Source organism: Oncorhynchus mykiss, chromosome 10, assembly GCF_057628025.1.
Source record: "Oncorhynchus mykiss isolate SJ-2025 chromosome 10, ASM5762802v1, whole genome shotgun sequence".
Lineage (NCBI taxonomy): Eukaryota > Metazoa > Chordata > Actinopteri > Salmoniformes > Salmonidae > Oncorhynchus > Oncorhynchus mykiss.
This window is the reverse complement of record NC_143031.1, coordinates 77620628-77692716: the sequence shown is the minus strand read 5'-3', so window position 1 is coordinate 77692716 and position 72089 is coordinate 77620628. Positions and strand designations below refer to the sequence as shown.

The 72089-nt window shown below is 43.0% G+C and overlaps 2 protein-coding genes across 3 annotated transcripts in view; both read right to left on the bottom strand.

The window, feature by feature from the left end:
• Positions 1 to 2817, bottom strand: part of LOC118936771 (neuronal acetylcholine receptor subunit non-alpha-3) — a 27574-nt gene extending 24757 nt beyond the window's left edge. Inside the window, exon 1 of the mRNA XM_036934011.2 lies at positions 2399 to 2817. Within this exon, the coding sequence (XP_036789906.1) occupies positions 2399 to 2462 (64 nt within the window). The 5' untranslated portion in view covers positions 2463 to 2817. The remainder of the gene's footprint in view (positions 1 to 2398) is intronic.
• Positions 2818 to 32111: 29294 nt separating this feature from the next.
• On the bottom strand, positions 32112 to 69957 carry LOC110515566 (neuronal acetylcholine receptor subunit alpha-3). 2 transcript variants are annotated; one of them, XM_090188032.1, is made up of 10 exons: positions 69072 to 69957; positions 50557 to 50696; positions 47908 to 47952; positions 43469 to 43578; positions 40050 to 40257; positions 39509 to 39739; positions 37972 to 38198; positions 36653 to 36803; positions 35664 to 35927; positions 32112 to 33342 (listed from the first exon to the last, which is right to left on the bottom strand). In XM_090188032.1, exons 1-10 carry the CDS (start codon positions 69127 to 69129, stop codon positions 33217 to 33219), a joined length of 1560 nt encoding a protein of 519 aa, XP_090044158.1. In that variant the 5' UTR covers positions 69130 to 69957; the 3' UTR covers positions 32112 to 33216. The 2 variants fall into 2 exon arrangements, with proteins under 2 accessions (XP_090044158.1, XP_090044157.1); XM_090188031.1 differs by having other exon boundaries at positions 35664 to 35930; positions 69072 to 69379.
• Positions 69958 to 72089: the final 2132 nt, after the last annotated feature.

The following is a 72089-nucleotide window of genomic DNA, read 5'->3' as shown; positions in this document are numbered from 1 at the left end:
CATCTTCCCTGTCCCTGCTGAAGAAAAGCAGGCCCAAACCATGATGCTGCCACCACCATGTTTGACAGTGGGGATGATGTGTTCAGCTGTGTTGCTTTTACGCCAAACATAACGTTTTGCATTGTTGCCAAAAAGTTCAATTTTGGTTTAATCTGACCAGAGCACCTTCTTCCACATGTTTGGTGTGTCTCCCAGGTGGCTTGTGGCAAACTTTAAACAACACTTTTTATGGATATCTTTAAGAAATGGCTTTCTTCTTGCCACTCTTCCATAAAGGCCAGATTTGTGCAATATACGACTGATTGTTGTCCTATGGACAGAGTCTCCCACCTCAGCTGTAGATCTCTGCAGTTCATCCAGAGTGATCATGGGCCTCTTGGCTGCATCTCTGATCAGTCTTCTCCTTGTATGAGCTGAAAGTTTAGAGGGACGGCCAGGTCTTGGTAGATTTGCAGTGGTCTGATACTCCTTCCATTTCAATATTATCGCTTGCACAGTGCTCCTTGGGATGTTTAAAGCTTGGGAAATCTTTTTGTATCCAAATCCGGCTTTAAACTTCTTCACAACAGTATCTCGGGCCTGCCTGGTGTGTTCCTTGTTCTTCATGATGCTCTCTGCGCTTTTAACGGACCTCTGAGACAATCACAGTGCAGGTGCATTTATACGGAGACTTGATTACACACAGGTGGATTGTATTTATCATCATTGGTCATTTAGGTCAACATTGGATCATTCAGAGATCCTCACTGAACTTCTGGAGAGAGTTTGCTGCACTGAAAGTAAAGGGGCTGAATAATTTTGCACGCCCAATTTTTCCGTTTTTGATTTGTTAAAAAAGTTTGAAATATCCAATAAATGTCGTTCCACTTCATGATTGTGTCCCACTTGTTGTTGATTCTTCACAAAAAAATACAGTTTTATATCTTTATGTTTGATGCCTGAAATGTGGCAAAAGGTCGCAAAGTTCAAGGGGGCCGAATACTTTCGCAAGGCACTGTATCTGTCACTGTGTGTTACATTATATCATATCCCATCTATCTGTTACTGTGTGTTACAATATTTCATATCCCATCTATCTGTTACTGTGTGTTACAATATTTCATATCCCATCTATCTGTTACTGTGTGTTACAATATATCATATCCCATCTATCTGTTACTGTGTGTTACAATATATCATATCCCATCTATATGTTACTGTGTGTTACATTATATCATATCCCATCTATCTGTTACTGTGTGTTACAATATATCATATCCCATCTCTCTTTTACTGTGTGTTACAATCTATCATATCCCATCTATCTGTTACTGTGTGTTACAATCTATCATATCCCATCTATCTGTTACTGTGTGTTACAATATATCATATCCCATCTATCTGTTACTGTGTGTTACAATCTATCATATCCCATCTATCTGTTACTGTGTGTTACAATATATCATATCCCATCTATCTGTTACTGTGTGTTACAATCTATCATATCCCATCTATCTGTTACTGTGTGTTACACTATATCATATCCCATCTATCTGTTACTGTGTGTTACAATATATCATATCCTATCCTATCTGTTACTGTGTGTTACAATATATCATATCCCATCTATCTGTTACTGTGTGTTACAATATATCATATCCCATCTATCTATTACTGTGTGTTACAATCTATCATATTCTATATATCTATTACTGTGTGTTACAATCTATCATATCCCATCTATCTATTACTGTGTGTAATACAGTCTACTACACTATAGAAAAACGATAGATAACACTTTCACAGCTAACGCTGAGTGGACTGAACGGAGAAGTGAACTGAACCGAGCCCTCTATATTGTCACATGGGCCTGATGTAGTGTAGTACAGACTTCATGTATGTAACGCTTGGTTTGAGTCAAGCAACACAACAGTAGGTAAACACATTTTTAATTTAGGATCGGCAACAGCTGTAGGCTGCCTTTGTAATTGTTTATTTGTTTGTTTGTTTACTCCCATTGAACAATCAACGTTATGGTCTTTTGTTTTGTATCCAAGGGGGACGAGTCCTTTACTCGACCCAGGGAGGGCGCTACACGCCCACCCGTTAAATAAATCATTTTCTGCAGCTGTATAGCCTACATTTCCTTCACTTGATCTAACTGATAAACCTAACGGTTTATTGGCACTGCATTGGTGGGAGAGAATGGGACGTCTAGCGGTTCTGTGTCCCGTTTGAAATCAAATCAATAGGCCTATCTGATTATGGACATTTCAAAGTGGACCCTGCGGCAGGCTAAACGTCAGGCTGGCTATATAGAACAACAACGCATTCACAGAGAACACTGTTAACTCAAACCACTGTATATTAGGCTCTGCGGTTTCTGTAGCATTGATTGTCCCTTGTCCCTTATGCCTACCTTCAATAGTGGCATCGCCGACCGAGAACCACAACAGCCACAACACTGCAACCGCAAACTTCATGCTTCCTCTTCGCGCGGCTCCAGTTACCCGTTCTCGTTCTAGTCGTCTTCAAGGTGCGTTATATCATCTCCTGCGTACACAAATCCGTCCGTATCACAACAATCAGTCGATCCGTAGCCTAGGCTAGTATAACAACGGGACGTGCTTTGCCGCGCTTCGGAACGATGTAACGATTAAATTATGAAGGACGGACAGGGAAGAAAACGACGCTGTTGTTGCTCCATTATTATTACAACTGTTTTACAGCGGCAGGACTTCTTATTTCTGGGTTTCCCCTAAGAGTTTCCATTTGTGTCCCAGTGTGGATGCTCGAGCAAGCCGACCGGGTGCACGCGCTCAAAATCCGGTGTTCGGTAGGGGGGCTGGCCCAGCGACAGATGAGGGAGGGGAGACGGTGGAATGTGATGGAGACAGGGGGTGCGCGTGGCGTATGTGTGTTCTGTAATAACGGAGGGATATGGCGGTATAGGATTCATTATTTATGAAGTATCTATGAATGTAATTTATAGCCTAATTGTAGGCTACACATTTTACAAAACCTTCCAATCCCCTCAGGAATCACCAGTCACATTTGAATGAGAAATGGCCCAGGACCACCAGCGACCTAAAGGGACCACTGACACACACACGCTCAAGCTCGCACACGCGCACACGGTGTTACAAGCAGTGAGAATCCCCATGGCAGTAAATCACCAGTCACTGTGACTCCTCACCAGTAGGCTACAGTATATATCTGTTACAGGACCTCTCATTAGGCTACAGTATATATATGTTACAGGGCCTCTCATTAGGCTACAGTATATATCTGTTTCAGGACCTCTCATTAGGCAACAGTATATATCTGTTACAGGACCTCTCATTAGGCTACAGTATATATCTGTTACAGGACCTCTCAAAGCTACAGTATATATCTGTTACAGGACCTCGCATTAGGCTACAGTATATATCTGTTACAGGACCTCTCATTTGGCTACAGTATATATCTGTTACAGGACCTCTCATTTGGCTACAGTATATATCTGTTACAGGACCTCTCATTAGGCTACAGTATATATCTGTTACAGGACCTCTCAAAGCTACAGTATATATCTGTTACAGGACCTCTCAAAGCTACAGTATATATCTGTTACAGGACCTCTAATTAGAATACAGTATATATCTGTTACAGGACCTCTCATTAGAATACAGTATATATCTGTTACAGGACCTCTCATTTGGCTACAGTATATATCTGTTACAGGACCTCTCATTAGACTACAGTATATATCTGTTACAGGACCTCTCATTAGGCTACAGTATATATCTGTTACAGGACCTCTCAAAGCTACAGTATATATCTGTTACAGGACCTCTCAAAGCTACAGTATATATCTGTTACAGGACCTCTAATTAGACTACAGTATATATCTGTTACAGGACCTCTCATTAGAATACAGTATATATCTGTTACAGGACCTCTCATTAGAATACAGTATATATCTGTTACAGGACCTCTCATTAGGCTATAGTATATATCTGTTACAGGACCTCTCATTTGGCTATATTATATATCTGTTACAGGACCTCTCATTAGACTACAGTATATATCTGTTACAGGACCTCTCATTAGGCTATAGTATATATCTGTTACAGGACCTCTCATTTGGCTATATTATATATCTGTTACAGGACCTCTCATTAGACTACAGTATATATCTGTTACAGGACCTCTCATTAGACTACAGTATATATCTGTTACAGGACCTCTCATTAGGCTACAGTATATATCTGTTACAGGACCTCTCAAAGCTACAGTATATATCTGTTACAGGACCTCTCAAAGCTACAGTATATATCTGTTACAGGACCTCTAATTAGACTACAGTATATATCTGTTTCAGGACCTCTCATTAGACTACAGTATATATCTGTTACAGGACCTCTCATTAGAATACAGTATATATCTGTTACAGGACCTCTCATTAGAATACAGTATATATCTGTTACAGGACCTCTCATTAGGCTATAGTATATATCTGTTACAGGACCTCTCATTTGGCTATATTATATATCTGTTACAGGACCTCTCATTAGACTACAGTATATATCTGTTACAGGACCTCTCATTAGGCTACAGTATATATCTGTTACAGGACCTCTCAAAGCTACAGTATATATCTGTTACAGGACCTCGCATTAGGCTACAGTATATATCTGTTACAGGACCTCTCATTTGGCTACAGTATATATCTGTTACAGGACCTCTCATTAGAATACAGTATATATCTGTTACAGGACCTCTCATTAGGCTACAGTATATATCTGTTACAGGACCTCTCATTAGGCTACAGTATATATCTGTTACAGGACCTCGCATTAGGCTACAGTATATATCTGTTACAGGACCTCTCAAAGCTACAGTATATATCTGTTACAGGACCTCTCATTAGACTACAGTATATATCTGTTACAGGACCTCTCATTAGACTACAGTATATATCTGTTACAGGACCTCTCATTAGAATACAGTATATATCTGTTACAGGACCTCTCATTAGGCTACAGTATATATCTGTTACAGGACCTCTCATTTGGCTATATTATATATCTGTTACAGGACCTCTCAAAGCTACAGTATATATCTGTTACAGGACCTCTCATTAGACTACAGTATATATCTGTTACAGGACCTCTCATTAGACTACAGTATATATCTGTTACAGGACCTCTCATTAGAATACAGTATATATCTGTTACAGGACCTCTCATTTGGCTACAGTATATATCTGTTACAGGACCTCTCATTAGAATACAGTATATATCTGTTACAGGACCTCTCATTAGGATACAGTATATATCTGTTACAGGACCTCTCATTAGGATACAGTATATATCTGTTACAGGACCTCTAATTAGACTACAGTATATATCTGTTACAGGACCTCTCATTAGACTACAGTATATATCTGTTACAGGACCTCTCATTAGAATACAGTATATATCTGTTACAGGACCTCTCATTAGACTACAGTATATATCTGTTACAGGACCTCTCATTAGACTACAGTATATATCTGTTACAGGACCTCTCATTAGGCTACAGTATATATCTGTTACAGGACCTCTCATTAGGCTACAGTATATATCTGTTACAGGACCTCTCATTAGGCTACAGTATATATCTGTTACAGGACCTCTCATTAGGCTACAGTATATATCTGTTACAGGACCTCTCATTTGGCTATATTATATATCTGTTACAGGACCTCTCATTAGACTACAGCAGTGTCATATATACACTACCGTTCAAAGTTTGGGGTCACTTAGAAATGTCCTTGTTTTTGAAAGAAAAGCAATTTCTTTGTCCATTAAAATAACATCAAGTTGATCATAAATACAGTGTAGACATTGTTAATGTTGTAAATGACTATTGTAGCTGGAAACGGTCCATTTTTTAAAATGGAAGATCTACACAGGCGTACAGAGTCCCATTATCAGCAACCATCACTCCTGTGTTCCAATGGCACGTTTGTAACGTTCGTCGTTGGGAGAAAGAGAGGAGGACCATTGCGCAGCGCGGTAAGTGTTCATAGCTTTTAATGATGTACTAGAACACCGAACAAAACAATAAATTACAAACGAACAGTCACGTAAGGTGAAAGATAAAAACAGTAAACAGGCAATAAGCACCCACAACTCAAAAGTGAAACCAGGCTACCTAGGTATGGTTCTCAATCAGGGACAACGATTGACAGCTGCCTCTAATTGAGAACCATACCAGGCCAAACACAGAAATCCCAAATCATAGAAAAAATAACATAAACAACCCACCCAACTCACGCCCTGACCATACTAAAACGAAGACATAACAAAAGAACTAAGGTCAGAACGTGATAACGTTGTGTTAGCTAATCCAAGTTTATCATTTTAAAAGGCTGATTGATCATGAGAAAACCCTTTTGCAATTGTGTTAGCACAGCTGAAAACTGTTGCTAATTAAATAAGTAATTAAACTGGGCATCTTTAGACTAGTTGAGCATCTGGAGCATCAGCATTTGTGGGTTCGATTACAGGCTCGAAATGGCCAGAAACTAAGACCTTTCTTCTGAAACTCGTCAGTCTATTCGTGTTCTGAGGAATGAAGGCTATTCCATGCGAGGAATTGCCAAGAATCTGAAGATCTCGTACAACACTGTGTACTACCCCTTCCCAGAACAGCGCAAACTGTCTCTAACCAGAATAGAAAGAGGAGTGGGAGGCCCTGGTGCACAACTGAGCAAGAGGACAAGTACATTAGAGTGTCTAGTTGGAGAAACAGAAGCCTCACAAGTCCTCGAATGGCAGCTTCATTAAATAGTACCCGCAAAACACCAGTTTCAACGTCAACAGGGAAGGCACTTAACCCTAATTGCTCCAGGGGAGCCGTTGATAATGGCTAACACCGGCCGTGACCCCACTCTCCGAGAGTGTCTCAGTGGGAGTTAGGATTTGCACAAAACATTTCCGTTTCACACGTAAATACTTGTACATGCATGAAACAGGAGAAATACCAGCACCCATATTATTATTAGCTCTTACGTCAACTTAACATCTGCTGAATGTTACCAGGAACATGGAGTCTGTGACAGACAGGAACATGGAGTCTGTGACAGACAGGAACATGGAGTCTATGACAGACAGGAACATGGCTGGTCAGCGACCAGGGTTTGGACAGAGTTGGTGATGGGTGCACAGATCACGTGGACCATGCCTCCACTCTCCAGGGGAACCGTGTTGCCATCTCAGCTGGTTTTACTGGCACACCTAAAGTACCATTAACTGCAGAGATGGTCTAGCTACTCTAAACTGTATTGGATCGACTGCACATTCTCTGAGAAACCACAGCACACAGGAGATAATGAGCAGATAATGGCCATTTACCGTACAGCACCTCTCTTCAAAGTGGATTAAGTACAGGAGATATCCATCCAGGGTGTTTACATACAGACAGTGGAAAATGATGTTCTCATGTTCTGTTCCCTGTCCTGTTGTATTCTGTTCTCTTCATGCATTGGTTGGTGGACTTCCAGACTTGTGGACTTAGTATACTGTGAATGGAATGTTAGCACTGAGTAGATTGTTCAAGGGAAATAATGTCAGTAGTGAGTAGAATGTTGATGGTAAATAGAACTGTGTGCAGTGGGTAGAATCACTCGAATGTGTGCTGGATGTCAACAACAACAGAATGTTCGGTTTGCGTACAATGTTCAATGTAAATGTCACTTTTGCTATGGATAAAATATATGCCAGCTGCAACAACAACAGAATGTTAGATTTGAGTAGAATTCTCATATTAAATAGAATGTTGTGCTATGGATAGAATACATGCTGGATGTCAACAACAACAGAATGTTAGATTTGAGTAGAATTCTCATATTAAATAGAATGTTGTGCTATGGATAGAATGAACACTGAATTCAACAACAACACACTGTTAGCTCAACTGCAGTGAAAAAAAGAATGCTATCTGTCTAGTACATTAGCTACATGGAGAGAGTTAACAGTAGAGTGAATCGGTAAGCTACAGTGCATAGCTAAGTGGAAGGAGGGAGTTATTCCCGCTTCATTCGGTCCATGTTTAATTCATTCTGGCTATTAAAGGGAGTCGTAAACAACGCATGCTGGGCCGATGAAGGAAATCTCTCCCTCTCTATCTATCATTCCCATCTCTCTCTATATATATATCTCTTACTCCATCTCTCACTCCATCTCTCACACCATCTCTCTCTCTCTCTCTCTCTCACTCCATCTCTCTCCTTCTCTCACTCCATCTCTCTCTTTCTCTTTCTCTCTCCATATCTCTCTCTCTCTCTCCATCTCTCTCTCTCTCTCTCTCCATCTGCTAATTAAGAGTGGGCTAAAAGCAGTTGGGGGTAACAGCGAGGGGTACCACTCCACACACACACACACACACACACACACACACACACACACACACACACACACACACACACACACACACACACACACACACACACACACACACACACACACACACACACACACACACACACACACACTCACAATAATTAAAATCAAACACTCTCGTGAGGACAATTTAACTAAAGTTTCTACTGGACCACAGTTCTCATCAGTCATCAAACACCTGATCACTGTGTTGAAGCTGAGAGACCCTGCCCTGCTGCCCTGGGGGAACCCAGCCCTCTCCCCCAACACACACAAACAACTCAGTTCATGTGCTGAAAAAAGTTAATAATTGATTGATTTTGAATGAATCTCTGGAATGTAATTGGATATGTCATTGATGAACCCTGGTCTGGTCTGTCTGTATTAAATACTGTCTGGTCTGGTCTGTCTGTCTGTATTAAATACTGTCTGGTCTGGTCTGTCTGTATTAAATAATGTCAGGTCTGGTCTGGTCTGTCTGTCTGTATTAAATAATGTCAGGTCTGGTCTGGTCTGGTCTGTCTGTATTAAATAATGTCAGGTCTGGTCTGGTCTGTCTGTATTAAATAATGTCAGGTCTGGTCTGGTCTGTCTGTGTTAAATAATGTCAGGTCTGGTCTGGTCTGTCTGTATTAAATAATGTCAGGTCTGGTCTGTCTGTATTAAATAATGTCAGGTCTGTCTGTCTGTCTGTATTAAATAATGTCAGGTCTGGTCTGGTCTGTCTGTCTGTATTAAATAATGTCAGGTCTGGTCTGGTCTGGTCTGTCTGTATTAAATAATGTCAGGTCTGGTCTGGTCTGTCTGTATTAAATAATGTCAGGTCTGGTCTGGTCTGTCAGTGTTAAATAATGTCAGGTCTGGTCTGGTCTGTCTGTATTAAATAATGTCAGGTCTGGTCTGGTCTGTCTGTATTAAATAATGTCTGGTCTGGTCTGGTCTGTCAGTATTAAATAATGTCAGGTCTGGTCTGGTCTGTCTGTGTTAAATAATGTCAGGTCTGGTCTGTCTGTCTGTATTAAAACATGTTAGGTCTGGTCTGGTCTGTCTGTCTGTGTTAAATAATGTCAGGTCTGGTCTGGTCTGTCTGTATTAAATAATGTCAGGTCTGGTCTGGTCTGTCTGTATTAAATAATGTCAGGTCTGGTCTGTCTGTCTGTCTGTATTAAATAATGTCAGGTCTGGTCTGTCTGTCAGTATTAAATAATGTCAGGTCTCGTCTGGTCTGTCTGTATTAAATAATGTCAGGTCTGGTCTGGTCTGGTCTGTTTGTATAAATAATGTCAGGTCTGGTCTGTCTGTCTGTATTAAATAATGTCAGGTCAGGTCTGTCTGTCTGTATTACATAATGTCAGGTCAGGTCTGTCTGTCAGTATTAAATAATGTCAGGTCTGGTCTGGTCTGTCTGTATTAAATAATGCCAGGTCTGGTCTGGTCTGGTCTGTTTGTATTAAATAATGTCAGGTCAGGTCTGTCTGTCAGTATTAAATAATGTCAGGTCTGGTCTGGTCTGTCTGTCTGTATTAAATAATGTCACGTCTGGTCTGTCTGTCAGTATTAAATAATGTCAGGTCAGGTCTGTCTGTCAGAATTAAATAATGTCAGGTCTGGTCTGGTCTGTCTGTATTAAATAATGTCAGGTCTGGTCTGGTCTGTCTGTCAGTATTAAATAATGTCAGGTCTGGTCTGGTCTGTCTGTCTGTATTAAATACTGTCTTGGATGGGCAGGAATAGGATCGGATGGGCTAGATATATAGATAGCTGTAATCATATAAACTGTTGCTCTCTCACTGCTGTTAAGAGCCTGGTAGAGGGTAACTTTAGCTGAGTCAGCACTCTCTCTCTCTCTCTCTCTCTCTCTCTCTCTCTCGCACACACACACACACACACACACACACACACACACACACACACACACACACACACACACACACTCTTAATGGGCACCTTATTCCCTATGGCAGGGTTCCCCAACTGGCGGCCCCACAGGCGAATTTGGCCCGTTGCAGATTTTATTTGGCCCGCCAATACTTTAAAAACACCAGCAAATCTGCTCCAAGTTATTTACATTTTGGACCTCTGTTTCAAAGTATTCCCACGGATAATAGAGAGTCGTGTGATTGGATAAAAATGTAAGCAAGGTTTGAAATTATTATGTTTTAGTCAATCTGCATTCTACAACAAATTATTAGTAATTATGTTCCGGCCCCCTGACCACCCCCCCCCCCCCTCATGACTGAATCTAGTTAAAGATCTCAGCCCTATGGAATGCATTACTTTAGACCAGGGCAATATTATAATATCATTATTACCATGTTATAATTATCATGTTATTATCATTGGGTTATTATTGGCATGTTATTATTATAAGGCTATTCCTATCATTTTATTATCATAGGGTTATTATTACCGTGTTATTATCATAGGGTTATTATTACCGTGTTATTATCATAGGGTTATTTTTTACCGCGTTATTATCATCGTCTTATTATCGTTGTGATATTTTCATCTGGTTATTAGTATCGCGTCATTATCATTGTGTCATTATCATCATGTTATTATGATGGTGCTATTATAATCATGTTATTATTACCATGTTATTTTCATAAGGTTATTATTTTCATGTAATTATTATTATCATGTTATTATCAGCATGTTACTTTCATCATGTTATTGTTATTATCATGTTATTATCACCATGTTACTTTCATCATGTTATTGTCATGTTATTATCTTCATGGTATTATCATTGTTGTATTATTATTATTATGTCATTATTATCATGTTATTATCAGAATGTTACTTTCATCATGTAATTATCATGTTATTATCATCATGTTATTATCATGTTATTATCTTCATGTTATTATCTTCATGTTATTATCATGTTATTATCATCATGTTTTTATCATGTTATTATCATCATGTTATTATCGTCATGTTATTATCTTCATGGTATTATCATGTTATTATCATGTTATTATCATGTTATTATCTTCATGGTATTATCATCGTTATATTATTATTTTCTCATTATTATCATGTTATTATCAGCATGTTACTTTCATCATGTTATTATCATGTTATTATCTTCATGTTATTATCATCATGTTATTATCATGTTATTATCATGTTATTATCTTCATGTTATTATCTTCATGTCATTATCATGTTATTATCATCATGTTTTTATCATGTTATTATCATCTTCATGTTATTATCTTCATGTTATTATCTTCATGTTATTATCATGTTATTATCATGTTATTATCATGTTATTATCTTCATGTTATTATCATGTTATTATCTTCGTGTTATTATCATCGTTGTATTATTATTATGTGATTATCATGTTATTATCTTCATGTTATTATCTTCATGTTATTATCATCATGGTATTATCATCACGTTATTATCATCATGTAATCATCATAATGTAATTATTACCATGTTATTAATATCAGGTTATTATGATCATTAAATAATGATCATGCTATTATCATCATGCTATTATCATCATGTTTATTTTCATCGTATTATCATCATGATATTATCATCATGTTATCATTAGCATGTTATTATTATCATGTTATTATTATCATGTTATTATTATCATGTTATTATCATCATGCTAATCATCCTGCTGTACATCTTCCTGTTGTTTGAAAAATGAGTTGTATTCATGTACACTCACACACACACACACACACACACACACACACACACACACACACACACACACACACACACACACACACACACACACAAATCCCATAGTGCTTTCACATCTGCGTGATGTCCAGACTGAGAAGTTATAATTTCCTGTGATTTTATCTCAACAGCCATATTTAACTTCCATCTGGAAAGGGACAATAATAATGTAGTTCTCTGACCCACCCTTTCAACCTGGGGTTCATCCCAAATGGCACCCTATTCCTTATTTAGTGCACAACAATAAAGCTCTAGGTAAAAGTAGTGCACTACAGTAGTGCTCCAGGCAAAAGGAGTGGACTACAGTAATAACCTAGGCAATAGTAGTGCAATTGTGCGCTAGGCAAACGTAGTGCACTACCATACTATACTAGATACAAGACTGGTATATGATACTAGACGGGTATATTATAACCAATGAAGTGATACAAGACTGGTATATTTTAACCAATTACATGATATTAGACTGGTATATTTTAACCAATTACCTAATACTAGACTGGTATATTATAACCAATTACATGATATTAGACTGGTATATTTGAACCAATGACATAATACTAGACTGGCATAGCGTGACTTTCTGGATCAAACAGTGAGAGAACTAAACCAACTGAATCGAAATGAGAGCAATCACACAACACGAAGGAACAAACATTGTGTGTGTGTGCCTGTGTGTGTGTGTGTGTGTGTGACTAATTAGACAACATTGTTTGATATTAGTGCACGGTCGGTCAGTGGATAGAGCTGATGAGAGGTACATCCTATTCCTGTTCAGAGAGGAAGACACTAATTGGAGAGGCAGGTAGCCTAGTGGTTAGAGCGTTGGGCCAGTAACCGAAAGGTTGCTGAATCGAATCCCTGAGCTGACCAAGGTAAAAATCTGGTGTTCTGCCCCTGAACAAGGCAGTTAAGCCACTGTTCCCCGGTAGGCTGTCTTTGTAAATAAGAATTTGTTCTTAAGTGACTTGCCTAGTTAAATGAAAATCATCAAACAGGCAAAGCATGTGGCAAGGCTTTGCAAACTATCACTGATTACAATGGGTAACCCAGCTGCTACCTGCCCAGTGTTGTGACCAGATGACCTATTAAGACCTTTAAACAGGTTAACAGTAACAGGGTCAGACAAAATCCCCGGAAGTATAATCAGAGCATGTGCCATTTTCATCCTCTCCCTGACCCAGTCTGTAAAACCTACTTGTTTCAAGCAGACTACCCTAGTCCCTTTGCCCAAGAACACCAAGGTAACCTGTCAAAATGACTATCACCCCGTAGCAATGAAATGCTTTGAAAGGCTGGTCATGGCTCACCTCAACACCATATCATCCCAGACACCCATCTCTATTGCCCTCCACGCTGCCCTTTCCCACCTGGAGAAGAGGAACACCTACGTGAGAATGCAGTTCATTGACTACAGGACAGCGTTCAACATCATATTGCTCTATGAGCTCATCACTAATCAAAGGACCCTGGGACTGAACACTTGCATCTACCTTCAACCCCCCCCCCCCCCCCCAGATGGTGAAGGTAGATAACATCAGATCTGCCAGATCCGCTGACCCTTAACAGGGGTACATGCTTAGTCCCCTCCTGTCCTCCCTGTTCATCCACAATTACGTGGCCACGTGTGACTCCAACACCATCTTTAAGTTCGCCAGCGACACAACGATGGTATGCCTGATCACTGATGACGTTGAGACAGCCTATAGGGAGGAGGTCAGAGACCTGGCTGTGTGGTGCCAGGACAACAAGCTCTCCCTCAACGTCAGCAAAACAAAGGAGATGATCGTGGATTACAGGAAACAGAGGGCTGAGCACGCCCCAAATCACATCGACGGGGCTGTAGTGGAGCGGGTCGAGAACTTCAAGTTCCTCTATGTCAACATCACTAAGGATTTATCATGGTCTACACACCAACACAGTCGTGAAGAGGGCACGACCACGCCTATTCCCCCTCAGGAGAATGAAAAGATCTGGCATGGGTCCCCAGATCCTCAAAAAGTTATACAGCTGCACCATCGAGAGCATCCTGACGGGTTGCATCACTGCCTGGTATGGCAACTGCTCGACCTCTGAAAGGCACTACAGAGGGTAGTGCGTTCGGCCCAGTACATCACTGGGGCCAAGCTTCCTACCATCTAGGACCTCTATACCAGGCGGCGTCAGAGGAAGGCCCTAAAAATTGTCAAAGACTCCAGCCTCCCAAGTCATAGACTGTTCTCTCTACTACCGCATGGCAAGCAGTACCGATGGAACCAACAGGACCCTGAACAGCTTCTAACTCCTAACTATAAGACTTCTAAGTAGATGGTTAGATAGTTAACCAAATAGCTACCTGGACTATCTACATTGACCCGTTTTGTTCTTAGTTATATGTAAATATCTACCTCCATTACCTCATACGCCTCATTACCTCATACGCCTCATTACCTCATACCATTGCACATTGACTTGGTACTGGTACCCCGTGTGTATAGCCATGACATCGTTTTACTCATTATGTATCAATTATATACTTTTATTTTTTATTTTTATTTCACCTTTATTTAACCAGGTAGGCTAGTTGAGAACAAGTTCTCATTTACAACTGCGACCTGGCCAAGATAAAGCATAGCAGTGTGAACAGACAACACAGAGTTACACATGGAGTAAACGATTAACAAGTCAATAAGGAAAAAAAGAGAGTCTACATACATTGTATTAAGTGTTTTACTTTTCTATTAATTCTCTATTTTCTCTTTCTCTACAATGTTGGGACGGGCCGAAAAATAAGCATTTCACTGTTATCTATTGTTTACGAAGCATGTGACAAATAAGCATTTCACTGTTATCTATTGTTTACGAAGCATGTGACAAATAAGCATTTCACTGTTATCTATTGTTTACGAAGCATGTGACAAATAAGCATTTCACTGCTATCTATTGTTTACGAAGCATGTGACAAATAACATGTGGTTTGATTTGACACACACAGACATACATCCAAATCATACAAACATCTGCATGTGCACTAATCACACCCACATGCACGAAGCAACCACACACACAAAGGGACACACACACACCTCCCTGTGGTGGACAGAACAGTAGCAGGTGCTAGAGAATCATCGGCAAGTGTGACTGAATGACTGACAACTCTAGCTGGACGCAGATGGGAATCACACACACATGAACGCATGCACGCAAACACAAACACACACACAGTGTGAGAGAATATGAGAATGATCAACTAACTGGACACAGATGGGGGTCTGGCAGCAGTCTCCAGGCCCGTTTGGAAAAATTCCAAGAGTCGGGTATTCTGATCCTAGATCTGTGGTTAGGTAACAATGTCCACTTCAGCGATAGTAGAAAACAACAGATTATATAATTCAACAACAACAATTTTTTAAACCCGAAAAAAGTTAGATAATTTTTTATTATAACCTGTGGACTGTTTTAGACTGAATTGATGAACGACATGATGTAATAATGTAATTAGGTTGAAGTACGTTAGGGCTTTGGAGGGCTGTGGGATTCACCTGGGGTGAATCTCAAATGGTACTCTATACCCTATTTAGTACACTACTTTAGACCAGGCCCCAATATAATGTATGTAGGGAAAAGGGAATATAACGTATATAGAGAATAGCGAATATACTGTATGTAGGAATATACTGTATATAGGGAATATACTGTATATAGGGAATATAATGTATATAGGGAATATACTGTATATAGGGAATATAATGTATATAGGGAATATACTGTATATAGGGAATATACTGTATATAGGGAATATACTGTATATAGGGAATATACTGTATATAGGGAATATACTGTATATAGGGAATAGGGAATATAATGTATATAGGGAATAGGTTATATACTGTATATAGGGAATAGGGAATATTGACTGTACATACACACACACATATTTGCATGAGAACGAGCTAGCCTACACACACACACACACACACACACACACACACACACACACACACACACACACACGCATGAGAGTGAGCTAGCATACACACACACACGAATGCACACACACGTTTACAGAGACACACACATGTTCACTAACACAGTCGTCACCACAGACACACACAACACACCATCTCAGACTTCTACACTGTCTCTCCCTATGGCAGTGGGGAGTTGGAGAGCGAGAGCGACAAGAAAGAGAGAGACAAGAGGGAAAGAGAGACAGAGATATAAATAGAGAGAGAGTGAGAGAGCTAACTAGATAGATAGATAGAGATCTGTGATTATGACAATGTGATGATCATGATTTTCCGCCCCAGTTGGGATCCCGGGAGCAGCTGCGTGCGCTCCGGCGTTCCCAGCTTTCCAATAGACGTTCCGACTGGAACCGGTTGATAACTAATGATTCGGAAAGGAAGGAATACTGGCAGGCCTGCTGACCAGCACATGCTGAGGGGCAAGAGGGACAGACCGGGAGAAAGAGAGGGACAGACAGGGAGATGTAGACGAGATAGAGAGATGTAGATGAGGGAGAGAGAGGGAGAGAGCGGGAGGGAGAGAGAGAGAGGGGGTAGATGGAAGAGAGAGGGAGAGAGAGAGAGAGAGGGATATGGAGAGGTGGTAGAGAGAGAGAGAGAGAGAGAGAGAGAGAGATATGGAGAGGTGGTAGAGGGATGTAGATGAGGGAAGGAAGGGATGGGAAGGAAGGATGGAGTGAGAGGCCAGGGAAAGTAGAGAGAGGGAGAGTGAGGGGATATGGAGAGGTGGTGGAGGGAGGGAGAAGGAGGAGAGTGGGCTGCCCCCAGAACACAATGAGATTTAACATAGAAACATTCTCATATTGTCAGTATCTAACATGTCTGTCAGTTCGTCGTGATTAAACAGTGTCGTTTGAAACCATACTATGTTTGTGTGATAGTGTTAATGTAGTCAATGTAGCTGTCAATCCATAAGCATCATTCCATATGTGTAAGTCACATGTGTAGCTCATGACAATTACAGACGAAAAACAGACACTCTCATACTGTCGAGACAGTTGTCATTAGGTTTTCATGCAGTTGTTATACGGGGAATGTTTGAATTGACAACTATTGATATCATCTTGGCTTCAAATAATAGAATGGATCTTTATTAGACATTTAGGTGTAAATTCTTCTACAACATTACAATACGACAGTAGGGTTATAACAATACAACTGTAATACGGTGATGTTTGCTGCAAGGTGGGCACTATGTGAGGTCAGGAGGCTACTGTTTCTGCTGTTATGTAAGTCTGTCTCTTTGAGCCTTCTCTTCCCCTGTTCTTCTCTCATTGAAGCTGTCACAAAGAAACTATCTGGATTTAGACAGGGCCTGAATCACAAAGACAAGTTCCCTGCACCTCACACACACACACACACACACACACACACACACACACACACACACACACACACACAACCACAAACACAACCACAAACACACACACACAAGCTGTACACTTCGCTTAACACACAGAGAGAGAGATGGATGTACACACACACACACACACACACACACACACACACACACACACACACACACACACACACACACACACACACACACACACACACACACACACACACACACACACACACACACACACACACACACACACACACACACATGCTGTACACTCCGTTTAACACACCCACACAGAGAGAGAGATGGATGTACACACACATCTTTATTTCCACCCAGGAAGCGGTGTGTAGGGGTTAGAGAGTGGTGGTGGTGGTGGTGGTGTTTGAAGCAGCTCTACTATTCTCAGGGTGGTGGAGCTGTGAACCTGTACAATACAGTTGATAGGAACTCAACATTCTGTAGCCATACAAATATCACTCCTCCACACATGCTACACTGCAGGCCTGGTGCTACTACAGTAGGTGAGCAGGCTTTTACTACCGGCTGCCTGACTACCGGCTGTCTGACTACCGGCTGTCTGACTACCGGCTGTCTGACTACCGGCTGTCTGACTACCGGCTGTCTGACTACCGGCTGTCTGACTACCGACTGTCTGACTACCGGCTGTCTGACTACCGACTGTCTGACTACCGGCTGCCTGACTACCGACTGTCTGACTACCGGCTGCCTGACTACCGGCTGCCTGACTACCGGCTGTCTGACTACCGGCTGTCTGACTACCGGCTGTCTGACTAACGGCTGCCTGATTATCGGCTGTCTGACTACCGGCTGTCTGACTACCGGCTGCCTGATTATCGGCTGTCTGACTACCGGCTGTCTGACTACCGGCTGTCTGACTACCGGCTGTCTGACTACCGGCTGTCTGACTACCGGCTGCCTGATTATCGGCTGTCTGACTACCGGCTGTCTGACTACCGGCTGTCTGACTACCGGCTGTCTGACTACCGGCTGGCTGTCTGACTACCGGCTGTCTGACTACCGGCTGTCTGACTACCGGCTGTCTGACTACCGGCTGTCTGACTACCGGCTGTCTGACTACCGGCTGTCTGACTACCGGCTGGCTGTCTGACTACCGGCTGTCTGACTATCGGCTGTCTGACTAACGGCTGTCTGACTACCGGCTGTCTGACTATCGGCTGTCTGACTACCGGCTGGCTGTCTGACTACCGGCTGTCTGACTATCGGCTGTCTGACTAACGGCTGTCTGACTACCGGCTGTCTGACTATCGGCTGTCTGACTACCGGCTGTCTGACTATCGGCTGTCTGACTACCGGCTGTCTGACTATCGGCTGTCTGACTACCGGCTGTCTGACTACCGGCTGTCTGACTACCGGCTGTCTGACTACCAGCTGTCTGACTACCGGCTGTCTGACTACCGGCTGTCTGACTAACGGCTGCCTGATTATCGGCTGTCTGACTACCGGCTGTCTGACTACCGGCTGCCTGATTATCGGCTGTCTGACTACCGGCTGTCTGACTACCGGCTGTCTGACTACCGGCTGTCTGACTACCGGCTGTCTGACTACCGGCTGCCTGATTATCGGCTGTCTGACTACCGGCTGTCTGACTACCGGCTGTCTGACTACCGGCTGTCTGACTACCGGCTGGCTGTCTGACTACCGGCTGTCTGACTACCGGCTGTCTGACTACCGGCTGTCTGACTACCGGCTGTCTGACTACCGGCTGTCTGACTACCGGCTGTCTGACTACCGGCTGGCTGTCTGACTACCGGCTGTCTGACTATCGGCTGTCTGACTAACGGCTGTCTGACTACCGGCTGTCTGACTATCGGCTGTCTGACTACCGGCTGGCTGTCTGACTACCGGCTGTCTGACTATCGGCTGTCTGACTAACGGCTGTCTGACTACCGGCTGTCTGACTATCGGCTGTCTGACTACCGGCTGTCTGACTATCGGCTGTCTGACTACCGGCTGTCTGACTATCGGCTGTCTGACTACCGGCTGTCTGACTACCGGCTGTCTGACTACCGGCTGTCTGACTACCAGCTGTCTGACTACCGGCTGTCTGACTACCAGCGTATACGTTACAAACACTAACTGACATAAGCGAGTGGAAACTGACAGTGTACAGATGGGGGGGGGGGGGGTAAAACTAAACCCCGCTGTGCCAACAATGGTTACTAATTATCGCCGACCACTCCTTCTCTCTCTGGCTCTCGCTCTTAACGAGGGTTCTAACGACTGTTCAAACGAGGGGAGGATTAACGGGAAAAGGGTTCCGAGAGGTTTCAGGAAGTTAGTCATCATTAAATGTGTGATAGAATGAACGGGGCAGAGCTCAGATAGACGTCCACGTTGCTCTATCCTTTTGATATTTTGATGTGTCAGAATCATGGACTGCAATCTCATGTTAACCTTTGATAATGGGTAGAAATACACTATGATGGCTTATTTTGAGTTGTGCTTTTTGGGGGTAACTTTAATCGTGATGTTTTTGAGTTGTGCTTTTTGGGGGTAACTTTAATTGTCATGTGTTTGAGTTGTGCTTTTTGGGGGTAACTTTAATCATCATGTGTTTGAGTTGTGCTTTTTGGGGGTAACTTTAATCGTCATGTGGTTGAGTTGTGCTTTTTGGGGGTAACTTTAATCGTGATGTTTTTGAGTTGTGCTTTTTGGGGGTAACTTTAATCGTCATGTGTTTGAGTTGTGCTTTTTGGGGGTAACTTTAATTGTCATGTGTTTGAGTTGTGCTTTTTGGGGGTAACTTTAATCGTGATGTGGTTGAGTTGTGCTTTTTGGGGGTAACTTTAATCGTGATGTGGTTGAGTTGTGATTTTTGGGGGTAACTTTAATCGTGATGTGTTTGAGTTGTGCTTTTTTTTAGATGTTATGTGACAGAGTCAAGAAAGAAAGAGTAAACTCACTCCACAACTAGCTTGACATTTCCTGGATGGAGATGAAATTAGATATTTTTCGGTAGCTCAAACAGTTGGTACTCTATGTAGTCAAGCAGTGTGAACAGAGCATGACAGGTTTGAATTCCAGACAGGGACAGGGACAGGGACAGGGACAGGGACAAGGACAGGGACAGGGACAGGGACAGGGACATGGACATGGACAAGGACAGGGACAGGGACAAAGACAGGGACGGTGACGGGACGGGGACAGGGACAGGGACAGGGACAGGGACAGAGACAAAGACAGGGACAAGGACAAAGACAGGGACAGGTACAGGGACAGGGACAAAGACAGGGACAGGGACAGGGACAAGGACAGGGACGGTGACGGGGACGGGGACAGGGACAAAGACAGGGACAGGGACAAAGACAGGGATGGTGACGAGGACGGGGATAGGGACAGGGACAGGGACAGGGACAGGGATGGTGACGGGGACGGGGATAGGGACAGGGACAGGGACAGGGACAGAGACAAAGACAGGGACAGGGACAAGGACAAAGACAGGGACAAGGACAGGGACAGGGACAAAGACAAAGACAGGGACAGGGACAAAGACAGGGACAGGGACAAGGACAGGGACAGGGACGGTGATGGGGACGGGGACAGGGACAAGGACAGGGACAAAGACAGGGATGGTGATGGGGACGGGGATAGGGACAGGGACAGGGACAGGGACAGAGACAAAGACAGGGACAGGGACAAGGACAAAGACAGGGACAAGGACAGGGACAGGGACAAAGACAAAGACAGGGACAGGGACAAAGACAGGGACAGGGACAAGGACAGGGACAGGGACGGTGATGGGGACGGGGACAGGGACAAGGACAGGGACAGGGACAGGGACAGGGACAAAGACAGGGACAAGGACTGGGACAAGGACAAGGACAAGGACAAAGACAGGGACAGGGACAAGAACAGGGACAGGGACAAGGACAAGGACAGGGACATTGGACAGGGACATTGGACAGGGACAGGGAAAGGGACAGGGACAAGGACAGGGACAGGGACGGGGACGGGGACGGGGACAAGGACAAAGACAGGGACAGGGACAAAGACAAAGACAGGGACAGGGACAGGGACAGGGACAAGGACAGGGACAGGGACAGGGACAGGGACAGGGACAGGGACAGGGACAGGGACAGGGACAAGGACAAGGACAAAGACAGGGACAGGGACAGGGACAAGGACAAGGACAAGGACAAAGACAGGGACAAGGACAGGGACAGGGACAAAGACAGGGACAGGGACAAGGACAGGGACAAAGACAGGGACAGGGACAGGGACAGGGACAAGGACAGGGACAGGGACAAGGATGGGGACGAGGACAGGGACAGGGACAGGGACAGGGACAAGGACGGGGACAAAGACAAAGACAGGGACAAGGACAGGGACAGGGACAAGGACAGGGACAAGGACAAAGACAGGGACAGGGACAGGGACAAGGACAAGGACAAAGACAGGGACAGGGACAACGACAGGGACGGTGACGGGGACGGGGACAGGGACAGGGACAAAGACAAAGACAAGGACAGGGACAAAGACAAAGACAGGGACAGGGACAGGGACAAAGACAGGGACAAAGACAAAGACAGGGACAAGGACAGGGACAGGGACAAAGACAAAGACAGGGACAGGGACAAAGACAGGGACAAGGACAGGGACAGGGACAGGGACAAAGACAGGGACAGGGACAGGGACAGGGAGAAGGACAAGGACAAAGACAGGGACAAGGACAGGGACAGGGACAGGGACAAAGACATGGACAGGGACATGGACAGGGAGAGGGACAGGGACAGGGACAAAGACAGGGACAGGGACAAAGACAGGGACAGGGACAGGGACAAGGACAGGGACAGGGACAGGGACAAAGACAGGGACAAGGACAAGGACAGGGACAGGGACAGGGACAGGGACAGGGACAGGGACAGGGACAAGGACAAAGACAGGGACAGGGACAAGGACAGGGACAGGGACAGGGACAAGGACGGGGACAGGGACATGGACAGGGACAAGGACAGGAACAAGGACAGGGACAGGGACAGGGACAGGGACAGGGACAGGGACATGGACAGGGACAGGGACATGGACAGGGACAAGGACAGGAACAAGGATGGGGACAAGGACAGGGACAGGGACAAGGATGGGGACAGGGACAGGGACAGGGACATGGACAGGGACAGGGACAAGGACAGGGACAAGGACAGGGACAGGGACAGGGACAGGGACCATGGCGGAAGCTAAACTACTAGCAGCACACTGACATCCATTTCAGTCAGAGAGATCACATGTGGAGTAGTAGTCTTTAGACGGTACCCAAGAGAGAAAGTCTGTGGTTATATTTTACTGAAAGAAAAATATCTAAATGTGTAAATGTAATGTAGCAGGTTTGACAGAACTGAGCCTTAAATAAACACGTAGATTCCAAAAGAAAACAAAGATGCCAGGTCTTCTCTCTTCACAAGGTCAAAGGTTAACCTTAACATATGGAAATACTGAACATGCCATGTGCTGTCTTGCTATGACCTACTAAAGCACTATGTTGGAGGAAAATCGGTGGAAGTTAAATAGGCCAAGTAGTGGTAGTGGTACCGTAGTGTCTTCACAACACCATCTATTATTGAGAGAGAGAGAGACTCCTCCTGGTTAGTAACACTTCACTGGGCCCTAGTGATAGCAATTACATTACACACACACACTCACCTATGGGCATACACACCCCTTAGTTCATAGACATACAAGTGCATTCTTAGAGCCTACACCCATGTGGACCAGAGACGAAGGAACAGATGAGGTAGGTGTTGTACTGGCTGCTAATGGGAACGCCCTCTCTAACCTCACAAACTCACGGATCACTGTCTCTCTCTCTCTCTCTCTCTCTCTCTCTCTCTCTCAGGAAAAGTCTGAAATCCTCAGAAAGTTTTGGAGAGGGAAGGTGTTATGGGGATTTGAGATGTCACCATACAGGAAGCCTGTTTCTGATGCTTTCCTTGTGTCTGTGTGTGTCTGTGTCTGTGTCTGTGTCTGTGTCTGTGTCTGTGTCTGTGTCTGTGTCTGTGTCTGTGTCTGTGTCTGTCTCTGTGTCTGTGTGTGTGTGTGTGTGTGTGTGTGTGTGTGTGTGTGTGTGTGTGTGTGTGAGTGTGTGTGTGTATGTGTGTGTGTGTGTGTGTGTGTGTGTGTGTGTGTGGCACAGCCAGACAAGTGGACTGGGAACACAGTAAAAGATTCAGAGTGTTGAATAATGAATGGGTCCATTTGCACCGTAGCTTCACTTCTATACAGTGTCAGTAAGTCAAGGTCACCACTGCAGATGTGACGAAGAAAAACTACAGGCCTCAAGTCAAACACTGCACTTTGGAATCCACATGAGCAATCAGAAGTCACATGGAAGTATAATCACACACACACACACACACACACACACACACACACACACACACACACACACACACACACACACACACACACACACACACACCACCCTAGAGAAATGCTCCAACGTAGGGAAGAAGAGAGAAGAGAGTCCTGGGGAGTGATTTGACATTCCCCTGAAGAAGAGAAGAAGAGATTAGTTTGAATATTTACCTTATTTTATCCCTCTCTCCTCTCTAATCTGTGTGAAGTGTGTTCTCTCTCCACAGGGTTCATGTGTTCATGTGTGTATGTGTGTGTGTGTGTGTGTGTGTGTGTGTGTGTGTGTGTGTGTGTGTGTGTGTGTGTGTGTGTGTGTGTGTGTGTGTGTGTGTGTGTGTGTCTTGTGTTTTCCACATTACCAACAGCTTACTTTTCCTTCCCTTCTCAGACACTTTATTCATTGCATTCATACTCCTCCCACCTATTTACAACAAAATAAAGAATTCTCCCTCTACACTATCTTCACTTCAGCAGCTTGCCAACAAATGTTCCACAGCAAAATATGATTATTTATCACTATAAATCAGTGGGGGATCCTCAGAGGAGGAAGCGGAGGACCATCCTCCTCAGTGAATTTCATAAAAATTAAAATAGTGAAACATTAAAAAAGTTATCCTTTTTAGATGAAACTATAGTAAATATATTCACTTACCCAAATAATTGATTAAAACACACTATTTTACAATGAAGGTCTACAGTAGCCTCAACATCACTCTGAAGAGTAGCACCATAGTGTAGCCGGAGGACAGCTAGCCTCCGTCCTCCTCGGGGTACATTGACTTCAATACAAAAACTAGGAGGCTCATGGTTCTGACCCCCTTCCTTAGACTTACACAGTAATTATGACAACTTCCGGAGGACATCCTCCAACCTATCAGAGCTCTTGCAGCATGAACTGACATGTCGTCCACTCAATCAAAGGAACAGAGAATTAATCTGAAAGTAGAAAGTACTGAAAGTATAAGCTACAGATAGCTAGCACTGCACTGCATAACATGTCAGAGAAAGACAATAGTTGAACAGTTTTGAACAATGTATTTCCAAAATTAAGGACAAGAAGAGAGAGAGAGAGAGAGAGAGAGAGAGAGAGAGAGAGAGAGATGGAGAGAGAGAGAGAGAGAGAGAGAGAAACTGGAATTTAATCCACACTTAGCTTCACTCACACGGCTGTCCTATAATATAAATATCAACAATATATATCTACTGTACAGAGAGAGAGAGAGAGAGAGAGAGAGAGAGAGAGAGAGAGATGGAGAGAGAGAGAGAGAGAGAGAGATGGAGAGAGAGAGAGAGATGGGGAGAGAGAGAGAGAGAGAGAGAGAGAGAGAGAGAGAGAGAGAGAGAGAGAGAGATGGAGAGAGAGAGAGAGAGAGAGAGAGAGAGAGAGAGAGAGCGAGAGAGAGATGGGGAGAGAGAGAGAGAGAGAGAGAGAGAGAGAGAGATGGAGAGAGAGATGGAGAGAGAGAGAGAGAGAGAGAGAGAGAGAGATGGAGAGAGAGAGAGAGAGAGAGAGAGAGAGAGAGAGAGAGAGAGAGAGAGAGAGAGAGAGAAGATGGGGAGAGAGAGAGAGAGAGAGAGAGAGAGAGAGAGAGAGAGAGAGAGAGAGAGAGAGAGAGAGAGAGAGAGAGATATTTTGTGGGATATCTTTTTTTCACTTTCACTTTCTTAGCTAGCTAGTTCAGTCTACTCAAACACCCGGCTCAATCAGAGAGAGATGCTATGTTAGCTAACTGGCTACGGCTATCCAACAGAGAGGGATGCTATGTTAGCTAACTGGCTACGGCTATCCAACACTGGATCTCTTCCAAGTCAAGGTAAGCTTTTGGTTTTATTAATTATATATCCAACGGGGCCCACAAGTGTAACTGCTTACTGACTGTACACTGAACTGCATGAATTGTAGCAGGTTTACTAACACGTTAGTTCCAGCAGCCATGTCGACTATGACGTGACGACGATGTAGGCTGTGTGTAGCGGCTATGAATGAAAACTCTGTTTGTATGTAGCTGCTATGAATGAAAACTCTGTTTGTATGTGGCTGCTATTAATGAAAACTCTGTATGTATGTAGCTGCTATGAATGAAAACTCTGTTTGTATGTAGCTGCTATGAATGAAAACTCTGTTTGTATGTAGCTGCTATGAATGAAAACTCTGTTTGTATGTAGGTGCTATGAATGAAAACTCTGTTTGTATGTAGCTGCTATGAATGAAAACTCTGTTTGTATGTAGGTGCTATGAATGAAAACTCTGTTTGTATGTAGCTGCTATGAATGAAAACTCTGTTTGTATGTAGCTGCTTACTCAAATTCCAAGATGGCGTAGCAGTCAGACGTCTTTATCCTGCCGTGTCCCTTGTATATATCTTTTTACATCTTTTTCTTCGCATATCTTTTTAATATATTTTCCTAATATATTTACTTCGGACCTGGAATCCCTCACCTGCAGTACTGTATGTTGTAAACTGTCATTCATAGGCTGGGTTGTATCAACCTCACTATGGGTATAGGGAACATTAGAGCATCATGTAGTAGCCTGAACCTATCACTGTTACATTGAACTGGGTGAATGGAACATTAGAGCATCATGTAGTAGCCTGAACCTATCACTGTTACATTGAACTGGGTGAATGGAATATGAATGACAGTCATCCATCATGATATAATAGAAATAAGGCCATGCTCATTAAAAAAAAATCATCCTCCCTCATCTGAAACGGCAGCGACCTCCACCACTATGAATATAAGTGGGATTATTACACGGAACCCTTGATGTTGTTGTTCAGGTTTCTTCATTCCCTGGCTTTTTATTAAGCCCTATGCAATGTGATTATCTTGTTTTGTCACAGTCACAGCATCGTACATTTACTAGGGGTACTTATGAACACACACACACACACACACACACACACACACACACACACACACACACACACAAACAGTGAAAGAGAAAGACGAGAGTCAAAGCTGTCCTTCCCTAACTCTTCTTATATTGTACGCCCTTTCCTTCTATACCCTTTCTACTACATCCTCCCTTTCCTTCTATACCCTTTCTACTACCTCCTCCCTTTCCTTCTATATACCATTTCTACTACCTCCTCCATTTCCTTCTATATACCCTTTCTACTACCTCCTCCCTTTCCTTCTATATACCCTTTCTACTACCTCCTCCCTTTCCTTCTATATACCCTTTCTACTACCTCCTCCATTTCCTTCTATATACCCTTTCTACTACCTCCTCCCTTTCCTTCTATACCCTTTCTACTACCTCCTCCCTTTCCTTCTATACCCTTTCTACTACCTCCTCCCTTTCCTTCTATACCCTTTCTACTACCTCCTCCCTTTCCTTCTATATACCCTTTCTACTACCTCCTCCATTTCCTTCTATATACCCTTTCTACTACCTCCTCCCTTTCCTTCTATACCCTTTCTACTACCTCCTCCCTTTCCTTCTATACCCTTTCTACTACCTCCTCCCTTTCCTTCTATACCCTATCTACTACATCCTCCCTTTCCTTCTATACCCTTTCTACTACCTCCTCCCTTTCCTTCTCTACCCTATCTACCACCTCCTCCCTTTCCTTCTATATACCCTTTCTACTACCTCCTCCCTTTCCTTCTATATACCCTTTCTACTACCTCCTCCCTTTCCTTCTATACCCTTTCTACTACCTCCTCCCTTTCCTTCTATACCCTATCTACTACATCCTCCCTTTCCTTCTATACCCTTTCTACTACCTCCTCCCTTTCCTTCTATATACCCTTTCTACTACCTCCTCCCTTTCCTTCTCTACCCTATCTACCACCTCCTCCTTTTCCTTCTATATACCCTATCTACCACCTCTTCCCTTTCTTTCTATATACCCTATCTACTACATCCTCCCTTTCCTTCTATACCCTTTCTACTACCTCCTCCCTTTCCTTCTATACTCTTTCTACTACCTCCTCCCTTTCCTTCTATACCCTTTCTATTACCCTCTCCCTTTCCTTCTATATACCCTTTCTATTACCCTCTCCCTTTCCTTCTATATACCCTATCTACCACCTCCTCCCTTTCTTTCTATATACCCTATCTACTACCTCCTCCCTTTCCTTCTATACCCTTTCTACTACCTCCTCCCTTTCCTTCTATACTCTTTCTACTACCTCCTCCCTTTCCTTCTATACCCTTTCTACTACCTCCTCCCTTTCCTTCTATACTCTTTCTACTACCTCCTCCCTTTCCTTCTATACCCTTTCTATTACCCTCTCCCTTTCCTTCTATATACCCTTTCTACTACCTCCTCCCTTTCCTTCTATATACCCTTTCTACTACCTCCTCCCTTTCCTTCTATATACCCTTTCTACTACATCCTCCCTTTCCTTCTATACCCTTTCTACTACCTCCTCCATTTCCTTCTACATACCCTTTCTACTACCTCCTCCCTTTCCTTCTATACCCTTTCTACTACCTCCTCCCTTTCCTTCTATATACCCTTTCTACTACCTCCTCCCTTTCCTTCTCTACCCTATCTACCACCTCCTCCTTTTCCTTCTATATACCCTATCTACCACCTCCTCCCTTTCTTTCTATATACCCTTTCTACTATCTCCTCCCTTTCCTTCTATACCCTTTCTACTACCTCCTCCCTTTCCTTCTATATACCCTTTCTACTACCTCCTCCCTTTCCTTCTATACCCTTTCTATTACCCTCTCCCTTTCCTTCTATATACCCTTTCTACTACCTCCTCCCTTTCCTTCTATATACCCTTTCTACTACCTCCTCCCTTTCCTTCTATACTCTTTCTACTACCTCCTCCCTTTCCTTCTATACCCTTTCTACTACCTCCTCCCTTTCCTTCTATACTCTTTCTATTACCCTCTCCCTTTCCTTCTATATACCCTTTCTACTACCTCCTCCCTTTCCTTCTATACCCTTTCTACTACCTCCTCCCTTTCCTTCTATACCCTTTCTATTACCCTCTCCCTTTCCTTCTCTAATATAATTTCTACCCCCTCCCTTTCCTTCTCCAATGTCCTTTACGTTCTGTGAATTTGTTGTTGTCCTGTAGCATAGTAGCCCCTCCCCCCCGAAGCATAGTCTACTGTAGCCCCTCCCCTCTCTGAAGCATTGTCTCCTGTAGCCTACTGATGTTACATGTGTGATTCAGAAATTAGGGAGAGCGATGTTAAATTAGAGAAGAATGTATTAACTTTTTCAATGTTAAGGGTACTATAGTTATCACGTTTCACATTGCATTCATTAACTACAAAAAGATAAGACGTGTTTTAATTTTGGTGCCACTCTGCACACACAAACTTGTTAGTTAGCTGGCTCTGGTCCAACGTTAAGCCAACTCTCTGAAGTACAAAGACATTCACAGTTCCTTCATAGAAGCCGCTCCTACGTAGGTTTACTTCTGTCGGCCTGATTATTCATGTTTTAACAACAAGATGGCCAGCGCTTCAAACCAAGCCTCCTCCTCCTCCACCCTCTCTGTCTCTCCCCACCTGCTGTATGGCATACCCACTTGGGCCACATATATACTGCACTACCTAACCAAGGTGCTCTCTCTCTCTACCTCTCTCTCTCTCTCTCTACCTCTCTCTCTACAACTCTCTCTACAACTCTCTACCTCTCTCTCTCTACCCCTCTCTCACTCTCTCTACCCCCCTCTCTCTCTCTACCCCTCTCTCTCTCTGTCTCTACCCCTCTGTCCATAGCAGAAATAACTCCAGTGAGACTTCCGAAGCCCTTAAACCAAAGACTACTTCCATAACAGTGTGTGTGTGTCCGCTCAGCCGACCGTGACCGCAACAGTTCTGTTCAGCCAGTCAGGCCCATCGCCTCCACTTGCCTTTTATTCAGCCCTTATTAACTGTGTCCATGTGGCACTAGGCTACACACACACACACACACACACACACACACACACACACACACACAGACACACACACAGACACCCCTGTCCTCCCCAGTGTCTCTGTCCTCTGGGCTAAAACCTCCATGGCACAATGAGCTGGCCTAGAAGATTACATTACCAAGTGAGCCAAACTGACTGTGATCTTCTGGGTCTCACGGTGTGTGTGTTTATGTGTACTTCCATGTACCCCATAGGCCTTCACCATACAGGGACACGGGGAGGACGGAGTGATGAGCTCTGACAGCTCCAACGGAGGGAAGGAAGGAAGAGGGAAAGGTGGAGAGGAAGAAAAGGAATGAAATAGGGGACTGGTCCACAGAGTATCTCAGCAGCCGTCCCCACGAGACACGGATCTCAAATCAACCGTGCCTCTTTGACCCCCTGACATGTGCATAGTGGATGCATAGAGCTTGATCTGAAAGAAACGAGTGTAAGCAATGCGTTCGTAGCCTGGTTCAACATCACACAAACAGATATGGAACCAGGCTATGAATGAATGTGAGGACCTCTGCCAAAGACGCCATATTGGCTTAAAATCAATGCAGATCAACAGTGAGAGGCTATCAAAGAGAGTGTAGGGGTCAGGGGTCAGGGGTAGGGATTGATTTAGAGATTGATTTTCTTGAAGATGGATGCGCAATCAAAAGAAGATTATTAATTTCTTATTTGTGTGTGTAGGAGTGTGTTGGTGCTAACTACCCCTTAAGGGTCTGGTGTAGTACGTGGTTGGCCAAAGCCAACTACCCCTTAAGGGTCTGGTGTAGTATGTGGTTGGCCAATGCCAGCTACCCCTTAAGGGTCTGGTGTAGTATGTGGTTGGCCAATGCCATGGATCACTGGTGTGGGTTCTGTTTCCATTATGTGGCCTAGGATCACTGGTGTGGGTTCTGTTTCCGTTATGTGGCCTGGGATCACTGGTGTGGGTTCTGTTTCCGTTATGTGGCCTGGGATAACTGGTGTGGGTTCTGTAAGAGACATCTCAGAACCTCTACCTACACAGGAACTCCATACTGCTACAGTCTATAAACAGACACCATACTGCTACAGTCTATTACCAGACACCATACTGCTACAGTCTATTACCAGACACCATACTGCTACAGTCAATGAACAGACACCATACTGCTACAGTCTATTAACAGACACCATACTGCTACAGTCTATTAACAGACACCATACTGCTACAGTCTATTAACAGACACCATACTGCTACAGTCTATTAACAGACACCATACTGCTACAGTCTAGCTACAGTCTATAAACAGACACCATACTGCTACAGTCTAGCTACAGTCTATAAACAGACACCATACTGCTACAGTCTAGCTACAGTCTATTAACAGACACCATACTGCTACAGTCTAGCTACAGTCTATAAACAGACACCATACTGCTACAGTTTAGCTACAGTCTATAAACAGACACCATACTGCTACAGTCTATAAACAGACACCATACTGCTACAGTTTAGCTACAGTCTATAAACAGACACCATACTGCTACAGTCTATAAACAGACACCATACTGCTACAGTCTATAAACAGACACCATACTTCTACAGTATAGCTACAGTATGTAAACAGACACCATACTGCTACAGTCTATAAACAGACACCATACTACTACAGTCTATAAACAGACACCATACTTCTACAGTCTAGCTACAGTATGTAAACAGACACCATACTGCTACAGTATAGCTACAGTATGTAAACAGACACCATACTGCTACAGTCTATAAACAGACACCATACTTCTACAGTATAGCTACAGTCTATAAACAGACACCATACTGCTACAGTCTATAAACAGACACCATACTTCTACAGTATAGCTACAGTATGTAAACAGACACCATACTTCTACAGTATAGCTACAGTCTATAAACAGACACCATACTGCTACAGTCTATAAACAGACACCATACTTCTACAGTATAGCTACAGTATGTAAACAGACACCATACTGCTACAGTCTATACACAGACACCATACTACTACAGTCTATAAACAGACACCATACTTCTACAGTATAGCTACAGTATGTAAACAGACACCATACTGCTACAGTCTATAAACAGACACCATACTGCTACAGTATAGCTACAGTATATAAACAGACACCATACTGCAACAGTCTATAAACAGACACCATAGTGCTACAGTATGTAAACAGACATCATACTTCTACAGTCTATAAACAGACACCATGCTGCAACAGTCTATAACAGACACCATAGTGCTACAGTATGTAAACAGACATCATACTTCTACAGTCTATAAACAGACACCATGCTGCAACAGTCTATAACAGACACCATAGTGTTACAGTCTATAAACAGTACAGATCAGTGAGATGCTTTTCATATTTTGGGAGAAATATTGCATTTATTCCAAATCCATAAAGTAGTGCATCCATACTATACAGAAAGCAGGAGACATCGGTACCAAAGTGACAGTCACTTGAGTGCGAGGTGTGCATTGCTAATTAAACAAACAACGAAAAGCCTTAATGTGTTGGATTAATGACAATAACCATACAAAAAAACTGTTATCCTAAAATCTGACAGTACTGTATAGTAATATAATTATAATTATTATAGAATTGTCTTATAGTAATTATATATAGATGCGAAGACCCTGGTCACCCAATGGCACCCTATTCCCTATATAGTGAACTATTTGTGACCAGGGCCCATAGTGCTGCCCACAGGGCTCTGTCAAAAGCAATGCACTATGTAAGGTATAGGGTGCCAATTGGGAAGCAGCCATTCTAAATCCATCATGCATGATCTACGTATTGTATTTCAGGAGATTGTTGAATCCAGAAATTTAATTAAAAAGAATGAATAAAAAACACAAATTAATAGTCATGGAATCGGATGATAGAAATCCCTTAGATGAATTAATATCTGTATAGAAGAGGAAGCTGCTATTTCTGGATGGAAACCGTTCAGGCTAATTTAATCCGGCAGGTATTTACAGAGGCCTTGTCAATTATACCTTCTAGAACATTGATAAGAACAGCGTCATTGTCGTGTTCTAAATCACATGGATGGATTCTAATCGCCTGACCGGCAAGAACGGGATTTCTGATCGGTTGGTTGTAGTTTTTTTTACAAGAATGCACTGTGTCATGACAATCTGATTGGTTGAGACACAATAGCACAATAACCGAGATTGGTTCACGACAGAAACCTGAATTTATGTGTTTGGTACTTGGTTATGACTCACATCCAGCGACTCTGATTGGTTCATGGTTCTAACTCATACCCGGCGACTCCGATTGGTGACTGTTGATTGGTTCTTGCTGTCTACAATTTATACAGTATGATTGTGTCATTTATTTATTTAGAATTTTCAACACAAAGCCAACAAGTCCATTTGGTGGCGATGGACTGACAACACTGGTTGGTGACTGGTCGAGACGTGGAGGCAGCCGGTGGTGTCAGTGAGCCCTTATTGGTTCTGGGTTATGACAGGAAGCCAATGACAGGCTGCAGGAAGAGGCCGAGGGTTCCGAGGATGCACACTGTCACAAACACCCACAGGAAGATTCTGTCTATCACCATGGCAACGTACTTCCAATCATCCTCCACCTGCGAGAGAGGGGGGATGGAGGGATGAAGGGAGGGAGAGAGGGAGAGAGGGAGAGAGAGAGGGATGGATGGAGGGATGAAGGGAGGGAGAGAGGGAGAGAGAGAGGGATGGATGGAGGGATGAAGGGAGGGAGAGAGGGAGAGAGAGAGGGATGGATGGAGAGGCAGCGATGATTTTGGACCATGAAGGAAGGTGGAGGGTTGGGTAAAAAGTGAGGATGAGAAGAAAGAAAGGTAAAACTGAGTTGACTACTTGTGGAAGCATCCCCCTACTATAACTGACAGATAGAACATTAGTATGTTAATGGTATTCATCAGTCAGAATCAAACACACACACACACACACACACACACACACACACACACACACACACACACACACACACACACACACACACACACACACACACACACACACACACACACACACACACATACACACATACACACACACACACACACACACACACACACACACACACACACACACACAATCAGACAGGCAGCCTGACAAAGCTGATTGAGAAGAGAAGTACTTTACATATCAAAGACAGCTTTCCCCCCAAGGGGAGAGTTCAACCTCAGAAGACAACACAAAGAACACGGGATTTTTCACTAAAGTCTTGTAACTATTTTCTCTTGTATTGTCCAGAGAGAGAACTTTTGAAACTCATTAGAGATATGAAACAGTGTTCCATCCAACAATGCTCCACTTGGTTGATATTATAAACAAGGGAGTATCTCAGCCTGTCTGAGCCTCCAGTATTTATGCTGCAGTAGTTTATGTGTCAGGGGGCTAGGGTCAGTTTGTTATATCTGGAGTACTTCTCCAAATCCTATCCGGTGTCCTGTGTGAATTTAAGTATGCTCTCTCTAATTCTCTCTTTCTTTCTCTCTCTCGGAGGACCTGAGCCCTAGGACCATGCCTCAGGACTACCTGACATGATGACTCCTTGCTGTCCCCAGTCCACCTGGCCGTGCTGCTGCTCCAGTTTCAACTGTTCTGCCTGTGATTATTATTATTTAACCATGCTAGTCATTGATGAACATTTGAACATCTTGGCCATGTTCTGTTATAATCTCCACCCGGCACAGCCAGAAGAGGACTGGCCACCCCACATAGCCTGGTTCCTCTCTAGGTTTCTTCCTAGGTTTTGTCCTTTCTAGGGAGTTTTTCCTAGCCACCATGCTTCTACACCTGCATTGCTTGCTGTTTGGGGTTTAAAGGCTGGGTTTCTGTACAGCACTTTGAGATATCAGCTGATGTACGAAGTGCTATATAAAATAAAGTTTAATTTGAGTATCAACAAACAATGGGTGAGCATCCCGAAAAGCAGAGTAGCGAACATGATCTTTGTTTTGAAGACCCAGTGCGAGAGAAAACTATTCCTTCAATGTACGCTAACAGAGCTTTGTATGGGCTAACTGTACACACCTTCTTGGCCTTGGTTAAAGCTAAAGCTTTTTATTGTTAGCCGAAGCTAAAGCTATTTGTTGTTTGCCTAAATTAAATCTATTTCTATATTGTGCGCTAACGAAGCGAACATATACTGTACGCTAATGCTTGCCCCCACCCAGTCACATCGTTGACCTTGTCGTTAGTGGAATATATTTGTTGTTAGCCAAAGTTAAACCTATTTCTCCATTGTACGCTAATAAAGCTAATAGTAGCAGCTAATGCTAGCCCACACACTCACCTCTTTGGCATTTTTTAAGCTAAAGCTGAACCTATTTCCCCATTGTGCGCTAACAAAGCTAACATATACACCAATTCTAGTCCACCCTACAACCTATTTGGCCTTGGTTTTTAGCTGTATTGTAAGAGTTCTCTGAATAAACGCATGTGGTCAATGACAGACAAAATGTCGCTCACCTCTTTGGCCTGATAAAGCAGGCCCACCCACTCACCTCTTTGGCCTGATAAAGCAGGCCCACCCACTCACCTCTTTGGCCTGATAAAGCAGGCCCACCCACTCACCTCTTTGGCCTGATAAAGCAGGCCCACCCACTCACCTCTTTGGCCTGATAAAGCAGGCCCACCCACTCACCTCTTTGGCCTGATAAAGCAGGCCCACCCACTCACCTCTTTGGCCTGATAAAGCAGGCCCACCCACTCACCTCTTTGGCCTGATAAAGCTAAAGTTAGTTGGTGTTTACCCAAAGTTAAACCTACTGTATTTCTCCATTGAACTCCAACAAAGCTAACTTGCAGGCCCACACACTCACTTCTTTGGCCTTGTTGAAGGTAAAGCTCGTTGGTGTTAATTAAGCTAAACCTAATGTATTTCTCCATTGCAGGCTAACACTAGCTTGCCACTCACCTCTTTGGCCTTGTTGCGGCTCCTCATGTTCTCGGCGATGTACTTGACGCTCTCAATGGCCTGTTTAATCTCCGGGGACAGGACGGAGAAGGCCACCACCGTGTTGATGCTCTGAGGACTCAGCTGGCGGCTCAGTTTCCCCGGATCTGTTGTCTCTAGGGTCTCCTTCCCATGTTGGCAGGGGCAAGGGCACTTCTTTCCCCCTCTTTCTCCACATCCTCCCTCAGTCAGTTTGTTGTCTCCGAACTCCAGGCAGTTCCCTCCCTGCTGGGAATTGAAGAGAATGGAATGCAATGGAATAGAATAGAATGCAATGGAATGGAAAAGAATAGAGTAGAATAGAATAGAGTAGAATAGAATAGAGTAGAATAGAATAGAGTAGAATAGAATAGAGTAGAATAGAATAGAGTAGAATATAATATAATTCATAAGGTTTCTAGAAATCCCAGTTGAAGGATTCCTGCATGTCCTGCTTATTTGATCCTGACTCCAGGAAAGTCACCAGATTTTTGCAACCCTAATCCAGAGGCTAAAGATTTACTCAGTGTATTAATCTCCCCCACATGTGAACCATTATGGGAATACATCAGGGACTAGGTGGAACAACAAAAAGGAACATTGATACTTGAAGAAATTAACCCATTCAGTCATCTATTGATCAGTTTGTCAATCCCTCCCTCCCGCCAAACACCAAACCAACCAGCCAACCCACCAACCCAACCACCCACCCGCCAGCCAACAAACCAGACACCCGCCAGCCAACAAACCAGACACCCACCAACCACCCAATATGCCAACCAGCCAGCTAACCAACCAACCAACCAACCCACCCACCCACCAACCAACCAACCAACCCACCAGCCAACCAATCAGCCAACCCGCCCACCCACCAACCAACCAACCCACCAGCCAACCAATCAGCCAACCAGCCAACCAACCCACCCAAAAACCAACCGCCCGCCCGCCCACCCACCAACCAACCAACCCACCGTCAGACTATTCTTCCTCTTCTTTCCTCCTTTCCCTCCTCCACCTCCACCTCCTCCTCCTCCTGCTCCTCTCTCCTCCCCGCTGTCTGAACAGAGGGCCTTGCCGTCCTGGTCTATGGGCCGTCTCATCAGCATGACTCTGGGTAGCACCCTGATGGACACAGAACAATTAACAATACTGTCATCAGCATGACTCTGGGTAGCACCCTGATGGACACAGAACAATTAACAATACTCTCATCAGCATGACTCTGGGTAGCACCCTGATGGACACAGAACAATTAACAATACTTCAGTGTATTGTAAATATAATAATTCTATGTATATTATAGTATTGTATAGCATTGTATTGTTTTCTATAGTATTGTATAGTATTGTATAGTAGTGTATAGTATAGTAGTGCATTGTATCGTATTGTATTTTTTTATATGGTATTGTATAGTATCGTATTGTATAGTAGTGTATAGTATAGTATAGTATCGTATTGTATAGTAGTGTATAGTATAGTAGTGTATTGTATAGTATAGTATCGTATTGTATAGTAGTGTATAGTATAGTAGTGTATTGTATAGTATTGTATAGGCATGTATTGTATTGTATTGTATAGTATTGTATTGTATTATATTATATTGGTACTAGTATTGGTATTGGTATTGTATTGTATAGCATTGTATTGTATAGGCATTGTATTCTATAGTAATGCATTAAATAGTATTGGTATTGTATTTTATTGTATAGTATTGTATTGTGTAGGTATTGTATAATTAGTACACTGAAGAACAACAACCACAGAAAACAAAATACATTTGAATCTACACTGATACAAAACACTAAGAACACCTTCCTAATATTGAGTTGGTCTAAGAGTTGTGCTAAGACTTGGTCTGAGACTTGTGCTAAGACTTGGTCTGAGACTTGGTCTGAGAGTTGTGCTAAGACTTGGTCTGAGACTTGGTCTGAGAGTTGTGCTAAGACTTGGTCTGAGACTTGGTCTGAGAGTTGTGCTAAGACTTGGTCTGAGACTTGGTCTGAGAGTTGTGCTAAGAGTTGGGATGAGTTGTGCTAAGAGTTGGGATGAGAGTTGGGATGAGAGTTGGGATGAGAGTTGGGCTGAGAGTTGGGCTGAGAGTTGAGCTGAGAGTTGGGCTGAGAGTTGGGCTGAGAGTTGGGCTGAGAGTTGGGCTGAGAGTTGGGATGAGAGTTGGGATGAGAGTTGGGCTGAGAGTTGGTCTAAGAGTTGAGCTAACAGTTGAGCTAACAGTTGAGCTACGCGTTGGTTTAAGAGTTGAGCTACGAGTTGAGCTAATTCACTCTCTTACCTGAGGAAGACGGACCTGACCCAGCCCGGCATGGTGTGGGTCATTGGTGTACGATAGTGGACGTTCAAGACGAACACGGTGATGACGATGGAGAGGGTGACGAAGATCATAGTGAAGAGGAGGTACTCCCCGATGAGGGGGATGACCAGGGAGGTGGACGGGATGGTCTCAGTGATCACCAGAAGGAACACAGTGAGGGAGAGGAGGACAGAGATACAGAGGGTCACCTGTTGGGTGGGTGAGAGGGAAGAGAGAGAGAGAGAGAGAGAGAGAAAGAGAGAGAGAGAGAGAAAGAGAGAGATAGAGATGAACGCTGTAAAAGGCCCAGCATGTGTTGTTTATTGACCTAGGAGGAAGCAATTATTATTTCATTCCATTGCATGTACACTACACACACAATTACATCAACACCATCATCACCCAGAACCAACGTTGGTTGATTTAGTCCGAGAATTCACACCATTCCCACTGTAGCTAATATTGTCCAACATGTCACATGGTGGCTCATTCTGAACACACAACAAATTGACTGCAGAGCCCGATTACAGAACTCATCCCTTATTTACTGGGTGCTAGGCAGATTAAAAAATATGAATAATATAATTATAATAATAATTATAAACTGGGTGGTTCAAGCCCTCAATTCTGATTGGCTGACAGCCGTGGTATATATATCACACCGTATACCACGGGTATGACAAAACATTTATGTTTACTGCTCTAATTACGTTGATAACCAGTTCATAATAGCAATAAGGCACCTCGGGGGTTTGTGGTATACGGTCAATATAGCACGGCCCTTAGCCGTGGTATATTAACCATATACCACACCCCCTCGTGCCTTATTGATTGAATATATTATAATAAAACGAGTAGTTTTATATAATAATGTAACATATAACATATCTCATGTAGCAGACACTTTTATCGATAGCAACTTACAGTAGGTCATGTGAAGTAGGGTCTGCACACTCAGTTTCTCCGACACATGACCCTGTGTTGGTGGATTTGAGTGGGCGGACCCTACTTCATTACTATAGCAACATGCTTTAGCATTATTACAGTGCCTATAGGAAGTATTCATCCCCCTTGGACTTTTTCCACATTTTGTTGTGTTTCAACCTGGAATTCAAAACGCATTTCATTGAGATCTCCTTGTCACTGACTTTGACAGGAAGTTATTTTTTATTGTCAAAGTCAAAAGAGAATTCAACAAATGTTAATGATTAATTAAAAATAAGTACAAAATGTGTAATTTTTTTAAGGACAATTTCTACAAGATCTTCATTTTATAATTTGTAGCAATTCATAATTTGTCATTTGTTTAATTTCATTGACTGCAGAATGTATAAAATATAAAATGTCCGTTTTCACATACTATATACTGTAGATGCTGGTTTGTTGCTGGAGATAATGGAAAATAGATTGTAACACAACAACATGACAACATACATGACCACAAAGATGTTCAACACAGTCGACACAACAAGATGTGGTAAAGTCCAAGGGGTGTGGACACTTCCTGCAGGCACCGTACCTTCTCTCCGCAGTCGGAGGGCAGGTAGAAGACCAGGACTGTTAAAAAAGAGATGAGGAGACAGGGGATGATGAGGTTGATGGTGTAGAAGAGAGGCAGGCGTCTGATGTAGAAGGAGTAGGTGATGTCTGGGTAGATCTCCTCGCAACAGTTGTACTTGATGTCGTGCTTGTAGCCCGGAGCATCGATGATCTCCCACTCGCCGCTCTCCCAGAAGTCTTTGAGGTTGACCTGAGGTAGGTGACATCGGGTTTATTGAGGGCTTGAATCTGAGTAGTTATTTCATAAACCTGCATTCATCTTGGTTGGATTACACAATTCTAGAGAACGGATTCAGTGACTGAGATTTAGATTAAAAGACTTACAATAGTCAAGAATTCAACACTGGACAATACTGTAACTGCCAATAGGATACCACAAAATTAGGGAGCAAAAGGGGTAAAAAAAAAAACAAAGATTTGAACACTACCCATAATTCCTTTATAGCTCTATACCACAAAATGGTGTATCAGAAAATGGGATGTGCAAATATTCTTCTAACCTTTGACCCAATGAGCACCAGGTCGATCTTGGCCTTGTCGTAGGTCCAGGAGCCAAACTTCATGGAGCAGTTCTGGTAGTCAAAGGGGAAGTAGGTGATGTCCATGGGGCAGGAGGACTTAAAGATTGCAGGGGGAACCCAGGTGACTGTACCGTCAAACTTCAACAGAGCTTTGGTCTTATCTTCAACCAGGAAGTCTCCCACAGCACTGAAGTGGAGAGAGAGGAAAGAGTTGTGTTGGAGAGAGAGGAAGAGGGAGATGTTTTTATTTTTTATTTAACCTTTATTTAACCAGGTAGGCTAGTTGAGAACAAGTTCTCATTTACAACTGCAACCTGGCCAAGATAAAGCATATTAGTGTGAACAGACAACAACACAGAGTTACACATGGAGTAAACAATAAACAAGTCAATAACACAGTAGAAAAAAAAGAAAGAGTCTATATACATTGTGTGCAAAAGGCATGAGAAGGTAAGCAAATAACTACAATTTAGCAGATTAACACTGGAGTGATAAATTATCAGATGGTCATGTGCAGGTAGAGATACTGGTGTGAAAAAGAGCAGAAAAAAAAAGTAAATAAATAAAAACAGTATGGGGATGAGGTTGGTCAAATTGGGTGGGCTATTTACCGATAGACTATTTACAGCTGCAGCGATCTGTTAGTTGCTCAGATAGCAGATGTTTAAAGTTGGTGAGGGAGATAAAAGTCTCCAACTTCAGCGATTTTTGCAATTCGTTCCAGTCAAAGGCAGCAGAGAACTGGAAGAAAAGGCGGCCAAATGAGGTGTTGGCTTTAGGGAGGATCAGTGAGATACACCTGCTGGAGCGCGTGCTACGGGTGGGTGTTGCCATCTTGACCAGTGAACTGAGATAAGGCGGAGCTTTACCTAGCATGGACTTGTAGATGACCTGGAGCCAGTGGGTCTGGCGACGAATATGTAGCGAGGGCCAGCCGACTAGAGCATACAGGTCGCAGTGGTGGGTGGTATAAGGTGCTTTAGTAACAAAACGGATGGCACTGTGATAAACTGCATCCAGTTTGCTGAGTAGAGTATTGGAAGCTATTTTGTAGATGACATCGCCGAAGTCGAGGATCGGTAGGATAGTCAGTTTTACTAGGGTAAGTTTGGCAGCGTGAGTGAAGGAGGCTTTGTTGCAAAATAGAAAGCCGACTCTAGATTTGATTTTAGATTGTAGATGTTTGATATGAGTCTGGAAGGAGAGTTTACAGTCTAGCCAGACACCTAGGTACTTATAGATGTCCACATATTCTAGGTCGGAACTATCCTGGGCGGTGATGCTAGTCGGGCATGCGGGTCGGGGCAGTGAACGGTTGAAAAGCATGCATTTGGTTTTACTAAGGTTTAAGAGCAGTTGGAGGCCACGGAAGGAGTGTTGTATGGCATTGAAGCTCGTTTGGAGGTTAGATAGCACAGTGTCCAAGGAAGGGCCAGAGGTATACAGAGTGGTGTCGTCTGCGAAAGAGGTGGATCAGGGAATCGCCCGCAGCAAGAGCAACATCATTGATATATACAGAGAAAAGAGTCGGCCCGAGAATTGAACCCTGTGGCACCCCCATAGAGACTGGGGAAGGTGAGAGGATCAGAAAGAAAGAAACAAGGGAAGTGAGGAGGATATTGTTGTTACACTATGAGAAGAGCTTTCCTTTGTGATAAGGGCATTTTAATGTTATTGTTTTGCATTGTATATTGGAATAAAAGCAAAGTAAAATAATATGGATATGAAATTAATCTAAAATTAAATCCATAGAAAATGGAAATAGTTTGTATAAATGTCTTTACAATCTCTCTTCACAAACAGTTCAGTTCAGCACCTACTTTAGTACTTGGTCCTGTGTGTCTCAGTTGATAAGAGCAACACCAAGTTTGTCGGTTCAATATCCACATTGATCTCATACACATACTAAAAATGACTGCTCTCACAGAAAAAAATATCTGCTAAGTGACATGGCAAAATCACTTGTTATAAAACACTAAGTCACGACTCACTTGTTATACAGCAATATGTCATGTTGTTATACAGCACTATGTCATGTTGTTATAGAGTACTATCTCAGGTTGTTATACAGCACTATGTCAGGTTGTTATACAGCACTATGTCAGGTTGTTATAGAGTACAATGTCATGTTGTTATAAAGCACTGTCAGGTTGTTATACAGCACTATGTCAGGTTGTTATACAGCACTATGTCATGTTGTTATAGAGTACTATGTCAGGTTGTTATACAGCACTATGCCAGGTTGTTATAGAGCACTATGTCAGGTTGTTATACAGCACTATGTCAGGTTGTTAAAGAGCACTATATCAGGTTGTTATAGAGCACTATATCAGGTTGTTATAGAGTACTATGTCAGGTTGTTATAGAGCACTATGTCAGGTTGTTATAGAGTATTATGTCAGGTTGTTCTAGAGCACTATGTCAGGTTGTTATAGAGTACCATGTCAGGTTGTTATAGAGCACTATGTCATGTTGTTATAGAGTACTATGTCAGGTTGTTATACAGCACTATGTCATGTTGTTATAGAGCACTATGTCATGTTGTTATAGAGTACTATGTAATCTTGTTATAGAGTACTATGTCAGGTTGTTATAGAGCACTATGTCAGGTTGTTATAGAGCACTATGTCAGGTTGTTATAGAGCACTATGTCATGTTGTTATAGAGCACTATGTAAGGTTGTTAGAGAGCACTATGCCAGGTTGTTAGAGAGCACTATGTCAGGTTGTTATAGAGCACTATGTCGGGTTGTTATAGAGTACAATGTCAGGTTGTTATAGAGCACTATGTCAGGTTGTTATAGAGCACTATGTCATGTTGTTATAGAGCACTATGTCATGTTGTTATACAGCACTATGCCAGGTTGTTAGAGAGCACTATGTCATGTTGTTATAGAGCACTATGTCAGGTTGTTAGAGAGTACAATGTCAGGTTGTTATAGAGCACTATGTCATGTTGTTATAGAGTACTATGTTAGGTTATTATCGAGTACAATGTCAGGTTGTTATAGAGCACTATGTCATGTTGTTATAGAGTACTATGTCAGTTTGTTATACAGCACTATGCCAGGTTGTTAGAGAGCACTTTGTCAGGTTGTTATAGAGCACTATGTCAGGTTGTTATAGAGCACTATGTCATGTTGTTATAGAGTACTATGTCAGGTTGTTATAGAGCACTATGTCAGGTTGTTATACAGCACTATGCCAGGTTGTTAGAGAGCACTATGTCAGGTTGTTATAGAGTACAATGTCAGATTGTTATAGAGCACTATGTCAGGTTGTTATAGAGAACAATGTCAGGTTGTAATGGAGCACTATGTCAGGTTGTTATAGAGTACAATGTCAGGTTGTTATAGAGCACTATGTCAGGTTGTTATAGAGCACTATGTCTGGACTCACTTGTTATAAAGCACTATGTCAGGTCTCCAGATCTTGTTGGATGGAACTCTGATGAACTCAATCCCATCAAACTCTACTGGGGCCCAGCTTAGTTTGTAGTCGTTCCAGATCTGAAACACAAACACAGCATGAATGAGTGTATGTGTGTGTGTGTGTGTGTGTGTGTTAGGGAGTCACCTTAAGAAGAAAGGAAGATAGCAAGATACAAATGCGTATGCACACACACACACACACACACACACACACACACATTCTGCTATATACATTAGAGATATCGTCCTGATATATAGATATTCAAGATATCCTTCTGATATATATATTAGAGATATCCTTCTGATAGAGATATTAGAGATATCCTTCTGATAGAGATATTAGAGATATTAGAGATATCCTTCTGATATAGATATTAGAGATATCCTTCTGATAGAGATATTAGAGATATCCTTCTGATATAGATATTAGAGATATCCTTCTGATATGTATATATTAGAGATATCCTTCTGATAGAGATATTAGAGATATCCTTCTGATAGAGATATTAGAGATGTCCTTCTGATAGAGATATTAGAGATATCCTTCTGATATATATATATTAGAGATATCCTTCTGATAGAGATATTAGAGATATCCTTCTGATAGAGACATTAGAGATATCTTTCTGATAGAGATATTCGAGATATCCTTCTGATAGAGATATTCGAGATATCCTTCTGATAGAGATATTAGAGATATCCTTCTGATAGAGATATTAGAGATATCCTTCTGATAGAGATATTCGAGATATCCGTCTTTTTGCATTGGATCCGCCGATGCTGCACTGCAGAGCTAGAGCGGTTTGTCAGACCATGAGACATCACAAAAATCAGTCTTCTCACGAAGACGTCTGTAGCTTCCGACCGGTTTGACCTACAAACTGTGAGTCTCTATGAAAGTCTCTATGGAAATAGATTCATTAACACAATGATATCCTCCGTTTTGGTCTAATGTCACGGGACTCTCCTGAAGGTTACCTGTTCCCCCAAAAAAAGGTTAAATATGTGTGCAAAATAATATATATATATATAAACATTTCCTGAGCGTTCTTATATCTCCTAGATTTAGGAAAGATACTTCAAAACCTTGTTTCTATAAGGATATATTTGTTGACTGTCTTTTAAAAACATTTCTGAATGTGTTATTCAACGTGCTTCTATAGACTTTAGTAATAACAGCCAAATTCAATACTTTATCAAATATATATTTTATATACCTAAAAAGGTCCTAAAATTGCAAATCAAAAACTGAAATGATCCGTAGTATGACCGTCTTAAAACAATTCCATGTGTTAGCTTAGATTGGACTTAGACTTTTAAGAATTTAAATAAAGTGTAGCCTACTGAATATTCTTCAATCACCATGAATGCCTTTGATTGTCTCTTCAATCAAATAACTACAAGTCTTACGGTAAAACATGTTCTTCAAAGCAGCTTGCCTGGTAACACACACACACCCCCACACACACACACACACACACACACACACACACAAGCAAACACACACACACACAAACACGCAAACACACACACGCAAACACACACACACACACAAGCAAACACACACACACACACACACACACACACACACACAAGCAAACACACACACACACAAACACACACACACACACACAAGCAAACACACACGCAAACACACACACACACACACACACACACACACACACACACACACACACACACACACACACACACACACACACACACACACACACACAAGCAAACACACACAAGCAAACACCCACACACAAGCAAACACACACACACAATTGATTATCTGATTAACATGTGGAAGTAAGCAGCTGTAATAATGGGGGGCATATTTAATTTCCTGTTTCATGCTACGTTTGCGTTCCCATTTGTTACCTATGAGAGCGTTAAAGTTTGTCAGCCATGTAGCTTCATGCTAGGCTAGCTTTCCCATTTGGTTCCTATGAGAGCGCTAACATTTGTCAGCCATGTAGCTTCATGCTAGGCCAGCTTTCCCATTTGGTTCCTATGAGAGCGCTAACATTTGTCAGCCATGTAGCTTCATGCTAGGCCAGCTTTCCCATTTGGTTCCTATGAGAGCGCTAACATTTGTCAGACATGTAGCTTCATGCTAGGCTAGCTTTCCCATTTGGTTCCTATGAGAGCGCTGAGGTTTGTTAGTCACGTCACGATCTGAAAAGGGATTGTGTTAATATGATGGTTCTTTGAATACTAAACAAGCTTCTAAGCTTCAATTACTAAATTCACAGCTGCTATTGCAAAGATAAGCCACAAATGACGTGTGAATCAATGTTTCTTAAAATCTTTAGTTGTTAGGCACTATGTTAGTTTGCCTTTCTCTTTCAACTCATAATATTATCATGAAAGAGACAGAAGTCATTTCACATTTCTACATTACATATTTATTTCAAATGAGTCCTGAGTAAATAATTGTGTACAAAGTATTAAAAACACCTTCCTAATAATGAGTTGCCCTCAGAAAAGCCTCAATTCGTCAGGACGTGGACTCTACAAAATGTTGAAAGCGTTCCACAGTGATGCTGGCCCATGTTGACCCCAATGCTTCCCACAGTCCTTTGGGTGGTGGACCATTCTTGATACACACAGGAAATTGTTGAGTGTGAAAAACCCAGCAGAGTTGTAGTTCTTGACACACTCAAACTGGTGCACCTGGCACCTACTACCATACCCTGTTCAAAAGGCACTTAAATCTGTTGTCTTGACTATTCACCCTCTGAATGACACACACAATCCATGTCTCAATTGTCTCAAGGCTTAAAAGTCCTTCTTTAACCCGTCTCCTCCCCTTCATCTACACTGATTGAAGTGGATTTAACAAGTGACATCAATAAGGGATCATCGCTTTCACCTGGATTCACCTGGTCAGTTTGTCATGTGTTGTACCCTCAGTGTATGTCTGACAGAGAGTTAAATATTGAAATGATGCCCGAATTGAAAACAACAATTTGCCATTTTGGACAGGTATACACAGTTTAAAGTGTTGACATGTGTGTACTGAAGTACTGGGAGTGTATGTTACTCTCTGTAAGAGATTTAACATGTTAACTCTAACATGCATGCTTGACTGATCAGAGAAAGAGAGAGAGAGAGAGAGAGAGAGAGAGAGAGAGAGAGAGAGAGAGAGAGAGAGAGAGAGAGAGAGAGAGAGAGAGAGAGAGAGAGAGAGAGAGAGAGAGAGAGAGAGATCTTTATATTATAGTGTTTCGGCCAGTACCGGTATACTCAAGGTTAGGATGGGTATATCACCCAGAGACAGATGGAAAGAGCTAGAGAAGGGAGAGAAGCTCTCTAGAGGTCAGTAGGTCATGTAGTTCCAGAGAAGTCACCTAGCTATCTAGAGGTCAGTAGTTCCAGAGAAGTCACCCAGCTCTCTAGAGGTCAGTAGGTCATGTAGTTCCAGAGAAGTCAACTAGCTAATCTAGAGGTCAGTAGTTCCAGAGAAGTCACCTAGCTCTATAGAGGTCAGTAGGTCATGTAGTTCCAGAGAAGTCAACTAGCTAATCTAGAGGTCAGTAGTTCATGTAGTTCCAGAGAAGTCACCAAGGTATCTAGATGTGAGAAGTTCATGTAGTTCCAGAGAAGTCACCTAGCTATCTAGAGGTCATTAGTTCCAGAGAAGTCACCTAGCTATCTAGAGGTCAGTAGTTCAGTCACCCAGCTCTCTAGAGGTCAGTAGGTCATGTAGTTCCAGAGAAGTCACCTAGCTATCTAGAGGTCAGTAGTTCCAGAGAAGATCACCTAGCTATCTAGAGGTCAGTAGTTCCAGAGAAGTCACCTAGCTAGCTAGAGGTCAGTAGTTCCAGAGAAGATAGCCTAGCTATCTAGAGGTCAGTAGTTCCAGAGAAGTCACCTAGCTCTCTAGAGGTCAGTAGTTCATGTAGTTCCAGAGAAGTCACCTGGCTATCTAGAGGTCAGTAGTTCATGACAGTGGGCCATAGATCCTCCAGAGGCTCTGTTCAGTGTAGCATGGCCACAGTGAAGCATATTGATTAAGGACTGGATGAATGTCTCTACACAGAGGGACACACAATCTCAAAGGAACACACACACACACACACACACACACACACACACACACACACACACACACACACACACGCATGAACGCAGGCACGTACACACACAGTGGAAGCAAGGGTCCTACATTCATATTGATGTTTGACATGAACAAAATCAGACGGCTCCCTCCCCTCCCTGCCTCACCCCATCCCTGCCTCACCCCATCCCCTATTAGACCTCTGAGGGAACATATTAGTCATCAATAAGATCATTGTTGTGTGTGTGTGTGTGTGTGTATCTGTGTGTGTGTGTGTGTGTGTGTGTGTGTGTGTATGTGTGTGTGTGTGTGTGTGTGTGTGTGTGTGTGTGTGTACTTACGTGTCTCAGCCACAGATTTGTCTCCATGATCTGATTCACTTCATCCTACAGACAAGAACCAGATCATAGGTTAGCCTACGGCAGTGTGTGTGTGTTTGTGTAATGACTGTGTGTGTATTAATCCTATTCGTGCCATACACAGCCACCGCAGTCAGATAACCAGTCAAAACAGCGGGAGTAATCTTATTAAATGTCACCTCTAACAACTGAAAACTTAACTTAACTTAACTGCCTATTCCCTATATAGTGCACTACTTAACTACCTATTCCCTATATAGTGCACTACTTAACTGCCTATTCCCTATATAGTGCACTAGTTAACTGGGGTAGAATTATAATTGTAACTAGGGTAGAATTATAATTGTAACTGGGGTAGAATTAGAAATGTAACAGGAGAAGAATTAGAATTGTAACTGGGGTAGATTTAGAAATTAAATGTGGGTAGAATTAGAATTGTAACTAGGGTAGAAATAGAATTGTAACTGCGGTAGAATTAGAATTGTAACTAGCCTAGAATTAGAATTAGAATTATTCCTGGGGTAGAATTAGAAATGTAACTGGGGTAAAATTAGAATTGTAACTGGAGTAGAATTAGAATTGTAACTGGAGTAGAATTAGAATTGTAACTGGAGTAGAATTTGAAATGTAACTGGGGTAGAATTAGAATTGTACCTGAGGTAGCATTAGAATTGTGCTGGGTTGTGCCGTGGCGGAGATCTTTGTTGGCTATACTCGGCCTTGTCTCAGGTAAGTTGGTGGTTGAAGATATCCCTCTAGTGGTGTGGGAGCTGTGCTTTGGCAAAGTGGGTGGGGTTATCTCCTTCCTGTTTGGCCCTGTCCGGGGGTATCATCGGATGGGGCCGCAGTGTCTCCTGACACCTCCTGTCTCAGCCTCCAATATTTATGCTGCAGTAGTTTATGTGTCGGTCAGTTTGTTATATCTGGAGTACTTCTCCTGTCCTATCCGGTGTCCTGTGTGAATTTAAGTATGCTCTCTCTAATTCTCTCTTTCTTTCTCTCTCTCGGGAGACCTGAGCCCTAGGACCATGCCTCGGGACTACCTGGCATGATGACTCCTTGCTGTCCCCAGTCCACCTGGCCGTGCTGCTGCTCCAGTTTCAACTGTTCTGCCTGTGATTATTATTATTTGACCATGCTGGTCATATATGAACATTTGAACATCTTGGCCATGTTCTGTTATAATCTCCACCCGGCACAGCCAGAAGAGGACTGGCCATCCCACATAGCTTGGTTCCTCTCTCGGTTTCTTCCTAGGTTTTGGCCTTTCTAGGGAGTTTTTCCTAGCCACCGTGCTTCTACACCTGCATTGCTTGCTGTTTGGGGTTTTAGGCTGGGTTTCTGTACAGCACTTTGAGATATCAGCTGATGTACGAAGGGCTATATAAATACATTTGATTTGATTAGATTAGAATTGTAACTGGGATAGAATTAGAATTGTAACTGGAGTAGAATTATAATTGTAACTGGGGTAGAATTAGAATTGTAACTGGAGTAGAATTAGAATGGATTTGAGCCCCTATCTCTTATCCTTTCCCTCCCATTCTTAAGGTTTGACTGACATGACAGAATGACTGCCAGGCTGTATCACAACCGGCCGTGATTGGGAGTCCCATACAGCGGCGCATAATTGGCCCAGCGTCGTCCATGTTTGGCCGGTGTAGGCCGTCATTGTAAACAACAATTTGTTCTGAACTGACTTGCCTAGTTAAATAACGGTTCAATTAAAAAATTTAAATAACTGACTAACAGGCCTGAATGGTTGACAGCTGCAGTAGTGGTATTCAGGTGGAAGTCCATGACCCTGTTCCCTTATTAATACACTGACTCATCTGACCTCACACACACACAGGCACGCACACACACACACACACACACACACACACATACACAGGCACGCACACACACACACACACACACACACACACACACACACACACACACACACACACACACACACACACACACACACACACACACACACACACACACACACACACACACACACACACACACACACACACACACACACACACACAGGCACGCACACACACACACACACAGGCACACACACACACACACACACACACATGGACCTAAGATCACCTGCTGACAGTGCTGATGTGTTACTCATTCCTAATCGTCATAGCAGTAAACTGCCCACCTGGATATTTGTCTTAATCCAAGCTTTACCCTGGCAAGAGGTTTATAACCTGATTGTTTCATTCACTTTGAACCATGCCTTTGTTATCTTCCCAAGGTGGAATTTTTCCTCTATTCTGTTCTTTACGTGAGAGAAATCTAATCTGACTAAAGCAGGGGCATTATTCACAGAGCAGATGAGTGCACGTACACACCCACACCCACACCCACACACACACACACACACACACACTCAGCTGAGTGGGCACTTTTAGTGAGATTAGATTCTGACCACATTACTCTCATTCATCAGAGAAAAGCTAATGGAATGTGGGTGTGTGTTTGTGTGTGTGTGTGTGTGTATCTGTGCACGGTACATGGTGTGTTTCTGTGTGTATGCTCAGGTTCGTGTGTGCATTCACGCTTGTTTGTGTGTATTTGTGTGTGTATGCGTGCCTGTGTGTGTACATCTGTGTGTGTGTGACTTACCACTTTTACGAGCTGTGACATGGAAACCTCAAACTCCACGGTGACGGGGTCTGAGACGTTCTCCACCGGCCTGATAAACTGGTTGTACCTCCGGAACAGCCTCCTGAACAACCTGTCCTCCCCTTTAGAGGAGAAGCAGTCTGGAGGGAGGAGAGAGGGGGTAGCAAAGAAATGGAGGAGAGGGGGAGAGGAGGAGGGGGAGAGGAGAGTGGGAGGGGAGGGAAGAGGGAAAGGGGGGGTTGGAAAGAAATGGAGAAGGAGAGGGGGAGGGGAGAGGGGGAGGGGTTGAAGAGAGAGAAAGAAGATAAACAGAATCGGTATACAGACCCTTTTCCTGTTTCTATGTCTTGGTGTCACCTGCTGTTGGCAAAACTGAAAAATTACAATTCACTTCACTCACTGTTGATCCTTTGATTGTATTTTGTCAAGTTTACCATCATAGCAGCTGAACCCAGAATCAGACTGTGTCACTAACAGAGACACAGAGAGAGGAATGTGAATGTTAACCTATTTAAAGATCTTACTCACATCGGCTACAGAGAGCATGATCACACAGTCATCCAGAACAGCTGGTGTTCTCATGCATGGTTCAGTGTTGCTCGCCTCGAAACGAGCATGGAAGGCATTTTGCAGGCTCTCGCAACAGGGCAGCTCACGGCTTGGTTTCTCTTTTGCAATCCGTGATAGTTTGCAAGCCCTGCCACATCCGACGAGCATCAGAGCCGGCGTAGTAGTAGGATTCGATCTTAGTCCTGTATTGACATTTTCTCTGTTTGACGGCTCAGCGGAGGTTGTAGAGTGATTTCTTATAAGCGTCTGGATTAGTGTCAAGCTCCTTGAAGGCGGCAGCTCAAGCCTTTAGCTCAGTGTGGATGTTGCCTGTAATCCATGGCTTCTGGATGGGAAATGTACGTACGGTCACTGTGGGGATGACATCACCGATGCACTTATTAAATGTATTAATACACTTGATGACTGATGTGGTATTACTCCTCAATGTCATCGGATGAATCCCGGAACATATTCCAGTCTGTGTTAGCGAAACAGTCCTGTAGCTTAGCAACCATTCATCGGACCACTTCCTTCTTGAGCGCGTCACTGGAACTTCCTGTTTGAGTTTTTGCTTGTAAGCAGGAATCAGGAGGTTGGACTTATGGTCAGATTTGCCAAATGGAGAGTGAGTGAGAATTTTGTAAGCATCGCTGTGTGTGGAGTAAAGATGATCTAGAGTTTTGTAAGCATCGCTGTCTGTAGAGTAAAGATGATCTAGAGTTTTGTAAGCATCGCTGTCTGTAGAGTAAAGATAATCTAGAGTTTTGTAAGCATCGCTGTCTGTAGAGTAAAGATGATCTAGAGTTTTGTAAGCATCACTGTCTGTAGAGTAAAGAGGATCTAGATTTTTGTAAGCATCACTGTCTGTAGAGTAAAGAGGATCTAGAGTTTTGTAAGCATCGCTGTCTGTAGAGTAAAGATGATCTAGAGTTTTGTAAGCATCGCTGTCTGTAGAGTAAAGATGATCTAGAGTTTTGTAAGCATCGCTGTCTGTAGAGTAAAGAGGATCTAGAGTTTTGTAAGCATCGCTGTGTGGAGTAAAGATGATCTAGAGTTTTGTAAGCATCGCTGTGTAGAGTAAAGAGGATCTAGAGGATCTCCTCTAGTTGACCAGGTGACATGCTAGTAAAGAGGATCTAGAGGATCTCCTCTAGTTGACCAGGTGCTAGTAAAAATGAAGTAAAACAGATTTCAGTTTCCCATTTTGTTGTTTGCTGATGGCCATATCCAGCTCGTTGAGTACGGTCTTGGTGACAGCATCGGTTTGTGGTGGTATACAGGGTCTGAATACTTACGGAACTAAGGTATTTCTGTTTTGTACTTTTAATACATTTGCAAAATTTTCTAAAAACTTGTTTTTGCTTTGTCATTATGGGGCATTGTGTGTAGATTGATGAGGAATAACCTAACAAAATGTGGAAACACTAAAGGGGTCTGAGTACTTTCTGAATGTATATTATCCATGTCCTTGTTCAGCCACGACTCAGAGAAACATACCATACTACAGTTCTTCAACAAAAACACACAAAATAGTCCATAAAACAGCAGCTACCCAATGCAGAGCCATCCTACACCAATCTATGACATGGCTCTGTTACAGAGACAGAGGGCAGGACGGATTTAGAGAGAGAGACAGAGAGAGAAAAAGAGAGATGGACAGAGAGACAGAGAGAGATAGACAGAGAGACAGAGAGAGAGAGGGGGGAGAAGAGAGATAGAGAGAGAGAGACAGAGAGATCGAGAGAGATAGAGATAGACAGAGAGATCGTGAGAGAGATAGACAGAGAGAGAGGGGGGAGACGGAAAGAGAGATCGAGAGAGAGATAGACAGAGAGAGGGGGGGAGACGGAAAGAGAGATCGAGAGAGAGAGACAGAGAGATCGAGAGAGATAGAAATAGACAGAGAGATTGAGAGAGAAATAGACAGAGAGAGAGAGAGATGGGGGGGAGAGGCGAAGAAAGAGAGAGAGAGCGATAGAGAGAGAGAGAGAGAGAGAGAGAGAGAGCGGGGGTAGAGAGGGAAAGAGAGAGAGATCGAGAGAGGGGGGTGGGGGGTTTAGAGAGATCGAGAGAGAGAGACAGAGAGAGAGAGAGAGAGAGAGAGACAGAGAGAGAGGTCGCTAAAGCTTTTAGCATGTTCCTCTGGATCCCAGCACCAATGTAACATGGATTGCGGCAGACATTTTAAGAGTTCCAAACATGGACATGGACAGTTCAAAGGTCATTGATAATAACCTCTCTCTCTCACTACCCTCGTCACGGCAGCTCCACATATCCAGCCATACGGAAAATAGACTGGGCTACACACACACACAAGCACAGAAAGACACACACACACACACACAAGCACAGAAAAACACACATTTTTTAAGAAGATGGCCCGCCAGCCTCGAACGTTCCTCTGGAGGGCTGCACACACACACACACACACGTCTCATGGGGAGCAGTAGGGTTGAGAGACATGGAAGGGGAAACACTCCTAGACAGTACAGCATGTTCTGTCCTCTTCTCAAGCCTCTAACTCTGTGTGTGTGTGTGTGTGTGTGTGTGTGTGTGTGTGTGTGTGTGTGTGTGTGTGTGTGTGTCTGTGTGTGTGTGTGTGTGTGTGTCTCTCTCTCTCTCTGTGTGTGTGTGTGTGTGTGTCCTGTCCTCTCCTCTATCCCTCAGTAACAGTCTGGTCGTGTTCTACCAGACTGCAGCCATACTCACAGGAACAGGATATATAGTATACAGTGGGGCAAAAAAGTATTTAGTCAGCCACCAATTGTGCAAGTTCTCCCACTTAAAAAGATGAGAGGCCTGTAATTTTCATCATAGGTACACTTCAACTATGACAGACAAAATGAGAAAAAAAATCCAGAAAATCACATTGTAGGATTTTTTATGAATTTATTTGCAAATTATGGTGGAAAATAAGTATTTGGTCAATAACAAATGTTTATCTCAATACTTTGGAATATACCCTTTGTTGGCAATGACAGAGGTCAAACGTTTTCTGTAAGTCTTCACAAGGTTTCACACACTGTTGCTGGTATTTTGGCCCATTCCTCCATGCAGATCTCCTCTAGAGCAGTGATGTTTTGGGGCTGTTGCTGGGCAACACGGACTTTCAACTCCCTCCAAAGATTTTCTATGGGGTTGAGATCTGGAGACTGGCTAGGCCACTCCAGGACCTTGAAATGCTTCTTACGAAGCCACTCCTTCATTGCTCGGGCGATGTGTTTGGGATCATTGTCATGCTGAAAGACCCAGCCATGTTTCATCTTCAATGCCCTTGTTGATGGAAGGAGGCTTTCACTCAAAATCTCACGATACATGGCCCCATTCATTCTTTCCTTTACACGGATCAGTCGTCCTGGTCCCTTTGCAGAAAAACAGCCCCAAAGCATGACATTTCCACCCCCATGCTTCACAGTAGGTATGATGTTCTTTGGATGCAACTCAGCATTCTTTGTCCCCCAAACACGACGAGTTGAGTTTTTACCAAAAAGTTATATTTTGGTTTCATCTGACCATATGACATTCTCCCAATCTTCTTCTGGATCATCCAAATGCTCTCTAGCAAACTTCAGACGAGCCTGGACATGTACTGGCTTAAGCAGGGGGACACGTCTGGCACTGCAGGATTTGAGTCCCTGGCGGCGTAGTGTGTTACTGATGGTAGGCTTTGTTACTTTGGTCCCAGCTCTCTGCAGGTCATTCACTAGGTCCCCCCGTGTGGTTCTGGGATTTTTGCTCATCGTTCTTGTGATCATTTTGACCCCACGGGGTGAGATCTTGCGTGGAGCCCCAGATCGAGGGAGATTATCAGTGTATATCTTCCATTTCCTACAATTTTCTACAATTTTGTTTCTGGTGTCCTTTGACAGCTCTTTGGTCTTGGCCATAGTGGAGTTTGGAGTGTGACTGTTTGAGGTTGTGGACAAGTGTCTTTTATACTGACAACAAATTTAAACAGGTGCCATTAATACAGGTAACAAGTGGAGGACAGAGGAGCCTCTTAAAGAAGAAGTTACAGGTCTGTGAGAGCCAGAAATCTTGCTTGTTTGTAGGTGACCAAATACTTATTTTCCACCATAATTTGCAATAAATTCATAAAAAATCCTACAATGTGATTTTCTGGATTTTTTTTCTCATTTTGTCTGTCATAGTTGAAGTGTACCTATGATGAAAAGTACAGGCCTCCCTCATCTTTTTAAGTGGCAGAACTTGCACAATTGGTGGCTGACAATACTTTTTTGCCCCACTGTAGTTGAAACTGGAATTTAATCCACACTTAGCTTCACTCACACGGCTGTCCTATAATATAAATATCAACAATATATATCTACTGTACAGAGAGAGAGAGAGAGACAGAGAGAGAGAGAGAGAGAGAGAGAGAGAGAGAGAGACAGAGAGAGAGAGAGAGAGAGAGAGAGAGAGAGAGAGAGAGAGGGAACTTGTACTTTAACTATTTGTCCATCACTACAACACTGTATATCTACATATTATGACATTTGAAATGTCTTTATTCTTTTGGAACCTTTGTGAGTCTCATATTTACTGTTAATTTGTTATCATGTATTCCTCTCCCGCCTCTGTCTCATTTATCATCTCTCTATCCTCTCCCTCCTCTCTCTTCTCTCTATCCTCTTCTTCTTTCTTCTCTCCACTCTCTCCTCTCTCCTCTCTCTTCTCTTCTCTCTCTCCTCTCTCTTCTCTCTATCCTCTCTTCTCTCCTCTCTCCTCTCTCCCCTCTCTCTTCTCTCTATCCTCTCTCTCCTCTCTCTTCTCTCTATCCTCTCTTCTCTCTCCTCTCTATCCACTCCCGTGTCTCTACCTCCTCTCCCGCCTATCTCTCTCCTCTCTTCTCTCTTCTCTCCTCTCTCTCCTCTCTCTCCTCTCTCCTCTCTCCTCTCTCTCCTCTCCTCTCTGTCCTCTCCCACCTCTCTCTCCTCTCTCTCCTCTCTTCTCTCTTCTCTCCTCTCTATCCTCTCTCTCCTCTCTTCTCTCTCCTCTCTCCTCTCTCCCCTCTCTATCCTCTCTCTACTCTCTCTCCTCTCTTCTCTCTTCTCTCCTCTAGGGCTCAAACCAAGTCCTCTGACTTAACTACCCTCCTCTCTCCTCTCTATCCTCTCTCTCCTCTCTCTCCTCTCCCTCCTCTCCCGTCTCTCTCTCCTCTCTTCTCTCTTCTCTCCTCTAGGGCTCAAACCAAGTCCTCTGACTTAACTACCCTCCTCTCCCGCCTCTCTCTCCTCTCTCTCATCTCTTCTCTCTTCTCTCCTTTCTTCTCTCTTCTCTCCTCTAGGGCTCAAACCAAGTCCTCTGACTTAACTACCCTCCTCTCTCCTCTCTTTCCTCTCCCTCCTCTCCCGCCTCTCTCTCCTCTCTCTCCTCTCTTCTCTCTTCTCTCCTCTCTCTCTCCTCTCTTCTCTCTTCTCTCCTCTAGGGCTCAAACCAAGTCCTCTGACTTAACTACCCTCCTCTCTCCTCTCTCTCCTCTCCTCTCTCTCCTCTCCCTCCTCTCCCGCCTCTCTCTCCTCTCTCTCCTCTCTTCTCTCCTCTCTCTCTCCTCTCTTCTCTCTTCTCTCCTCTAGGGCTCAAACCAAGTCCTCTGACTTAACTACCCTCCTTTAAACATAAAGACACCGTATTACTATGTGCACCCTAGATACTAGTTTTCCATTGTATCATTTCATCTGGTGTTTAATGAGGACACTGTAAATTGGGTTTAAAAGGTGGAGATTGAAGAACTTATGAAATGATGAATAATAACAGTTACTACACAGTAATGATCTTTTACAGAAGATGTGTGATGATATAATATCTACATTATTAATATCTACATTATTCTCATAAAGCCTGACAATAATCCTTAAAATGACAATGAGACATGAAACACAGCGGGTCATGCTGAATTAGTGTGTGTGTGTGTGTGTGTGTGTGTGTGTGTGTGTGTGTGTGTGTGTGTGTGTGTGTGTGTGTGTGTGTGTGTGTGTGTGTGTGTGTGTGGAGACAGCCCTTGAGAGGAACGCTAGATACTGGCGGCAGTCTTCTTAAAATGTCATCCTGCAGACTAAGTTTTAAAGCACCAACGTCAAACTCTTCAGAGTTGAGTTTCATCCTACCACACTAGCTGTATACTACCTTCATCCTACCACACTAGCTGTATACTGCCTTCATCCTACCACACTAGCTGTATACTGCCTTCATCCTACCACACTAGCTGTATACTGCCTTCATCCTACAACACTAGCTGTATACTGCCTTCATCCTACCACACTAGCTGTATACTGCCTTCATCCTACCACACTAGCTGTATACTGCCTTCATCCTACCACACTAGCTGTATACTGCCTTCATCCTACCACACTAGCTGTATACTGCCTTCATCCTACCACACTAGCTGTATACTGCCTTCATCCTACCACACGAGCTGTATACTGCCTTCATCCTACCACACTAGCTGTATACTGCCTTCATCCTACCACACTAGCTGTATACTGCCTTCATCCTACCACACTAGCTGTATACTGCCTTCATCCTACCACACTAGCTGTATACTGCCTTCATCCTACCACACTAGCTGTATACTGCCTTCATCCTACCACACTAGCTGTATACTGCCTTCATCCTACCACACGAGCTGTATACTGCCTTCATCCTACCACACTAGCTGTATACTGCCTTCATCCTACCACACTAGCTGTATACTACCTTCATCCTACCACACTAGCTGTATACTGCCTTCATCCTACCACACTAGCTATATACTGCCTTCATCCTACCACACTAGCTGTATACTGCCTTCATCCTACAACACTAGCTGTATACTGCCTTCATCCTACCACACTAGCTGTATACTGCCTTCATCCTACCACACTAGCTGTATACTGCCTTCATCCTACCACACTAGCTGTATACTGCCTTCATCCTACCACACTAGCTATATACTGCCTTCATCCTACCACACTAGCTGTATACTGCCTTCATCCTACAACACTAGCTGTATACTGCCTTCATCCTACCACACTAGCTGTATACTGCCTTCATCCTACCACACTAGCTGTATACTGCCTTCATCCTACCACACTAGCTGTATACTGCCTTCATCCTACCACACTAGCTGTATACTGCCTTCATCCTACCACACTAGCTATATACTGACTTCATCCTACCACACTAGCTGTATACTGCCTTCATCCTACCACACTAGCTGTATACTGCCTTCATCCTACCACACTAGCTGTATACTGCCTTCATCCTACCACACTAGCTGTATACTGCCTTCATCCTACCACACTAGCTGTATACTGCCTTCATCCTACCACACTAGCTGTATACTGCCTTCATCCTACAACACTAGCTGTATACTGCCTTCATCCTACCACACTAGCTGTATACTGCCTTCATCCTACCACACTAGCTGTATACTGCCTTCATCCTACCACACTAGCTGTATACTGCCTTCATCCTACCACACTAGCTGTATACTGCCTTCATCCTACCACACTAGCTGTATACTGCCTTCATCCTACAACACTAGCTGTATACTGCCTTCATCCTACCACACTAGCTGTATACTGCCTTCATCCTACCACACTAGCTGTATACTGCCTTCATCCTACCACACTAGCTGTATACTGCCTTCATCCTACCACACTAGCTGTATACTGCCTTCATCCTACCACACTAGCTGTATACTGCCTTCATCCTACCACACTAGCTGTATACTGCCTTCATCCTACCACACTAGCTGTATACTGCCTTCATCCTACCACACTAGCTGTATACTGCCTTCATCCTACCACACTAGCTGTATACTGCCTTCATCCTACCACACTAGCTGTATACTGCCTTCATCCTACCACACTAGCTGTATACTGCCTTCATCCTACCACACTAGCTGTATACTGCCTTCATCCTACCACACTAGCTGTATATGTCACTTAGGAGACACACAGACTTAAACGTTCCATGTCCTCGTTAGTTAATTACTGTGAGGGTTCTGCTCTGTACGACTCACAGAACGGTGACTAAACCACTGCTTTGATCAAAATAGTCTCTCTCTGGCTGCAGTTTGAACACACACACACAGACACGAACATGAACACACACACACACACACACACACACACACCCAGACACGAACACAAACACACAAACATGAACACACACACACACACACACACACACACACACACACACACACACACCCAGACACGAACACAAACACACAAACATGAACACACACACACACACACACACACCTTTGATGTGGTCAGATAGATTTCATAAAAGAGGTAATTATGTCAGAACATTTCCAGCAGCTTCCATCTCTGTTTCAGCTATTTGATCCCTTTCCAACTCCCTACCCGTCCGTCACTGACTAGTCCTCTCTTTCTCTCCACTTCCCCCTCTCTTATTCTCTCTCTTCCTCCACAGATCAGTGCTGGGCAATAATTGTGGCTCGAGGGCCACATCGGATTTCAAAATTCAGCGGTGGGCCGGACAGGTTTTTTCCTGAACGATTTGCTCATCAGAAAAAAGGGGCAAATACATGAAAAAGTTTAGATTTATTATAATTTCTACATACTTTCACATTTTGGATGTTCAAGGGCGGCCTGGAGTGTTTTGTAAGCCAAAATCCAAAACATTTCAACTAAAACACTCCGACCTCCGCAGGCCAGATTGAACGGGCTGGATGTTGCCCTGCAATAGAGGAAAGAGCCTTGTTAAAATGTCATCCTGCAGATTACGTCTTTAAAGCACAGACTTCATACTCTTCAGATATGGGTTGTGTCTAACTTCATCCTACCACACGAGCTGTATACTGCCTTCATCCTACCACACGAGCTGTATACTGCCTTCATCCTACCACACGAGCTGTATACTGCCTTCATCCTACCACACGAGGTGTATACTGCCTTCATCCTACCACACGAGCTGTATACTGCCTTCATCCTACCACACTAGCTGTATACTGCCTTCATCCTACCACACGAGCTGTATACTGCCTTCATCCTACCACACGAGCTGTATACTGCCTTCATCCTACCACACGAGGTGTATACTGCCTTCATCCTACCACACGAGCTGAATACTGCCTTCATCCTACCACACTAGCTGTATACTGCCTTCATCCTACCACACTAGCTGTATACTGCCTTCATCCTACCACACTAGCTGCATACTGCCTTCATCCTACCACACTAGCTTTATACTGCCTTCGTCCTACCACACTAGCTTTATACTGCCTTCATCCTACCACACTAGCTGTATACTGCCTTCATCCGACCACACGAGCTGTATACTGCCTTCATCCTACCACACTAGCTGTATACTGCCTTCATCCTACCACACCAGCTGTATACTGCCTTCATCCTACCACACTAGCTGTATACTGCCTTCATCCTACCACACTAGCTATATACTGCCTTCATTCTACCACACTAGCTGTATACTGCCTTCATCCTACCACACTAGCTGTATACTGCCTTCATCCTACCACACTAGCTGTTTACTGCCTTCGTCCTACCACACTAGCTGTATACTGCCTTCATCCTACCACACTAGCTGTATACTGTATGTCACTATGGATTTACACAGTGGATTCACACAGTGACTGTCTGAGGGTTGGTATGGATTCACACAGTGATTGTCTGAGGGTTGAAATGGATTCACACAGTGACTGTCTGAGGGTTGATATGGATTCACACAGTGACTGTCAGAGGGTTGATATGGATTAACACAGTGACTGTCTGAGTGTTGATATAGATTAACACAGTGACTGTCTGAGGGTTGATATAGATTAACACAGTGACTGTCTGAGGGTTTGAAATGTTTTGGCAAAGTTTACAGGTAACTTTTGAGATATTTTGTTGTCATGTTGCACAAGTTGGAACCGGTGTTTTTCTGGATCAAACGCGCCAAATAAATTGACTTTTTGGACATATATCGACGGAATTAATCAAACAAAAGGATAATTTGTGATGTTTATGAGACACATTAGAGTGCCAACAGAAGAAGCTCGTCAAAGGTAAGGCATTAATTATATTTTTATTTCTGCGTTTTGTGTCGCGCCTGCAGGGTTGAAATATGGTTTCTCTCTTTGTTTACGGAGGTGCTATCCTCAGATAATAGCATTGTTTGCTTTCGCCGAAAAGCCTTTTTGAAATCTATGTCAGATTGGCTGGATTCAAAACACGTGTAGCTTTAATTTGCTATCTTGCATATTTGATTTAATCAAAGTTAGATTTTTATAGTAATGTATTTGAATTTGGCGCTCTGCATTTCCCCTGAGAGGTTTTAAGAAGTGCATGGTGATGAGTCTCTCTCACCATCTGCCTGAGCTAATACAGAGATGTGTGTGTGTGTGTGTGTGTGTGTGTGTGTGGCTAATACAGAGATTGAGTTATGGATGAGGTCTCAGTCATGTATTAGTCATGACCATCCCATTATCATGTAGCGTTTAGAGGAGGAGGGAGAGAGGAGAGGGAGAGAGGGGGAGAGAGAGAGGAAGAGGGAGGGGGTGAGAAAGAGGAAGAGAGAGGGGGAGAGAGTGGTAGAGAGAGAGGTTAGGAGCTTCAATGTGAGACGTGGCAGGGTGTGTGTCCAGTAATGGGAAGAGACAGTAGAGGTGTTGATGCCAGTGGGACTGCTCTCTTCCAGCATGGCTACACATGCCTAACCTCTCCAGGCACACTGTGTGTGTGTGTGTGTGTGTGTGTGTGTGTGTGTGTGTGTGTGTGTGTGTGTGTGTGTGTGTGTGTGTATAGAATAGACTGAATAAAGTGTTGTTTGGAATGACATTATGATACTGTCAGGATTTATATCACCACACCTTGAAATAAATGGTGATTTATATCACCACACCATGAAATAAATGGTGATTTATATCACCACACCTTGAAATAAATGGTGATTTATATCACCACACATTGAAATAAATGGTGATTTATATCACCACACCTTGAAATAAATGGTGATTTATATCACCACACCTTGAAATAAATGGTGATTTATATCACCACACCATGAAATAAATGGTGATTTATATCACCACACCTTGAAATAAATGGTGATTTACATGACCACACCTTGAAATAAATGGTGATTTATATCACCACACCTTGAAATAAATGGTGATTTATATCACCACACCTTGAAATAAATGGTGATTTACATCACCACACCTTGAAATAAATGGTGATTTATATCACCACACCTTGAAATAAATGGTGATTTACATCACCACACCTTGAAATAAATGGTGATTTACATCACCACACCTTGAAATAAATGGTGATTTATATCACCACACCTTGAAATAAATGGTGATTTATATCACGACACCTTGAAATAAATGGTGATTTACATCACCACACCTTGAAATAAATGGTGATTTACATCACCACACCTTGAAATAAATGGTGATTTATATCACCACACCTTGAAATAAATGGTGATTTATATCACCACACCTTGAAATAAATGGTGATTTATATCACCACACCTTGAAATAAATGGTGATTTATATCACCACACCTTGAAATAAATGGTGATTTATATCACCACACCTTGAAATAAATGGTGATTTATATCACCACACCTTGAAATAAATGGTGATTTATATCACCACACCTTGAAATAAATGATGATTTATATCACCACACCTTGAAATAAATGGTGATTTATATCACCACACCTTGAAATAAATGGTGATTTATATCACCACACCTTGAAATAAATGGTGATTTATATCACCACACCTTGAAATAAATGGTGATTTATATCACCACACCTTGAAATAAATGGTGATTTACATCACCACATTCAATGGGTCCTAGACAGGCAGAGTCTGCGTCCAAAATGGCTCCCTATGTAGTGCACTACTTTTGACCAGGGTCTATAGGGTAGTGCACTACTTTTGACCAGGGTCTATAGGGTAGTGCACTACTTTTGACCAGGGTCTATAGGGTAGTGCACTACTTTTGACCAGGGTCTATAGGGTAGTGCACTACTTTTGACCAGGGTCTATAGGGTAGTGCACTACTTTTGACCAGGGCGTATAGAGTAGTGCACTACATAGGGAATAGGGTGCCATGTGGGATAGACTCATTTCAGAACCAATGAAAGAGCCAATCCCAGAGCCACACATGGACCTTTAACCTCCAATATAATGTAATTTAAATGAGATGGTGAAGAGAGACAGAGTGACATTCACAGACGACACGCAGGCGTCTACCCTGAGGAGTCTGTTATACCTCAACTCTCTTCCCATCAGGCTTTGATTAGGAAAGTGGCTAATAACTCCACAGGATAAACACAAAGACATCAGCTGTCTCCAACCACCTTTATGACCTCATCAACATGGGACATGGAGCCTTGACACACACACACACACACACAACCATCCCTCTATAGCCCTGCATGTTATAGTGACCCTATCCCTCATCAACAGAAGGGGACATACATGATACATGCAGCAGCTCAGTTCAGGGACCTGATCATCTATCATTCATTCAGATGCAAAGAGAAAGGAGTAAGTAAGTAAACCATGTGACAGACAAACTAACGTAACCACACACACACACACACACACACACACACACACTACAAGGTCTTGTAATAGAGCAGCCACAGTACTGGAGTTATGATACATGTTTACTGGAAGTGATGTAAAGAGAGAGAGAGAGAGAGAGAGAGAGAGAGAGAGAGAGAGAGAGAGAGAGAGAGAGAGAGAGAGAGAGAGAGAGAGAGACCAAAAGAGGGTGCGGGAGAGGGAGAGAGAGAGAGAGAGAGAGAGAGAGAGAGAGAGAGAGAGAGAGAGAGAGAGAGAGAGAGAGGAGAGAGAGAGAGAGAGAGAGAGAGAGAGAGAGAGAGAGAGAGAGAGAGAGAGAGAGAGAGAGAAAGAGAGAGAGAGAGAGAGAGAGAGAAGAGAGAGAGAGAGAGAGAGAGAGAGAGAGAAAGAGAGAGAGAGAGAGAGAGAGACCAAAAGAGGGTGCGGGAGAGAGAGAGAGAGAGAGAGAGAGAGAGAGAGAGAGAGAGAGGGAGAGAGAGAGAGAGAGAGAGAGAGAGACCAAAAGAGGGTGCGGGAGAGAGATATTTAGTTATAAGTTAGTTATAGTTTCATTTTCCATAATTTGATTTTATATTTATTGCATTTCTACTATTGACTGTTACCATTTTATTGTTTTTATTTTTGTATTTAATTTTGTATTATTATTTACTACCATTTTATATTATTATTTGCTATCATTTATAATTTTGTTACAATGTATATTGTATACATTGTTGCTTTGGCAATATTGACACAATGTTTTTCATGCCAATAAAGCAGCTTGAATTTGAATTTGAATTTGAATTTGAGAGAGAGAGAATAAAAGAGGGTGCGAGAGAGAGAGAGACCAAAAGAGATTGTGAGAGAGAGAGAGAGAGAGACCAAAAGAGATTGTGAGAGAGAGAGAGAGCGAGAGAGAGAGAGAGAGAGAGACCAAAAGAGATTGTGAGAGAGAGAGAGAGAGAGAGAATAAAAATAAAAGAGGGTGCGAGAGAGAGAGAGAGACAGAGAATAAAAGAGGGTGCGAGAGAGAGAGACCAAAAGAGGGTGCGAGAGAGAGAGAGAGAGAGAGAGAAAGAACGAGAACAAGAACGAGAGAGAGAGAGAGAGAGAGACAGAGAATAAAAAACTTTTGTGATTGTAATGTTTACTGATTGTTTATTTCCCTTTTGTTTCTTGTATATTCCAATGTAAACACTGCATGACCAAAAGTACGTGGACACCTGCTTGTTAAACATCTCATTTCAAAATCATGGGCATTAATATGGATTTGGTCCCCCGTTTGCTGCTGTAACAGCCTCAAGTCTTCTGGGAAGGCTTTTCATTAGATATTGGAATATTGCTGCGGGGATTTGCTTCCATTCAGCCACAAGAGCATTAGTGAGGTTGGGCACTAATGTTGGGTGATTAGGCCTGGCTCGCAGTCGGCGTTCCAATTCATCCCAAAGTTGTTTGATGGGGTTGAGGTCAGGGCTCTGTGCAAGCCAGTCAAGTTCTTCCACACCGATCTCAACAAAGCATTTCTATATGAACCTCTCTCGGTACACAGGGGCATTGTCATGCTGAAAAGGAAAAAGGCTTTCCCCAAACTGTTGCCAAAAAGTTGGAATCACAGAATCGCATAGAATGTCTCATTGACGGGGCTGCAGTGGAGCAGGTTGAGAGCTTCAAGTTCCTTGGCATCCACATCACCAACAAACTAACATGGTCCAAGCACACGAGACAGTCATGAAGAGGTCACAACAAAACCTATTCCAACCTCAGGAGACTGAAAAGATTTGGCATGGGTCCTCAGATCTTCAAAAGGTTGCACAGCTGCACCATTGAGAGCATCCTGACAGGTTGCATCACTGCCTGGTATGGCAACTGCTTGGCCTCTGACCGCAAGGCACTACAGAGGGTAATGCGAACGGCCCAGTACATCACTAGGGCCAAGCTTCCTGCCATCCAGGACCTCTATACCAGTCGGTGTCAGAGGAAGGCCCTAAAAATGGTCAAAGACTCCAGCCACCCTAGTCACAGACTGTTCTCTCTGCTACTGCACGGTAAGCGGTACCAGAGTACCAAGTCTAGGTCCAAGAGGCTTCTAAACAGCTTCTACCCCATAGCCATAATACTCCTAACAGCTAATCAAATGGCTACCCAGACTGTTAGCACCCCCCATACGCTGCTGCTACTCTCTGTTATTATCTATGCATAGCCACTTTAATAACCCTACCTGCATGCACATAATTACCTCAATTACCTCGACACCGGTGCCCCCGCACCTTGACACATTCACTCTGTACAGGTACCCCCTGTATATAGCCCCGCTATTGTTATTTACTGCTGCTCTTTCATTATTTGTTCATTAAACTGCACTGTTGGTTAAAGGCCTTGTAAGTCAGCATTTCACTGTATGGTCTGCGCCTGTTTTATTCAGTGTATGTGACTAATACAATTTGATTTGATTTGATCTGAATGTAATTGTATGCTGTAGGGTTAAGATGTCCCTTCACTGGAAGTAAGTGGACTAGCCTGAACCATGAAAAACAGCCTCATAACATTATTCCTCCTCCGCCAAACTTTACAGTTGGCACTATGCATTGGGGAAGGTAGCATTCTCCTAGCTTCCGCCAAACCCAAACTCAGCCATCAAACTGCCAGATGGTGAAGCGTGATTCGTCGCTCAAGAGAACGCGTTTCCACTCCTCCAGAGTCCAAAGGCGGCAAGATTTACACCACTCCAGACAACGCTTGGCATTGCACATGGTGATATTAGGCTTTTGTGTGGCTGCTCGCCCATGGAAACCCATTTCATGAAGCTCCCAATTAACAGTTATTGTGCTGATGTTGCTTCCAGAGGCAGTTTGGGTACCATTTATGGAGATCGCATGGCTGTGTGCTGGATTTTATACACCTGTCAGCAACAGGTGTGGCTGAAATAGCTGAATCCACTCATTTGAAGGGGCTTCCATTTATAGGGGCTTCCATTTGATGGGGCTTCCAGCATATATAGTGTGCTTCCTAGCCAATAAAGCCCTTTTAATTGATTTGAATTGAGAGAGATAGAGAGAGAACAGGAGGAGTGTGCATTAAAGTTTGTGTGTGTGCGTGTGTGTGTTTGTGTGTGTTTGGAAGCATGCGTGTGGGTGTGTGTCTGTTTATGTGCATACATGAATGTGTAAGTTTGTTAGTCCATGTTTGAGCAAGACACAGACAGAGAGAGCAGGTGAAGACAGAGAGACAAAAATAATAGCTAAAAGCCTGTCAAAACCTAACGCCTCCAATCCATCAGACACAGTGGTACACACACACACACACACACACACACACACACACACACACACACACACACACTTCTCCTTTTATCAAGCATGTATTTATCCATGTTTACCTTTGTGTGGTTAAAGACATGATGAGGACATGGTGGGTTGCCAGCTATTCTCCTGATGAGACTTGGTTCCTTCATAGACCTTGTCTAGTTCAATGGGTACGTCTCTATTGTCAAGAAAATAGCCATTTTCTTAAAAGTGTAGAGTACCTCCACTTTTAAGAAAATGGATGCATCTCAATAATATCAGGTGGATTCCTTCCTCACCTTGTGTAGTTAAATTGGTGCATCTTAATGGCTGAAAAAGAGGTCTACTTTACTGTCCTCATTTAAGAAAATGGGTGCATCTTGATAGTCTAAAGAGGCATCCTTCCTCTCTTTGTCTTAGGCGATGGGTGCATCTCCATACTGGGGTCTAACGTTGATTCCTTCCTCTCTTTGTCTTAGGCGATGGGTGCATCTCCATACTTAGGTCTAACGTTGATTCCTTCCTCTCTGTGTCTTAGGCGATGGGTGCATCTCCATACTGAGGTCTAACGTTGATTCCTTCCTCGCCAATTGTAAGAAAATGGGTGCATCATTATAGTCTAATGTGGATTCCTTCATTTCCTTATCTCCTTTCCTTCTTCTGCACTAAAACAATAGGTGGTGAAAACCTGTTGCTTCCTGTCAACGGGGAATGAGAGGACAGTAAGGAAGACATGTTGAAGTCCAAGACGATTAATATCAATTTAAAAACAAAGGATGTGGAAGTCTGGGTTTCTCCCCTTAAAATCAATGAATAGATAATCACTTAGAAACATCCACCAAACCCAGGCCAAAGTGAGCATGACCTGTTGGGAAAATATTTTACATATAAAAAAATGCATACGGTCAATGTAAAATCTGTGCAGTCAATTTAAAATCTGTGCGGTCAATGTGAAATCTGTGCAGTCAATGTAAAATCTGTGCAGTCAATGTAAAATCTGTGCAGTCAATGTAAAATCTGTGCAGTCAATGTAAAATCTGTGCAGTCAATGTAAAATCTGTGCAGTCAATGTAAAATCTGTGCAGTCAATGTAAAATCTGTGCAGTCAATGTAAAATCTGTGCAGTCAATATAAAATCTGTGCAGTCAATGTGAAATCTGTGCAGTCAATGTAAAATCTGTGCAGTCAATGTAAAATATGTGCAGTCAATATAAAATATGTGCGTGGGACAATAGAGAGAGATGAGAGAGCGAGCGGGGGAGATAGAGATAGATAGTTAGAGAGAGAATGATATGGAGAGTGAGAGATATATGGACGGAGAGAGTAAATTACATTAGAAATGTTTACTAGCCCTGCAGTTCCATAATCAGATTCTGTTTTTGTTTACTCTCTCTCGCTCTCTCGCTCTCTGTCTCTCTCTATTTGTTAACAATAACATGAAGAGCATCACAAATTTCGGTTATAAATTATTTCGACTCAAAACACATTTTGCATACAGGCCTACATCAAACTCCTCCGCTTATACGAGCCTGGATAGGCTATGATGACGGTGTTTCCTGATATTCTATCATGTTGGTGTACTTCGCACGACAACGCTTCCTTTTCCCATGGATGTTGTCCAGAAGAACAACGTTCAACATGTTAAATGATGGGCCTATAGGCGTTATGATGATGTGTATTCTAACTTTCTGGACGTACCTTGTAAACAGAGAAGCTATATATATGATGTCAATCTGTTTGGGCTAATAGAATGTGTCCGCAAAAGTGAATCCTAAATATTGCACGTCACTTTCTCTATTCCTCTTCAATGTGTCCATAGACACACCCAGTATCACTCAGTTGACTAAATAAGTATACATTCGTCAAAACATGCAATGTTCACACAGTTTCACACATTTTTGTAAGACAGGACAATCATTTATTACGAAATTCGCCTTTATATACTGCCACTATGACAGTTCACCGTTTCCAAGTGAAGTACACCCCACTCTGCGACGCAAACACAACAGCATCTTACGCCTCATTTTCTCTTCAAAAACAAGAAAAGTTTGAAATGCATATTGCTTATTATAAAAACGAACCAAAATACAACCAACAGTTGAATTCCACAACATGGTCGTTTAGTTATTAAAGTAGCTTACCTTGCATTATCAACACAAAGACGAGGAGCAGCAAAGTCCCTCGCGCAGCTTGATTCATCTCTCGTCCGGTAGTCTACTGGGGAACTGTCCCTACCCTGTGAAACAACGGCGATTTAGTCCGTTAACAGGAAACAGCAGGCTACAAACAGCACGAAATGTATGGCTCTCTCCGGTGAGCGTATTGCGCTGTGAGACTGCCAGTACGCAGCTTGGCTCACGAGAGAGACACGGAACTCCGCTTCGTTCCACCCCTTTAGACGCTACCTCACGCGCACCACTCCAAACTCAACACAGGAAGATAGATAAGTGCACAAACACATCAAAGAAGTCGGTGTAATAGACGAGTTTAATACGCTGAAGAAGACATTTTAACATTTTAACTGGATCGCAGTTTCCGACTGAAGTCCTTAAACGGAGGAAACGATTTTAGCACCACGGACAGCGCATCATAAACCGTTTGTAGCCTAGCCTCAAACTGCTGAAATCTATCTGTTCAATTCGCGCAGCTGGCGTTGGATAAGAACCTGATAGACTATGTTGCAAACGGTTGGCAGGGTGACATATTCATTTTATATCGAGGAAGTTGATAATAACACATCTGGTGAGGATTTAACCTAAATTGCGTATAGCCTATGCGTAGGCTTCGACATGACAATGATATCGCTCAAATTGTCGCGTTGAAAGTTTACCTCTCAGTTCAAATATAGTATTCAATCAATTTGTTGACTAGGCAGTTGAGTTAACTTATCTGAACTCCCATGGTTTGGAAAGAAAAGTTATTGCCTCTCTCCAAAACAACGTTCCGCCCTGGTGAAGATTGAGATTGCTTTTAGGTGTAAACGTCACGCCACCACGGGCTCCCCCATTGAGACGCTGATTCATTTTCGCCTCCATTTGTAACGCTTGGCTTGACGTCATCAAACGGAGTCCTTAGGAACATGGTACCTAGTCTAGCGCGAGGCGGACGAGTCAACACAAACCTTTCATCAAAGGGGCAGCGTGACCAGGACCACGGGAGAGGTTTCGTTTAGTCGGTCGTAGCGTATAGGCTGTACGGTGTAATTCACAGATTAAACAAACATGTCACTATAAGTGAGTGAGTGAGTGAGTGTGTGTGTGAGTGAGTGAGTGAGTGAGTGAGTGAGAGTGAGAGTGAGAGTGGGAGTGAGAGAGAGAGTGAGAGTGGGAGAGAGAGAGAGAAAGAGAGAGAGAGAGAGAGAGTGGGAGAGAGAGAGAAAGAGAGAGTGAGAGTGAGAGTGTGAGAGAGAGAGAGAGAGTGTGTGTGTGTGTGTGTGAGTGTGCGCATATTTAATCACACAGCTCTAATATGAGACAGTAAGCTTAACTCAATAGTTTAATGAGACAATGAATTATGGAGCAAACAACATCTGTGCCGCCATGTGAGCCCCCCTGGGTGGGTGTGTGAGAGAGCATGAAAGAGGGAGAGAGAGAGAGAACAGAGATGTATGGATAAACCACTTTACCAATCTGTTGGCTCTATAAAACAGCAAAAACATCTACATGGTCAATTAAAAAAGAGAAAGAAAGAGAGAGATAATTCACAAAATGGAACAAACACCGAATTGAGACTGCATGCAGAATTCGGTAAAAGAATTAGGCTGATAACCGCAAAGTAATCAAAATCCAGAAAAGAGCCATTCAATTCAACAACCACCTAAAAGGAAGTGATTCCCAAACCTTCCATAACAAAGCCATCACCTACAGAGAGATGAACCTGGAGAAGAGTCCCCTGAGCAAGCTGGTCCTGGGGCTCCGTTCACAAACACAAACAGGCCCCACAGAGCCCCAGGACAGCAGCACAATTAGACCCAACCAAATCATGAGAAAACAAAAAGTGAATTACTTGATACATTGGAAAGAATGAACAAAAAAACATTGGCCCTAAACAGAGAGTACACTGTGGCAGAATACATGACCACTGTGACTGACCCAAATTTAAGGAAAGCTTTGACTGCTGTGTGAACTGACTCAGTGAGCATAGCCTTGCTATTGAGAAAGGCCACCGTAGGCAGACCTGGCTCCCAAGAGAAGACAGGCTATGTTCACACTGCCCACAAAATTACGTTTAAACTGAGCTGCACTTCCTAACCTCCTGCCAAATATATGACCATAATAGAGACACATATTTTCCTCAGATTACACAGACCCACGTAGAATTCAAAATCAAACCCAATTTTGATGAACTCGCATATATATTGAAATACCACAGTTATGCCATCACAGCAGCAATATTTGTGACCTGTTGCCACAAGGAAAAAGGCAACCAGTGAAGAACAAACACCATTGTAAATACAAACCATATTTATGTTTATTTATTTTCCCTTTTGGACTTGAACTATTTGCACATAATATGACATTTGAAATGTCTTTATTGTTTTGGAACTTTTGTGAGTGTAATGTTTACTGTAAACATTTGTGTTTATTTTGATTTTGTTTGATCTATTTCACTTGCTGTGGAAATGTAAACATGTGTTTCCCAAGCCAATAAAACGAAATGGAAAATTCAATTGAGATTACAGAGATAGAGATTACAGAGAGAGAGGGGGAGAGAAAGAGGGCATAGAGAGAGATAACAGAGAGAGGGAGATTACAGAGAGAGATAGAGAGATTACAGAGAGCGAGATTACAGAGAGAGAGAGAGGGAGAGAGAGAGAGAGAGAGAGAGAGAGAGAGAGAGAAAGAGAGTGAGAGAGAAAGAGTGAGACCTGGATCCTCAGTCTGGTAATCTCAGGGGTCAAACCCATATCCTCAGTCTGTGTGATAGAAGAGTATAGACCTCTGTATATAGCTTCACTTATACTGCACCTTGTACAGTGGGGAGAACAAGTATTTGACACACTGACGATTTTGCAGGTTTTCCTACTTACAAAGCATGTAGAGGTCTGTAATTCTTATCATAGGTACACTTCAACTGTGAGAGACGGAATTCAAAACAAACATCCAGAAAATCACATTGTATGATTTTTAAGTAATTCATTTGCATTTTATTGCATGACA

Excerpts from the sequence above, each read along its gene's own strand:
- LOC110515566 (XM_090188031.1), bottom strand. The coding sequence starts at position 69,129 with ATGAATCAAGCTGCGCGAGGGACTTTGCTGCTCCTCGTCTTTGTGTTG. Across the intron at positions 43,579-47,907 it reads CAAATCTGTGGCTGAGACAC|ATCTGGAACGACTACAAACT; the intron begins GTAAGTACACAC and ends TTTGTGTTTCAG. Across the intron at positions 40,258-43,468 it reads GACATAGTGCTTTATAACAA|TGCTGTGGGAGACTTCCTGG; the intron begins GTGAGTCCAGAC and ends TCTCCACTTCAG.